Raw genomic sequence first — 54,639 nt, forward strand, 5'->3', positions numbered from 1 at the left:
GCATAGTTATATAGAAATCATGAAGGGTGGAGGTACACATAGGTGGGGTTGAACATTGTCAGAACAACAAGCAGGTGTAAAGTCACTCCTTCAGGAGAAGTTCCAGGAAATTAACTCAAGGACAAAATTTCATCTGAGGGTTTCGCACTCCAGATTACTAGGAGATCCACTCAGGGCAGGATTTCATTTAGGGTATATTGCTTTCTCCTTTCCTCAGCTAGTAATCCATTTAAACAATCATAGTAAATTTACTTCTTACTAATATTTCTAGTAATTTTGTATAAACACAGTAAGATATATTAAGCTTAAAGTTTGTTTTTTCCTGGGGACATCTCACTATCTATCCCGGACTACAGTCCTCAGGCCAGGTTAGTCTTTCCTAACCCCAGCAGGGTCCTTTTTCAGTCACTTCTTTTGGGGTAATGACAGAGTTTGTTCCATGACTGTTCTCTTAGCTTATTATACTTCTTGTGGCATTTAACTTGTCCCTTTCCGATGCTAGGATAGCTATCAGCTTGCCCTGGGTCCATCCTTGTCCCTCGCTGAGACCTTCTTTTTGGTGGTATAAGGAAGTAAGGGCAACTATGGCTTAAGTCAGGTAAATATGACAGATGCCCAGGAGTAAATATTATTTCAGAGTCAATTAACTCCCATGTTACAAAAGCATAGCATCAACTTGTCTTCCTGTGTCTATACAAAAAGGACATTGATAGACAAACCATGCAAATGACATAAAGAAAAGAGAAAAGTAATATAGGTACATTAGTGCCTAATGGAATTGGGTGGTGCCTCAGGAGCACCGTTGTGGGAGTAACTCAATAAACCTACGCTACCTGCAGGAGGCAAGGACAAACCAATGTTATCCAACACTGGTGATCAAACTTGGGAAGTGCACAGGAAGTACCCTACCTGTTGTACTACAGTTCTTGCCCTCTTGGTGATGTTTTTTAACATCAATTTTACTAGGTGAGCATGTTATAAATTTATAGCTTGTGTCCAATACTCCATATTTCCCTCTCCACCTGTCAGTGATGACTGTTGGAATTGATACCATTCCCTGAATTCCATAAAATGAACCTCCCATGACAACTATCTCCATATATATTACCTTGCTAGGACGTTCTATGGAATATGAATCTAAGAACTGAATTGCTAAATCAGGGGATGTGTACCTATTCTTAAATTAACCTAATACAAACTGCCCTCTCAAATTATAAGACCAGTTATATTCTCAACACCAGCATGAGGATTCCTGTTTGCTCACAGATACTTGGCATCATTCACTTTTCTAATTTTTATTAGTCTAAATCTGGGATGGGGAATTCCAACCCATGGCAACAAAAGGCATGTGAAGTCATATGGTTTGGCTGTGGGACAGGATGGGACAGAGATATGCTTCTCATAAGCTGTCCATGTCTGCCTTTACTGTAAGGCCTGGGAATAATATTCCAAACATCCAAATGGCCCCTGCAGGAAAGAAGGTCCCCACCACTGAAGTGTTTTATTTTATATTTCAAAGAGTGTTTTTTTTTTCTTTTTGGGTCACACCCAGTGATGCACAGGGGTTACTCCTGGCTCTGCACTCAGGAATTACCCTGGCTGTGCTCAGGAGATCATATGGAATGCTGGGAATCGAACCAGGGTAGGCCGTGCGCAAGGCAAATGCCCTACCTGCTGTGCTATTGCTCCAGCCCCCAAAAGTGGTTTTTTTTCATTTTTCTGATTTGTAGTGCTTGATCAATTCTTATCATTGTTGCCCTTGAATTTTCTTTTATATGTTCTCCTGTCTTAATCAAGGAAACATGGTAAAAAAAAAAAAAGGTGTTGCTTAAATACTTTTGCTTCTAGGCCAGAGTGATATCACAGTGGGTATGGCATTTGCCTTGAACAGTGTTCAATCAGGTACGCTATAGGGTCCTTGGAGCCTGCCAGGAGTGACTCCTGATCACAGACCCAGGAGTGAGCAATGAGCACAGCCGGGCCAAAACAGCAACAAAATATATAAATCTTTATGCTTTAGCTATTGATGCCCCTATCAAATTTTCTATTGGGGTTACTCTTATTATTTCCTATGAGTTCCATTAAGACTTGGATTTCACCGTGCAAGCCCCCAGTTGTCCCCCAGACGCCGGGAGACAAAGCAGATCTGAGCCTCTCTGCCTCTGCCTTTCCGCCGCCCAAGCCAAGCTGGTCTCTTCTCCCTACCCACCCAGGTCAGTTTTCCCGCCGCTTCTCGAACCTGGGACTTGGATTTCACCGTGCAAGCCCCTAGTTGTCCCCCAGACACCGGGAGACAAAGCAGATCTGAGCCTCTCTGTCTCTCCCTTTCCGCTGCCCAAGCCGAGCTGGTCTCTTCTCCCCACCCACCCAGAACCAGCCACCACCATGCTGAGACCACTCTCCACACGCACAAAGGTACTGACAGAGGAACAAAGGCATGCGGGTCCCGGGGCTGAGATCTCCAAGCCTGCTTGGATCAGGGCTGAGCATCCTTCACCCAGATCCTCCATCTCCCAGTAGGCAGGGGTCACACCCACCATCTGACCCCCTGCGCCGTTAATCCCATCAACGGCAAAGACCCAGAGACTATAAAACCCAGCTCCCAGAAGTGGACATCTTATTATCTCATTCTTACTTTGGACAATCTGGCAGGTTACTGAATATTACCTGCCCACACGGCAGAGTCTGGCAAACTCCCCGTGGTGTACCCAATATGCCAAATACCAGTAACAAATGATGGGTCTCATTCTCCTAACCCTGAAGGAGCCTTGAATATGGCACTTTTTAGAATCTCAGGGCTAGGGCGAAGGAGTTACTGGGGCCTGCTCGAGGCAATCGATGAAGAACAGGATGATCGTGATCGTGATCCATTAAGTATCCTAGATACTATTTCCTTACATTTAAGATGATTTCAAATTGGAGGCTGGAGAGATAGTTACAGCCTCTAAGGTGCTTACCTTACACACTGTCTACCTGAGGTCAGTCCCTGGCATTCCATATGGTCCCCGGACCACGGCCAAGTGTTACTCCTGAATGAAGAGCTTGGGGTAATGCCTGAGCATTGTCAGGTGTGGCCCCAAAATCCAAAGTAAATGTATTATTAAAGATGATTTCAAATTGAATTTTATTATTTAAAATCTTTTGCCAATTTAACTCTAATCCTAAAATCCTACAAAATCTCAAACGTTGTTTTTTTGCTGCAGTCACTTCAAATTTGCATTTTATGTTTTTTGAATTAGTCGACTGGGTTGTTCCACACCCTGAGGTATCTGCTATCTTTGTTTTCACTCTTTGGTAGTGCTGCGGATTGAACCCATCCTCAAACACGTGAGGTACGTGTTCTAACCCTGTATCCTCAGCCTCTAGGAATTCAAATCCAATCTTTCCCACGCACAACTTCAAACTTCCAGTGTGGCAAGGGGCTTTCCGGCTTGTTTTTAGCGCCTGTGGACCGACCGGCTGTCTCTGCTTTTACTTCTGCTTTGAGATGCCACGGATGCCTCCCGTGTCTCTCTGCCAGGTCCCCGCCCGCGACGCATTCCCAGCTACCTCAGGCAGGCAGCTGCAGGACCGAAGACTTAAGTCCTAATCATCAACTAGTCGTCAAGTCCTAGCAGCACAAAATACGCCCGAAAGGGTCTTGTCATCGAAGGAACCTGCCTTCAGGAGTGGTTTCTCGGGTGTATTTGGACAAACCCATTTCCTCCCATCCCCACATTTACGGGAGGACAGGATTGAGAAATCCCGAGCGCGCCCTTCGGTTCTCATGCTAAGTAGAGTGACCCCCGGGCCGCTCTAACACAGTGTCTCTGCGCCTGCGCCGGAGAGGCGCGCGCACGCGCACAGTCTCGCTACTCCGGCGTACTTTTTATAGTTCTGCGCATGCGCCCCATTGGCGCGCTCACAGCACTCGAGCCCGGCGCTTTTTTTAGTTCTGCGCATGCGCTCCACTTTCTTTATTTTTTTCCTGCTTTTTGGTGATGCTCAGGGGTTACTCCTGGCTCTGCACTCAAGAACTACTCCTGGTGGTGCTTTTATTTCTGTTTTGAGATGCCATGGATGCCTCCAATGTCTCACTTTTTAGTTCTGCGCATGCGCCCCATTGGCGCGCTCACAGCACTCGAGCCCGAGCCCGGCGCTTTTTTCAGTTCTGCGCATGCGCTCCACCTCCTTTTTTTTTTTTCTGCTTTTTGGTGATGCTCAGGGGTTACTCCTGGCTCTGCACTCAGGAACTACTCCTGGTGGTGCTCAGGGGACCATATGGGATGCCGGAGATCGAGCACAGGTCAGCCGCAGGCTAAGCAAACGGCCTACAACGTGCTCCACGTTCAACACGCCGTCCTCCCCTCCCCATCCTCCTTCCTCTTCCCCCCCCCCCCCCCCCGTCGTCCGAGAGGCGGGACTTCCGGTAGCTTGGCCGGAAGTGGCTGCGGGCGGATCCGCGTCGGCGCAGGTTGGCCGGGTCCAAGGTGTCCGTGCTCGCCTTTGCTCTCGAGGCCAAAGATGCCGGGTCTGGCGGCCGCGAGTCCGGCCCCAACAGGGTCTCAGGAGAAGAAGCCGCTGAAGCCTTGCTGCGCCTGCCCGGAGACCAAGAAGGCGCGCGATGCGTGGTCAGTGCGCCTCGGGGGCGGTCGGCTTCCGGAGTCGCTGCCCTGCGGGGACGCGTGCGGGGCAGCAGGCGGCGGGTCCGGCCGGACTTCCGGCCCCGGGAGGCGGGGGAGAGGCCGGCGCCCGCGCCCACCTTAAGTGCGCGCTGCCCCAGCTGGGACGTACCTGACGCCGCGCGGGGCTCGACCCTGTAGACACGGAGCCTCAGAGCCTGGACGTGGCCGGGGACGCGGCCGGAGATCGCGCCACGTGGAGGGCAGCAGGGCCGGACGTGGCCGGACACAAGCATGCACGCGTACTTCCGGCCAGGCTCTTAGATAACGGGAACGCAGGGCATACGTGGCTTCTGTATTTTTGTGTTTTTGAGCCACACCTGGCAGTTTCTTCCAGTGCTTACTAAACAGTTACCCTGAGCCTCTTTGGAGGTAGATGATTTTTCTTTTTTTTTCCTCCCCCTCCTTCCTGGCCAGAGATTGAAGTCAGGGCTACACGCGTGCCAGGCAGGTGCTCTGCCACCCAGCAACAGCCTCCCTGGCCTAGGTTTGATGTCATCGGACCCCCCGGGTGGTTCCTGTGAAGTGGGGAGGAGAAGGATCTGCTGATCTGATTTCTCCTGCTCTGCCTCTGCCACGCAGGACCCCAGGCTTGCAGGGTTCTTGTCTCGCCTGGCAGAAAGCAGTTTCGGGAGTGGACGTTGGAGGTTTTGAAGGGAAGGAGGGAGAGGAAGTGGGAGAGAGTGAAGCCTAACATGCTCGAGAGAGAGAGCGCTGGGGGGCTTCTCCAAGGCGGAGAGAGGCCCTACACACACCCCACCAGTAGGCATGAAAGTACACAGCTCAAGAGGGGAGATGCCAGCAGCGACACATGTGCTCGGCCAGCACATGTGCTTGGCCACATGGGCTCAGGCAGCATACGTCCCGCTTCCTTTGTTCAAGGTGGCCTTTATAGGGTTATTCCAATCTCTCCCCACGGGGGCTTCTAGGGTAAAAGTCCCGTTGCTAGGGAGGTTACCAAGGGAGTGGAGTTGGAAGTGGTGATGGTCTTCTTTGAAATTTCTTTCCTGGCTTTTGTTTCTGCAGGATCTCCTGTTGGAGGGGGTTGGTCCAGCCTCCTCGGGGTCTATTACAGTCTGGCACCAGTTCTCCAAGAGGTCAGGGCTATTGCTTCCCAGGAGATTGACTGCCATTGCCTTGGGAAGGGACCTTCCCGATCTGCCTGCCTACGTCAGGCATTCCTCCCCCCCACCCTCCCGCCCGCCTTTTAGGGTCACCCGGCGTTGCACAGACGTTACTCCTGGCTCATGCACTCCTGGAATTACTCCTGGTGCTGCTCAGGGGACCATATGGGATGCTGGGAATGGAACCCAGGCCAGCCACGTGCAAGACAAATGCCCTACCCGCTGTGCTATTGGCTCTAGCACCGCAGGTTGATGGTTTTGCAAGTTAGATGATTCAGTATTCAGATAGTCACCTACAAGAAGTTTTGTCCTCGTTTTATACGGCTTCTGTTGTGGAACAAAATTCTTTAGAGAATTGCTTCTGTGGTAACAGTATTGTATTCCATCTTCCAATAGTTGGCTATGAAAGAGCCTGGGGTCCAGAGTGCGTTTTACAGCTGCAAGCAAATGATTAAATATACTGTCTCCTGCAGGAGGGCTTTGCCAGTGTGACTCCAGGGTTACTTTTAGCATTAATGTTAATGACCATTCACAAGTATTGCCTCTCACAGTGTTTGCAGCATTCAGTACAGCACCAGGGACACACTATCTGGGTAGTCTGTTAAATTTGAAGAGTCATCTCAGCTACTGAATGGTGTAACTGGAACAAGAACTTAGCTGTCTTTTTTTTTTTTTCATCAATTGCTTTAGATATCTACAGTTTCTCTTATAGGTAACTGTAGTCAGGAATCAGGTAGCTGTTTTTGATCCATTCCCCCTAGTCTCCTGCTGTGGCCCCCTAAGAATATCCTGGGGTTGGGAAGAGGAATGTGAGGGGAGGGGAAGAGAAGTGGCTTGAATGCTGGTTTAAAGGTAGTATCCAATCTACATAATTAACTCAGTTACCACCACCACCTGGGCCGCTTATCTTTGGAACATTTTTATGAGTATGGAAATAGAGCACGAGCCAATAAAAGCAGTCACTTGGTGTAAGAACATTTCAATTTTTATTTTATAAAGTAGTTTACAATATTCAAACAACAATCCCACCACCATTACACCTCCCCACCACCATACTTGGCATGTTTCCATCCCAAACCCTAATCCCTGCCCCAAAGCAGAACCGAAATAATATATTCTGTATTGTTTGTTATGAAAAATTTGCTGAGAATACTAGAAAAAAGTATCCTTAGAGGAAAGAGTATGAGGATTGTTGTGTTTCACCCAGGGCCTATTAAGCCTTTCTATGAGAGATCACTAACATGTTAAAGGTTGACCCTTGTGTTTTTTTGATATATATATATATATATATATCCCTTTAAAAAAAAGTATATTTTCTGCTAAGATTGGTTGCCTCCTGTTTTGAACCCTGTCAAATTTGGTGCAGTATTCCTGGAGTATTCCTGTTCTGTTATTAGTCTATGGGTTTGTTTTCGTTGAATATTACCTATTCATTTTCTTTGTTTCTTTATACACTACATATGAGTGAGACCACCCAGGTATTTGTCTTTCTCATTTGATATATTCTGCTTATCATGATTTCTTAGAGTTACATATATGGAGTGATAGCACAGCGGGTAGGGCGTTTGCCTTGCATGCAGCTGATCCGGCTGACTCGGGTTCGATTCCTCTGCCCCCTCAGAGAGTCCGGCAAGCTACCGAGAGTATCTCGCCCGCACAGCAGAGCCTGGCAAGCTCCCCGTGACGTATTCGATATGCCAAACACAGTAACAACAAGTCTCACAATGGAGACATTACTGGGCTAGCTTGAGCAAGTTGATGAACAACAGGACAGTGCTACAGTGTTATTCCTGGAGTGGGCTGGAGTGATAGTACAGCGGGTAGGGCGTTTGCCTTGCACGTGGCCGACTCGGGTTCGATTCCTCTGTCCCTCAGAGAGCCCGGGAAGCTACCGAGAGTATCTTGCCTGCACAGCAGAGCCTGGCAAGCTCCCCGTGGCGTATTCGATATGCCAAAAACAGTAACAAGTCTCACAATGGAGACGTTACTGGTGCCCACACGAGTAAATCAATGAACAATGGGAGGACGGTGCTACAATCCTGGAGTGTGGGTAGAGTATTTGATCCGAAGTATCGCCCGGCTGCATTTGTGGCCTTACGGTCCAGGAATAGATGCACTTGTGGGTGAGGCTCGGCTGGACTGAGTTGTGGAAGATTTTGGCTGCCGGGGCGGGCAGGGGTCGCACCCTCGTCCCATCCCGCCGGTGTGCCAGGAGTGAAACAGCCTTGTGCTGGGTCATCATGTTGCTTCCTTCTGGGAGAGAAGGATGTGTAATCTGGATGATGGTCAATGACGTGATTGTTTGGTGCCAGCCAGCGGTGGGTTCTGGGCGTGACTGCTGAGTCCCTGGAGACGGGGGTGTGGGTAGAGGATCTCCACACCAGGTCCCATGGAGACTAGGAACTTTTATTTTTTTAAATAAAAACTTGAACTCCTGCTACATTTCCTCAAACCCATGTTCTGCCTCATTCTTGTCACTCACGTAATATTTATTTACTGCTAGTGTTCTTAGTGCCTACTTTGTTTAATAACATGGCATTTATTTTTACAGCATCATTGAGAAAGGAGAAGAACACTGTGGACACCTGATCGAGGCCCACAAGGAATGCATGAGAGCCCTGGGATTCAAGATATGAAACGGTGAGTCTGTTACTTTCAGATTTGGGGGAGGAACCAATAGGCAATGGCTTCCAGTATATACTGGAAGATAACATGTTTTACAGATCACTGTCAATATTAAATCTATGAGGTAGGTTATCCCGTTAATCTAACATGGTTAACTGTCACTGAAAAATACTGATTTTAATTATTCCCTAATGTAGGGAGAAAAAGATGCTAATAAATTGAGTTACGCGTTGGATTTGGGAAGGTGAGAACACGAGCTTTAGCAAATAAAACTTGTGAGCACCACAACCAGGCTTATGTGCACCCCCTAAAATCATTGTAGTAGCAACAGCAATGAAGGGAAGCGGGGTGGATGGAGCTAAGAAAATTAAATTAGGGCCAGGGATGTGGCGCAGCAAGCCATGTGCCTGACCCACACACAGGAACCCCAGAGCACCTAGGTATATTCCTCCCCTGAGGCCTGAGCGCGCCTGAGCGTTAAACTCTCCAGCTCAGCCGTATTGCCAGGACATGGCTTTGGAGGCAGTTTCCCCAGACTCCTACTTCCCCTCCCAACACCTGCCCCATGCAGTAAAAAGAAAGCAAATGAAAGGGACTTTCTGCAGCAGAATTAGAAAGAATCATGGAATTGTCCTGTGGGAGGATTAAACTCAATTGTCTGAATTAAAGAAAAATACTCTTTTTTTGTGTGTTTGTTTTTAATGTTGAGGGACTTAAATAGGAAGGAAAAATGTTCTGGAAAAAAAAAACCCATGGGATTGGTACCATTTCTTTTGTACCAAGCTATTTTATTATAAAACTAACGCTTGGAGAGCCAATTTTTATTGACATGCTTGACATTCTGTGGTTTACAATACTATTAATAATGGTTTCTTAGCCAGATTTTTTAAGAAGAAATTTTAATTCAACTTTTAATATTTTTGTTTTGTTTGGGGGCTGCCACAGCTGATGGTGTTCAGGGCTTATTCCTGGCTGTGCACTCAGGGACTCCTATGGGATGCCGGGTTGCTGGGGAATCGAGCACTAGTCAGACAAGTGCAAGGCAAGCACCTTAGCCCTGTACTATCTCTCCAGCTCCTGAGTACCACAAATGTGACAGTCACTTGAAAGCTCTTTTCAGAGTGATTTTGCTCATTTCCTCACTTCGTTCAGTTCTCTGTTTAAAAAGTTTCCTTAGGGAAACATTCCAACACTACATGCAAATAGCATCCCTTCCCTATCACCTAGCAATGTCTAATGGAATGTTTTAGTATCTGTGATAATAAGAATATCCTGTACCTTCACTCCAGTATTATAGCCACCTACTGTACTATCTCTCAGGCCCCTTTTGGTTTAAGTTTAATTGCTAGTGGTTGCTAAATACCATCAACTATGCCTGATGTATTTATCATCTGCATTGCTGTACTCCACTTAGAATGTGATTTTCAGAGAGGAACTTCGTGTTTCTCTCCTTGTCATATGCCCAGAACTTCCACCTGACACATAAAAGAATCAGTAATTTAGTGAATGAATGCAGAAGAAACTACGCTCTCTAATGGTATAAAAGGACTCCAGCTCCATCTGGGTTAGGTCAGAACCAGAACATTCCTCTAGGCAAACTTCCTTTGTTCTCACCTCCGCTTTTTAGTTGGGGGTGTAGGGTGTCCTAACTGGTGCTCTGGGGGCTTGGGAAGTGGGGGTGATTCTTAGCTAACCCAGTGGGTGCTTTAGTGTTAGGGTCCTGTGGTTCTGGGTTCCATTTGGTGCCAGGAATCTTTAAGGTGTGTTTCTTAGTTCTTGTACTATCCAGCCCCACTTTTTTACTTATTAGTGCAAAGCCATTGTTTTACCAATATAATAGTGATACAGACTGACTTCTTTCTAGTTTATCTGTTTTCCTGGCTCTTTGGAATTTCACAAATGCTGTTTTTCTCATTGAGCTGTAAAAAGAAAAAAGGGAGGGTGGTAAAAAACTTGTTTTGGACTGATGAGTCTCCGTGTAGTATAGTGGAAGCTGTCTAGGCTGAAACCCTTCAGCTTAGTTTTAGCGTTCCTGAGAGCTAGCTTATCATGTTCATCGTAGCTACATTCAGTGTTGGTGGAGGACTTAATCCACTCTAGAGTTTTACTTTTTTCTAAAAGAGAACAATGATGTTTTGGGATTGCTTCTATTATAGGCACACTGATAATATGGTAATATTACTACAGCTACTCTGTATACACACATAAGATAGTACAGCCGAGATAGTACAGCAGGTAAGGTATAGGTGATGCCTTGCACACGGCCAGTCCAGGTTCGATCCTTGATATCCCTTATGGTCCCCAAGCCCACCAAGAGTAATTCCTGAGTGCAGAGCCACAAGTTATCTCTGAGCATCGCTGGGTGTGCCCCAACAAAAAGACTTCGTCTTTTAAAAAGCCCAGGGTGCGTCATTCTGCAAGATAAATTTAGGGAGGGGCTATGTTCTTGAAAAGTATGCCTACTGATTATTTCTAAAGACAGCGTCTCAGTCGTTGTAGTTGTAGTTTCTATGTACAAAATTATAGAAATCTCTTCCAAATCACATGTATAAAGCTGGTGTTTAGGAGTGAGCCTATGTTGAGAAGTGTGGATTTTTTAGGAGCAATAAAATTTATCTTTGATTTCCTATGGGCCTCAGAGTTGGCATAGTTGTACGGAGCATATTCTCATAGGACTAGACAATACCAGAGTTACATTGGGCCAGAGTAAGTAATTCCTGCTTCCTGCTTGACCACTTCATTTGTGTTTTTGAAAAAATGTGGAGAAGATGCCAAAGCTTTAGACTTAGAAATCCTGATACTTAACTGATTGCATTACCTTGGGTTGTTCCTTAACTTTCTGAACTTTCTCCTCATCTATAACGAGATAATGGCACTTGCCTTTCAAACAACTTCCAAGGGTTGGGGATATTAAGTGACTTCTGTATGAATAGATTTTGTAAATTGCAAAATAGAAAGCAGAACAGAATACCTGTATCTTGGGCGTAGTGGATCGCAGATGTGCATGTGCAGTGTGTTGATGATATGACTCGATTATGTGCTTTTGAATCCTACTTACAAGAATAGCCTGATCTTTAGAGTACCTTTCTCAGAATTGAAACCGTAATGTTTTAGTTTTCAGGATAATACTTTGGTAAGAGGAACAAGAGTTTGATCCCCCATTGGCTTCCCCTTTGTCATGCAGAAATGCAGGAATAATAAGTTAGTTAAAAGACTTCAAGTGAAAAGTGGCTCAGTGGTAGAAATAAAATCAATATATCAGACTGGAGAGATCGTACAGGGAATGGTCAGGCTCCTGCTTTCCTTCCATGCAGCTGAACCAGGTTCTTACTGTCACTACTTATGGTTACATGAAAGCAGACAAGGAGTGATCCCTGAAAAGAGCCTCTTCCCCCCAGCAAAATAAGAGAAACTAGGTCTTTTCCATTTTCCATTTCTTCGGCACTTTACACATCACTCTCTTCACGTAGTAAGATTTTATGTTGCCAACGTAGTCGTTTTTAGAATTGCTTGTAGTTTTGTTTTTTTTTTTTTTTTAATTTGCCCTACACTCAACAATGCTTGGGGTCTACTCCTGGCTCTACACTCAAGAATTACCCCAGGCACCACATTTTGGACCACATGGATGCCTGGGATATAACTCTAAGCCAAGTGCAAGGCAAGCTCCCTACCCATTGTACTATCTCTCTGGCCCCAAGGCTTGCTTGTATGTAGTCTTGATTGCTGCTTTTAAGGTAGGGGTGCGTACCCAGCAGAACTCAGGGCCGCTCCCAGTGTGGTGCTTAGGTGCTCTGTGATGCTGGGATTGAACCCAGGGTTCCCACATGTAAAGCATGTACCTGCAGCCTTGAACCTTCTTGCTATCCCTGTGGCTACTTCTAGTACTGAAAATCTGAGGACCCTGCTTAGAAATACAAAGAAAGGACAACCGGTATCTTTTGGACTTGAGGAGTCAGAAGAAAACTGATGGACCCAGTCTGGAGACTAAAATGATTGAAAAAAGTGCCAGCGCTGAGCACTGGCTATTACTGGTATTATGCTTTACTGAATTTAATGTTAAGATATGCTCATTTTAGACACGTAGTATAAGTGACTATTGATGAAATACAGTTCCAAGAAAAAGAAACAAGGTCATTCTGCTGTTCAAACTTTTGAATAGTAATGCCAAGATGAGTACCATAGAGAGGAATCAGGAGTCTTTCCGCAGGAGGCTCCTGTATGCTGTGGACCTGAGAGGTGCTACAGCTGTTCTTCTGAAATGTTGAGTGGCTTTGTGTTGGTTTATCTTGCTTTGCTGCTGTTTTCTTTTGGGGGGATGTGGGGCCCACACCCTGTGTGCCTAAGGCTCTGCTGAGGGGTTGCTCTTGGTGGGACTCAGACCATATGGGGTGCCAGGGATTGAACTTGGGCAGGTTGTATCAAGGCAAGTGCCTTAACCCCTTTCTCTCTCCCCGTCCCCACTGCCATGGCACAGAGTGCGGTGACTGAGTGAAACATATCTCGTTTAGCATTGTTTATTTCAGGATAGGAACACGGAGAGGAGGGGGTGAGGATTATCCTGAGAGAAGCCTGATACTGACTTACTTGACCTACAGCCCACTTGCCACCTTTTCTTTTCCTTTTCGGTGTTTGGGCCCCACTTGGTGGTGCTCGGGATTGAGCAGCACCGGGTCAGCTGCAGGCGAGACAAGCTCCTTACCCCCATACTCTCCCTCCGCTTCCCCACCCCCCTACTCCCCCTTTCTTGGTTAAGTCATTTGAGATCTCATGTTATGTGAAACATATTTCAATCACGGTCACGGTCCTCCTGTTGCTCATCAATTTGCTTGAGCGGGCCCAGTAACATCTCCATCGTGAGACTTGTTGTTACTGTGTTTGACTTCTTGTTACTGTGTTTGGCATATCGAATACGCCACAGGGAGCTTGCCAGGCTCTGCCGTGTGGGCGAGATACTCTCGGTAGCTTGCCGGACTCTCCGAGAGGGGTGGAGGAATCGAACCTGGCTCGACCGGGCTGGCTGCGCGCAAGGCAAACGCCCTACCGCTGTGCTGTCGCTCCAGCCCGTGAAACATTTAGTAATATTAAATACATTAGCATGTATTTCCCACAATGAAAAATATACTGCAGCTATATTATATATATACTTTATATATCAAGTCTCACGATGGAGATGTTACTGGGCCCACTTGAGCAAATCGATGAACAACGGGAGGACCATGACCGTGACTTTATATATAATATAAATATATACTTTAGCATTGAGTACAACAATCTAAAATAGGGTCCATATTTAAAAATGTTTAGTTATTATTATAATGCTATATACAAAGCAAGGCAAGTTCTCTACCTGCTGTACTATCTCTAGCCCCCACTTGCTACTTTTCATTTTTCTTAATGGATTTCAAAAGTTACCTTTACTGTGCCCTTGGCATTAAATAAGTAACTCCACAGGAAGTGCCAATTTTGAATTAGCCAGGATTAAAAGTCTCTTCACTAGTGAAATTTTTACTAGAATATCTAGTGAAAATAAACCATCTTAACTTTGGGTGAAGGGATGCTTTAGTTTGGGGTGGGGGTGTTTGCATTTATATAATTAGTAGCTTGTCTTTAGGAAAAGTAGACTTGAAAATTTTATCTTCTATTTCATGAGTAACAATTTTTTTTGTTTTTTTAAGAATATTTGTGACAGTTTGTTAAGAGTACTTAGCTTGATTGAAGCATTTATTTCTAGTGGTCTTAATCCTGTAACTTCATAAGTCTGGCATAATCTTTTTGAAGTCTGAGTTCCTAAACTAAATCTCTTTTTGTAGGTGGTCTGCTCTGAATGAATGATTCCTGAAGAAAGAAGATTGAATAATTTGGGGAGTTCTTTGATGCACTTTAACATATGGAAAAAAATGTATTTATAATTTATTAAAAAAAAAAGGAGGGAAATATCCCTGGTCAAAAAATGTTCATGTGTGTTTCCTTTTGTGTTGTTAGTGTCCTCACATAACATTTACTTTTTTAAAAGGGTATAGTTTAACAAATCGTATTTTCTTACATTCTTGTACCTTTCTGCGGTCTATGGATGTTTTTCATAAGCCAAAGCAGAAAATTAATTTCACCCAGTGAAATTTGGTACATGGAAGAAAATAACCCTTTACCAATTAAGAATAAGTATAGTTGCCTTCGTGCCTCATTCGGGGGGTTGGTTTCTGTTTGTGGGCCACATCTGTGTGTTTCAGCTCTTCTGAGCCCTGAGCTTTGGGCAGGGGTGGAGGTTGCTCTGGGTGGCTCAGGGGAGCGTACAGTGCCAGAGATCTGGGCTGGGCCCCCTGCACGCAGCACTTGTCCTCAGCGGGTTGACCTATGTCTCCAGGACTGTTTAATTTTTAACTTTCTTATAGGCAAGAACCAGCCAAGCCTTGGGTCTTAGTATTTTAAATCATTAGTATCATTCCTTTTTAATTTTGTCCTTTTTAATTTTGTCTTTTGAAAATAGTTTCTTTAGATTTTGGACTGCTTTGGGGAACCTTGCCTTCGAGGACTTCACCTGTTTGGCATAATTCATCTACATTTGTCTGCTACATTTTGGATTTGAGTAGGATCATAATTTCAGTGCCGTGGAGCCAATATCTCAAAAGTCCATTCTTCCTTAGTGCTTACTGTTAGGCACATTGTGTGCATAATCACCATAATTCACTAACTTTTGGGGGGGGGGTGTTGGCAAGGGAATCTGAGGGGGTGGACTATATCTGGCTTATTGTGACTGCGGAGGAGCTGTCCCTGGAGTTGCGTGGGGGTCTTGAGTTCTGGTAGGAACCTAACCTGTTTGGCCACATGCAAGGAAAGATCAGCTGTCACACCCAACAGCTGTCCTCCCGTTGTTCATCGATTTGCTCGAGCGGGCCCAGTAACGTCTCCATTGTGAGACTTCTTGTTACTGTGTTTGGCATCTTGAATACTCTCGGTAGCTTGCCAGGCTCTCCGAGAGGGGCGGAAAAATCGAACCCGGCTCAGCCGGGCTGGCTGCGCGCAAGGCAAACACCCTACCGCTGTGTTATCACTCAACAGCATAACCCTTAAACTACTTCTACTCTTTCTCCTTACTGGTTTTTTTTTTTTTTTTGGTGGCTGGGGGTGGTGGGGCGGAGGGTGTGGTGTAAGGGGGCACAAAACTGTTGGAACTCAGGGGCTGCTCCATGCTCTGTGCTTTGGGGTCTTTCTTGGCAGTGCTGTGATGATCTTACAGTGCCAGGTATGAAACCCAAGCTCATGGCATGTTGAATTTACTTTCCAGCCGCTCCCAATACTTAATTCATAAGTACATTTGTGCTCTAATTAGAACATCCGTCTTCACTTTGCCTTGAAAGTTGATGAAAAGAGGAACAGTCCTTGGGCAAGACCTACCCCAGGATATTTACACATCTCCCAGTTGTGATGTGAGGCTAATGGTACAGCAGTCTCCACTGCACATGTAAATACAGTACTCAGGTTAAAGAAATTGCCCTGGTTAATGAGGACCTAAGACTGGGGTCTTGATCGTTAGGGTTCAAGTTCTGTATTCTTTGCTGTACCAAGGTACCTAAATAAATATTCATAGCAGCACTTTTCTTACGATTCAGAGTGAAGAAGTCCAGTTTGTTCGCAGAAATGCCCTGGGTTGAGTATTCATGTGAGTAATAGGCATACATCCTGTCCTCAGCAAGTTGGCTCAGTTTTTATTGAAGTTACCCTACACCAATTATGTGTTGGGAAGAAATGAACCCTGTTCGAAGCTTAGAGTCTAGAGTGTATACGTATGTAATGTGCATATGAAGTTGAATTCTCTTGTAATACATATTCTACAATTCTTTTCTAAAAAGCATGCATGACTTCCCAGTGTTCTGTTAGTCTGAAAAATCTGCTAGATAGGGGCCAGACTGATACAAAGCAGGGTGCTTGCCTTGCCCACAGCGTCCTGGTTTAATCCCCAGCATCCCGTGTGGTTCCCTGATCCCTCCCAGGATGATTCCTGAGTGCAGAGCGAAGCTTAAGCCTTAAGCACTGCCTCCTCGCCTCCACAGAATCTTCTAGATGGTAGATCAACACTGTAACAGACATGGTGTTTTTGACAGGCAAAGGTAAAGGTAAAGGCCCTCCCGTTGATCGTCGATTTGCTCGAGCGGGCCCAGTAACGTCTCCATTGGAGACTTTGTTGTTACTGTGTCTGGCATATCGAATACTCTCGGTAGCTTGCCGGGCTCTCCGAGAGGGGCGGAGGAATCGAACTCGGGTCGGCCATGTTGGCTGCTTGTAAGGCGAACGCCCTACCGCTGTGCTATCGCTCCAGCCCTTTTGACAGGCAAGTAACAAAAAACTCTCAAGGAACACCTACATAACTCAACGTTGAAACTTAGGCTCTCAGTATCATAGGCTCAGTGGTGCCAACCAGGACTCAGGCTTTTCATCTCAGAGCTCTTGTCTACAACCAGTGAAGTCAGTCTTGTGTTTGTTTTTGTTCAACTGAAGAGAAAAAGGCATGATTTTTTTGCTTAAGCCAAATTAGATTGTGTATTTATAAACCAATACCCGTTGTTGAGTCTCTTATGTTGATTGGCTTACACAGGATCCTCCTACCCGACCTAATTCAGGATCAAATTAAGTTGTTTCAGAGAGGAATGGGTGAGTAGTTGACCAAATTCCCACCCAGACATCTTGTTCAATTAATGGAGTCATTCTGAATGGTTGAGTGGAGTCTAGAAGATCAATTCCCTCATATTTGAGTCAAAATTTTGAGAAAATTCTTGGTAGAACATAACTTGATTGATGTTTAGTGTTTATTGAATTAAACAATCTTCAGGTGTTTATAGATAGAAAGGGTCCTTGAAGAACAGCCCTTAGAATTGAATCTGGATATAGTCAACTGCAATTCCCAGAAAAACCAGCTACAGAGGTTGGCTCACCCTGGAGCCTGAGGGTTGAAGGTTCCCTCAGGGAAGTTTGGATTACGACTCAGTAACCCTCTGGAGAACTGGGAGGATTGTTGTGCTCTTTATTTTCATTCTCAGATATAATATCTCAGAGCTGTGTCCCTTCAGGCATCACATTGTCGCCCAACTCTTCAGCTGAGATGAAAGTGGTTGGCTCTATTGTTTCTGACAGTCAACTTTGCCCTGGAAGTTCTCCCCGACCCCGCCCTCACAACTCATTGGCCACATGTCCACCCTTGGCCTGGTCACCAGAGAGGGCAGTGAATTTGTTTCTCCTAGGCTTCTTTCAGGTTCTAACAACTGGGAGAGAAACCTACCTACCTTCACAAATCACCCAGCAAAATAGAAGATCCAACAAGTAGGAGAAAAGCTACCGTGTGTCTGCCAAAGATCAACTTGGCAGTATGTGTCCAAACTAAAGCCCTGCCTCTGTGGTATTTCAGTGTCTGTTTAGGAAATCATTAATCTCAAGACCAGTGTTTCTCTAACTCTAGGAGGTAAATTAGCATTATTTTTCTAATTTACAGACCAATATTTGGAAAAATTTAAAAAAAAGTTTTATAGTCTATAGAGCCAGAAAGTTAGTTAAGTAGAAAGATAAGAACTTGCTTTACCTGTTACAGACCCAGGTTCAATCCCCAGCACTCCATACAGTCCCCTGAGCCCAGAGTAAGTCCTGAGCACAGCAGGGTTTGGCCCCAAAACCAAAATTGAAAGTCTCTACAAGCCCAAAGTTTTGTAGCTCCCCTTTATAAGCTATTCCTGGTTACTAGAACGTACTAGTACAAGTAGTACAAATACATAGTAATGCAGTTTTGTTTTACTTCTGGACTTTGCTTCATTTTTTGTTCTCACTTCCAAGAATGCCTTCCCCTCGCTACGAATCGCCTACACATCAAGCCACCTCAAATGTCACTTTCCTGGTGGTGTTTTTCCTGAATACCTTGTACTCCACCTCTCTCAGGACTTGTTTTGGGACACAGTATTCTCTTATTCCTGGATTGCATTATCTCTGAGGGTGCTCACTGAGAAGTTTCTTGAGAGTCTTGCCCATCTTTCCGTTGCATCTTCCTAGTGCACGTGTCTTGTCTTTACCCTCAATACTTACTGAATTGAATCAAGTGAACAAATGATGTGACTTCAGTATCTCTCCTTTCACACCTCCCAGATAATTTCTACAGTGCTTCTGCCTGCAAGTTTGTGTATTTCCTTACACAAACTTGCAACTTGATGTACCCATTTCTCTTTTCTGTATTTAAAACCAAGATACAACCAACAGGTTGGATGGATAGTATGTGGGGTAAGGTGCTTGCCTTGCATTCAGCCAACCCTGTTCTGTCCCCAGCACCTAATGGTCCACCAAGCACGACTAAGAATGACTGAAGCACGGAGCAGTGAGTGTCCACCAAGAACTGTTAGTTGTGACCCAGAGACTAACCCCCACCACCCAAAGCAAACTGGAAGCCCCCCCACCTCAGCACTTAAGGCACAGTTTTCAGTTGTATTCCCATTCCAGATCCTGTCCTGCGGTCTCATGTGGGGCTTGTGACGCCACTCGGTATCCGTGAATCCATCAAGCAATAGATGAGCCTGGACCTATACAGAATCCCCCTGCAGTGCCTCACAGCTGGACACCACCGTGACCTGGACTTGAGTCTTAATTTATGGAATAGCTCTGTGACCTGTGCAAGAACCTTAACTTACTCTGTGAGCCTGTTTCTTTCCCTAAAAAAGAATTATGTATTGACACATAAAACTGCTTTCCTGAAGTTTCACAGTACTATAATGGTAAATTTTTAAAAAATGTTAAAATGTTATTATGGGATGGCACGAGGAAACCATAGCAGCTTGATGATGTTAGCGTCCTGTCCTCAGAGGAACATAGGATCCACAAAGAGCAGTGGACACAGGAGTCAGCGGGCTGCTGTCTCTTTAAAGGGCCAGTTAGTTCAGCAGGCTTTGAAACTCTATCTCTGGCAAAGCCTTGGTTGCTTCTGTACTTCTGATTTCCTTCTCGCTGGCAGGAACATCCCATCTGGCAGCTAAGGGGATGCATGACTCAGGTGGAGGGAGGTGCAGCTGCTGTGTGGGGAGGTGGGGGGTGGGGAGACAGGTGACATCAAAGCCACATATGGAAATCCCCAAACTCTACTGCTCGGGCACCAAGTGTCCAGATCATTGAAGGGTGGGGTGCTTTCCCTTCCAGGCCCTCTCTAGCTCTGACCCACTGGAATTCCTCTCTTTAGGAGGGAGTGAGATTTATTCATCATCAGCGTTTTCACTGCTAATAAAACAAATTGGCTTTCTCCACTTGCCAGGTGTTTTTATAAGTCTGCCTCCACCTCTGCTGTCTTACCACTAGAGATCCTCACCTCACTCTCCCTACTTAGTAAATTCGACCCGTACATCTCAAGTCAAATATTCCTTCTTACATCCTCACTCCCCAAGGCCACCCTTCCTTCTAGGCTGCTGCCTTCCCATAAATGTCAGTCACTGCCACTCATACACTATTGCCACTGTTTCCTTGAAGTATATTTCCTTTGATAGAGAAAAGTCTTGGGAATCCTGTAGCTGCTTAGACATAGGTGCTCAGTACATATTTGTTGAGGCTCTGGTTTCAATGCCCACAAAGAAATAGGGAGAAAAAAGAAAGAAAAAGACAAAAGAAAACCTTTGAAATTTTTCTACTCCTTAGGATATTTGACAGGGCTGGAGCGATAGCACAGCGGGTAGGGCGTTTGCCTTGCACGCAGTCAACATGGTCGACCCGAGTTCAAACCCCAGTTCAATTCCTCCGCCCCTCTCGGAGAGCCTGGCAAGCTACCGAGACTATCTTGCCCGCACAGCAAAGCCTGGCAAGCTACCCGTGATGTATTCGATATGCCAAACACAGTAACAAGTCTCACAATGTTATTGGGCCCGCTCGAGCAAATCGATGAACAATGGGAGGACAGTGACAGTGACAGGATATTTGACACTTTCTAATTTCTCATTCATTTTAGTTAGGTTGTTCGCAACTTAATAAAAGTTCTTACCACATACATTGAGTATGTAAGTAGTTCTGAAGGTTGCTGTTTCCTTTCCTTCAAGTTCTCACTCCCTTATTGCAGGGGCAGAGAAAGAATGGCAGCAAGAGCTAACCCGAAGCTAGAGAAAGAGGCACTGGGATGCCGAAGGGACATTTCTCAGTTTTCTGTCTGCACATGCTGATGTTTTTCCTTAGTGATTCAGGATCATCCTGAAGTTCCATGGACCCCTGTATCTGAAGTCATGGGGGTTGGCAAAGTAGGGGCAGGAGAGTGTGGGGTTGGAATTCATGGGTCTAGGCCTGTATTCCCATTCACTGTTCCACTTACTAGTTAAGAGACTGGTAAGTCAGATGGTCTTGAGTTCAAATGTGGGGGGAGCTTACTATCTCTCTGGGTAACTTACTTTCCGATCTAGAAGGATAAAACACACACACACACACACACACACACACATATATACACACACACATATACATATATATAAACAGATGTTTAACAGGTGGCAGTTTTTGATTGGCAAATATTGGGGTGCGTAATGATCCGAACAAAGTATTGCCGTTGTGTAAACTACTTTTGGATTCAGTATGTTAATGGGACCATTAGCTTGGAATTTTCAAAGTTGCTTTGCTTAATGGGTACCAAATAAATGCGTCGTGACATTTGTAGCATGACTTAAGAAAGGTCTTCGGAGGCGGGGGTTTCCAGTTCTCACTATTAGGATTTTTTTTTTCTGATAATAGTCCCATACTTTCCTACTTTGAGGTGTCTTCTTTCCTCAGGAGAACCCCAGGCCCTTTCCACAGGGCACTCCAGACAGTTCTGTGATCAGTTCTGTGCGTGCTTTTCCTTCAGCTCCCGCTCCCCTTCCCTCCACCCCTGCTCTTGCCCGAGTCTTTTCTTGCCCTCCAGGGAGCTGTGTTAAGTGCGCTGCCAGCTTGCCTGTGTGCCTGGTCTGTTTTTCCTCACTGCCAGTACCTCTTGGATTCCAATTCCAAACATGGTATCCATCTGGGGTCACCCTTTCTTCCGGTGCCAAGGGAGGCGCATTCCAAATGGAACACAAGTGTGCCTGGCGGCTGGGCTCTCCCCATTCCGTCCGGGACAGCAGGGAGCAGGATGTGGCCGACTTAGCCCTCAAGGGTGCAAGCGTTCCGGTCTGTCTGCTTCGTTTCTCTTTGGAATCCTGCGAGGTTTCCTGCCAAGAAGCAAAATTGAGAACTGTCAGAAGAAACTGAGAGCTGCGGAGCCTCGCCAGAGCTCTGCGTGGAGGCCCAGGGCTCTGCCCAGCGCCAAGTTGCTCAGTTCTCCATGCAGTGTGCCATGCTCTGCCAGTCTGTCTCCTCGCTCCCGGGAGCGCCCCTCCCAGGGAAGGCAGAGCTGCAGGTGAGAAGCCGGAGGTGAATAGGCGACTCCGTTGGCCGAACTTGCTGTGTGAGAGCAGGATGAGGACCTGACAAGGCTTGGAGATACCCCTCACACACACTCCCCGAAGGATGAGTGACAGCCGTGGCCTCGTGGGCCAGCTCCTCCGGCAGGGGCCCGTGTGCAGTGGCTGGAAGCAGGATGTGGAAGGGGCTGTCTACCACCTGGCCAACTGCATCTTGCTTCTGGGTTTCATGGGGGGCAGCGGGGTGTCTGGCTGCTTCTATGTCTTTGGCTTCCTGGGCACAGGCTACCTGTGCTGTGTCTTGTGGGGCTGGTTAGACGCCTGTGGCCTGGACATCGTCCTCTGGAGCTTCCTGCTGGCCGGGGCCTGCCTGTTCCAACTGGTCTACCTCATCTGTGGCCTGCGCAAGAACAGGCTCTCTGATGAGTTCGATCGCCTCTACAGGACTCTGTACCTGCCCCTGCAGGTGCCCCTGCAGGCCTACAGGGAGATTGTTTACTGCTGCAAGGAGCAGGTCCTGACTCTGGCTGCTGGGCAGACGTATGCCATGGAGGGCGAGACGCCCATTGACCGCCTGTCCCTGCTGCTCTCGGGCCGGTAAGCCATTCTCGTGTGCTGGCCCCACTGCCCCTTTCCATGTAGAGGTTCCCTCCGTGGAGGTCAGGATGCGGCACTGTCAAACCAACCCAAACAGATTTTTCTCAGAATGGGCTGGCTTCCTCTTAGTGTTTTCCAAGGGGAAACTGGATCTCACGAGGCATCTCATTTGTGGGAAGGCTTGTGCGTGCATAGGCTGTGCTGAGGCGTGAGGGGAAGTTGCTTCTTAAAGCCCATGTCTACAAGACCTCCAGCCTTTACCTGGAACCGGGTGTCTGTGCATTTTGGGAAATGGAAGCTTTCCATAAGATTAACTTGTTCTTATAACACCAAGTATATACAGGTAACTGTGCTAAAACAAGTGAGGCCTTCTCGGAACCCCTACTGCCTGCCCGGGCATGAAGGGAATCGCTCCAGTTGTGTTGGATATGTCTTGCACAGGACTCTAGATTTTGAGGGTGTGTCTTGGCAGAACAATTGCCTTATATGTGTGAAGCTCTGGGTTCAATTCCCACCCACCCCCTCAAAATTTTTTTTAAAAATCTATACTACTAAAGTTCTTCTGTAGGTTCCAGGTCAGGCAGGGGATATTCCTCTCTATTCCATTCCTAGCTATGCTTTGGGATTCTGACCAATTCAAAGACAAGGCCTGTCCCTTCTGTCCATCATGCCCATGCATGTGAGTGTTGGCTATGGAAGAACAGAACAAAACCCTCTGGGGTCTGTGCTGCCTGATTGGAAGCAACAGTGGAGCCTTGGAGATGTTGCTATGGCAGGACTCATATCTGGGGCTGAGCATCAAAGAGGCAAAATGGCCAGCTATTTTTTTTAAATTTTTATTAGTGAAACACCATGAGGTACAGTTGTAGACTTACAAATTTTTGTGCTTGGATTTCAATTATACAATGATCAAGTACCCATCCCTCCACCAGTGCCCATTTTCCACCACCACGGATCCCAGTATCCCTCCCACCCCCCTCCATCCCCCCTGTCCCACCCTGGCCAGATATTGTTGGCCTGACTCTGGAAAGCAAGCTTTCCAAATGTTTTGCCTCAGCCTTCTCCCTGGCTTTTTTGCCACCAAGAGAATGCAGCAGACATAAATAAAATAGTAATCCAAAGGCTCTGAGTTCAATAGAATAAAAATTAAGAAGAAAGTTGATCAGATAGACAACCACACATTATGGGAGAGAAGAGTTTGGTAATGAAGATGATGTTACTACAATTAATATAATATATATGTGACTGCTGTTATGTATAACAGCAGTAATAATACCCATCCAAGTTTTCACGTATTCAAAGTCTTATGTATATATAATTTAATTCTTGAATTCAGAAATCTGGGTTGAATGAGTTATGAGGTTTTAATTCACTTAGCACTTAGGAGTGGATTAAAGGGTAAATGTAGTTGTTTGTAAATAACTACATTCTGACTGTGGCCAAAATGTTTGCCAACAATAGTTCCATGTTTAAAGAAAGCAGGACCTGGGGTGTGCCTTATGACATAAAGCACATGTATTGTATGTTCAAGGCCCTGGATTTCATTCCCAGTCCCCCATGGTCCCTGATCCCTTACTCCACTCCAAACATCAGTGAGAGTAGTCCTGTTGGTTCCCAAGCATCACGAGGATAACAACCAACAAAACAATCATTTTAAAGAGTAGAAAACTTGCATCTTCATAGGGTTCATGGTGTTCTTTTGTCCTGGCTATTCCTCAGTTTTAGAGTGGAGCGTTGAGACTGGAACAGAAATACCCACCTCACTTGAATGAAACTTGCTATTGCTAGATGGCCCAAGTATTTTCACCAAGTATTTCACCAAGTGCTTAGTGTGAACAAGTGTAAGATGTCACTTCCCTGTGAGGGGAGAGGGAAGCTTGCCCCCTTGAGTGACATTTTTTAATATATTTAGCATCAAAAACTTGAATCAGAAATAACACCATTTTGATTTTTTCTTTTCAAGGTATAAAGTTAAGAGTTGTATTTGGCTACCTTTCAATGTTACCTTGTCTTAATGATTGCTAAATTTGGGGCCAAGAAGCCTCTAATCTATGACCAGACTCTAGTTCTCACAAAAGAATCATTGTGCTGTTGACCAAACACTTGAAAGCCAGGGCCAGGAAGTAGGTTCCTGGGCCCTCAAAGGGGGACTCTTATTGCCGTCACCTTTGGTGTCATTTTTGTTTTATTTTAACAAAGAGAGTTAAGACTCAGGTACAGCAGCTTCCTTAAAGTCTGTACCTTAGAAAGCAGTGCTTATCGTTGAGGATTTTCTCTTGAACATGAAATCAAAGCACGAGCTTCCAGTAGCACAGCGTCACGAGCAGGCAACTGTCTAAGACCATTTCTGCAGGGAGAGAGAGACTTCAAAGGTGACGGACACAGATACCCATGTCAGTGACTGCCAGAGCTGCACAGGCACACGAGCCATTCCTCCATTTGTTTTGTTTTGTTTTGTTTTGGGGGCCACACTTGGTTAGGCTCAGCACTTGCTCCTGACTGCTCAGGAAGTGCTCCGAGGACCATAGGTGGTGCCGGGAATCAAACACTGGTCATGTGTGTGCAAGGCAAGCGCCTTACCATATCTCTCTGGCCCTCTTTTCATTTAAAAATGTTCTCTGATGGCCTCCTGGCCAGACCTGATTCCTTACCTGATAAAATGATGGTAAGAACAGATGTTTGCTTTTCCTTTTGTCATTCTTTCCTTTCTTTTCTCAAGAAGCTCTTCGTTGAGAAGTTGGTTTTCATTTATGTTGATGTAAGTTAACTTTATCTCCCTTCTTCATTCCATATTTATTTATTCATTTACTTTTGTTTCTTGGACCACACCTGGTAGTGCTCCAGGATTACTCCTGGTTCTGTGCTCTGAGATCGCTTTTAGCAGGGCTTGGGGTACCATATGGGGTTCCGGGGATCAAACCCAGGTCAGGTACCATGTAAGACAAATTGCTGTGCTATTGCCCTGGCTTCATCCTTCAATATTTCTCAAGTGTTTTAGGATTCAGGTATTCAGTGATAAAATCTGAAAAATACTATCTGAGTTCATGTAGCTTACACAAGTTAGGGGCTAGAGAGATGGTACAGTAGCTAGGTGTTCCTCCTGCTCACAGCTGACCTGGGTTCAATCTCCAGCACCATTTAGGGTTCCCAGGCACTGCCAGGAATGAACCTTGAGCAAACAGCCAGAAAGAAGCTGGGTGTGTCCACAAATCAAAACACATTCATTAATTACTATTTGATGTATTAATGAATAAAGGGCATGATATTACTAGGAAGAAATTCAAAGTGCAAAGAGAGATTGTAATCAGCAACATAAGATTTATGTGGTCAGATAATACTTTCGAGAAGAGGGACTATGTAAGGTGATTCCTGAAGAGAAAATTGGGACTGGAAAGAGTCCAGCTAGGTGTGAAGATCATGATGTCAGAGATCATGACCCCTTGTTTCCTCTTGTCTCCTTTCATTCCTTGGAGGAACTCTGCCAAGTTATCTCAATATTACCTGAGCTCATAGAAACAGCTGTTTCTGCCATCAGAGACTGTGCCACATCCTTGACTTGGTTCTAATATATATATATATCCAGGATATAATTTATTATTTTATAAGCTATGGTCATTTTATTTATATATATTTTCCATTGAATCTCCATGAGATACACAGTTAGATGGTTATTCACGAATGGGTTTCAGCCAATGTCCCAACACCTGTCCTTTACCAGTGTACAATTCCCACTACCATTATTCCCAGTTTCCCCCCACCCACCTAACTCTGTGGCAGATGTTTTACTTCTGTCTTATTTATGTATTTTATGATTTATTATTTTATTATTATAACTGATTACAATAGTGTCAATGATTATGATATTCTTGTACAAAGTTACTGCATCTCTCCACCACCAAAGTATCCAATACTTTACTTAGAGTCCAGAACTTTACTCCATGTTCCCTGCTGCTTGATAATCTGAGTTTTTGTCTTTCAAAAACAAGGGTTTGCCACTGTTTGATGTGTCTCTTTCCTTCTTTTGTCTCTCCATATACCACCAATGTGTGAGATCATCTGTCGATTGTCCTTCTCCCTCTGACATTTTTGTTTTGTTTTTCTGGCAGCATCTGGTGGTGCTCAGGGCCTCCTCCTGACTCTGCACTCAGGGATCACTTCTGGCAAAGCTCAGGGGACCATGTGGGTGCCAGGGATCGAAACCAGGTTTGCCACAGTCAAGGCAATCACGCTGTACACTCCCTCTGACCCTTCCTGACTTAGACTGCTTAACATTGTACCCTCTCGGATACTTTTTTTAATAGGCACTGTAGCACTGTCCTCCCGTTGTTCATCGATTTGCTAGAGCGGACCCATAACATCTCCATTGTAAGACTTGTTGTTACTGTGTTTGGCATATCGAATATGTCATGGGTAGCTTGCCAGGCTTGGCCGTGTGGGTGAGATACTCTCGGTAGCTGGCCGGGCTTTCCGAAAGGGTTGGAAGAATCAAACTCAGGTGAGACAGGTCGGCCGCATGCAAGGCAAATGCCCTACCCGCTGTGCTATCACTCAAGCCCATTTATTTATTTATTTATTTATTTATTTATTTATCTATCTATCTATTTTTATTAGTGAAACACCATGAGGTACAGTTGTAGACTTACAATTTTTTGTGCTTGGGTTTCAGTTATACAATGATTGAGCACCCATCCCTCCACCAGTGCCCATTCTCTACCTCCAATGCTCCCAGTATCCCTCGCACCCTCCCCATCTCCCCCATCCCACTGCACCCCTGTGGCGGGGCATTCCCTTTTGTTTTCTCTCTCCTTTGGGTGCTGTGGTTTGCAAAAGAGGCATTGAGTGGCAATCATGTTTGGTCTATAGTCTACTTTCAGCATGCACCTCTCATCCTGGGAGGATCCTCCCAAAACCCTTTCTTTGGTGCTCCCTTCTCTATCTGAGCTGCCTTTTCCCCTAGTATGTGTGGCTGGCCTCCAAGCCATGGAGTGAACCTCCTGGTACTTATCTTGGCTATTCTTGGGTGTTAATCTCCCAATTTATTACTTTATATTCCCCAGATGAATGCAATCTTTCCATGTCTGTCCCTCTATTTCTGACTCATTTCACTTAGCATGATACTTTCCATGAAATACCACTTGTATGTAAATTTCATGACTTCATCTTTTCTAATAGCTGCATAATATTCCATTGTGTAGATGTACCAGTTTCTGTAACCAGTCATCTGTTGTAGGGTATTCGTTTTTTTTTTTCCAGATTTTGGCTATTGTGAATAGTGCAGCAATGAACATACAAGTGCAGATGTCATTTCGACTGTACTTTTTTGCCTCTCCGGTATATATTCCCAGGAGTGATATTGCTGGGTGAAATGGGAGCTCAATTTCTATTTTTTTGAGAATCACCTATAGTGTTTTCCAAAAGAGCTGAACCAGTCAGCATTCCCACCAGCAATGAAGGAGCGTCCCTTTCTCGCCACATCCATGCCAACACTGATTACTTTTGTTCTCTTGGATGTGGGTCAGTCTCTGTGGTGTAAGATGATATCTCATTGTTGTTTTGATCTGCATCTCCCTGATGATTAGTGATGTAGAGCATTTTCTCATGTGCCTTTTAACCATTCAGATTTCGTCACCCCATTTTTTGATGGGGTTAGATGTTTTCTTCTTGTAGAGTTCAACCAGTGCTTTGTATATCCTTGATATCAACCCTTTATCAGATGGATCATGATCACGATCACGACCATCCTGTTATTTGTCGATTGCCTTGAGCAGGCCCCAGTAGCGTCTCCTTCGTCCTAGCTCTGAGATTTTTAAAAAAGTGCAATATTCAAGGCTCTTTCAGAGTTAGGAGAATGAGACCCATCATTGTTACTGGTATTTGGCATATTGGGTACGCCACGGGGAGTTTGCCAGACTCTGCCATGTGGGCAGGTTATATTCGGTAGCCTGCCAGTTTGTCCAAAATAGGAATGAGATATTAAGATATTAAGATGGTTCCGGGAGCTGGGTTTTATAGTCTCTGAGTCTTGGCCGTTGATCGGATTACACGGTGCCAGGGGGCCAGTTGGTGGGTGTGACCCCTGCCTACTGGAATTTGGAGGATCTAGGTGGAGGATGCGCAGCCCCGATCTGAGTAGGCTTGGAGATCTCAGATGGCTATTGGGTAAATATCCTTTCCCATTCTGTAGATTGTCTTTGTATTCTGGTTATTGTATCTTTTGAGGTGCAGAAGCTTCTTAATTTAAGATAGTCCCATTTGTTTATCTCTGTTTCCACTTGGTTGGTCAATGGAGTGTCATCTTTGAAGATACCACTAGCCTCAATATCGTGGAGGGTTTTGCCGACCTTGTCTTCAATGTACCTTATGGATTTGGCCTGATGTTGAGATCTTTAATTAATTTTGATCTGACTTTTGTGCATGGTGTTAGGTTGAGGTCTAAGCCCATTTTCTTGCATGCGGTTGTCAAGTTATGCTGGCACCATTTGTTGAAGAGGCTTTCCTTGTTCCACTTCACATTTCTTGCTCCTTTATCAAAGATTAGATGTTCATACATTTGGTGTTGTGTGTACGGATATTCTACCCTATTGGTCTGCGGCCAATATTCCATTGGTCTGCGGCCCTGCCTTTGTTCCAGTACCATGCTGTTTTAATTATTACCACTTTGTAGTAGAGTTTGAGGTTGGGGAGGGTAATGCCTCCCCATGTCTTTTTCCCAAGAATTGCTTTAGCTATTTGTGGACGTTTGTTGTTCCATATGAATTTCAGGAGTGCTTGATCTATTTCTTTGAAGAATTTCATTGGTATCCTTATAGGGATTGCATTGAATCTGTATAATGCTTTCGGGAGTATTGCCATTTTGATGATGTTGATTCTTCCTATCCATGAGCAGGGGATATGTTTCCATTTCCTCGTGTCCTCTTTTATTTCATGGAGTAGCGTTTTGTAGTTTTCATTGTAGAGGTCCTATACCTCTTTAGTTCGGCTGATTTTGAGGTATTTGATTTTCTGGGGCACAATTGTGAAAGGGATTATTTTTTTCATGTCACTTTCCTCTCTCTCATTTTTTGTGTATGGAAGGCCATAGATTCTTGAGCGTTGATTTTATAGCCTGCGATTTTACTGTACAAGTCTATTGTTTCTAGGAGTTTCTTGGTAGAGGATTTAGGATTCTCGAGATATAGTATCATATCATCTGCGAATTATAAGAGCTTGATTTCTTTCTTTTCTATCTGGATGCCTTTAATGTCTTTTTCTTGCCTAATCGCTATTGCAAGTACTTCCAGTGCTATGTTAAACAGAAGTGGTGATAGTGGGCATCCTTGTCTTGTCCCTGGTCTTAGAGGAAAGTCCCTTAGTTTTTTCCCATTGAGGAAAATGCTTGCCGTGGGTTTGTTGTAGATGGCTTTGACTATCTTGAGGAAACTTCCTTCAAAACCCATTTTTCATAAACGGGAGCTGTATCTTGATGAAAGCTTTCTCTGCATCTATTGATATGATCATATGATTTTTATCTTTACTTTTGTTGATATGATGGATTATGCTCATTGATTACTGAATGTTAAAACTTCCTTGCATCCCCATATGAATTCCACTTGTTCGTGGTGTATGATCTTTTTGATGAGTTGTTGGATTCTATTTGCTAATATTTTGTTGAGAATCTTTGCATCTGTGTTCATCAGGGATATTGGCCTATAATTTTCTTTGTTGGTGGTGACTTTGTTTGCATTTGGTATTAGGGAGATATGTGCCTCATAGAAGCTGTTAGGGAGAGTTCCTGTTTTTTCAATTTCCTGGAAAAGCTTGAGAGAAATGGCAAAAGGTCTTCTTTAAATGTTTGGAAGAATTTCCTAGTAAACCCGTCTGGGCCTGGGCTTTTGTTTTTGGGAAGACTTTTGATTACCGCTTCAATTTTCTTTATATGAATGGGTCTATTCAGGTATCCCAAGTCTTCTCTGTTCAACCTTGGGAAATTGTAGGAGTCTAGGAATTTATCCATTTCTTCTATGTTCTCTTGTTTCGTGGCATACAGACTCTCAAAGTAGTCTCTGATGATCTTTTGAATTTCATTGGTTTCTGTTGTGATGTCCCCTTTTTCATTTCTGATTCAGTTTATTAGGGTTCTCTCTTTGTGAGTCTTGCTAGTAGTTTATCAATCTTATTTATTTTCTCAAAGAACCAGCTCTTGGTTTCTTTGACCTTTCGGATTGTTTTTGGAGTTTCATGTCATTAATTTCTGCTCTAAATTTTATTATTTCTTTCCTTCGGCCGGGCTTGGGTTCCTTTTGTTGGTCTTTTTCTAAGATCTTGAACTGTGTGATTAGGTTATCTATGTAGGCCTTTCTTCTTTCCTTGGGAATGCTTGCAACGCTATAAATTTTTGTCTTAGCACGGCTTTAGCTGTGTCCCATAAGTTCTGGTAGCTCGTGTTTTCATTCTAATTTGTTTCCAGGTATCTTTTGATTTCGTCTTTGACTTTCTTCCTGACCCACTCATTGTTCAACATTGAGTTGTTTAATTTCCAGGTGTTTGATTTGTTTCTCCATGTCTTTGTGTGATTTGCTTCTATCTTGAGCGCATAGTGGTCTGAAAAGATTGTTGATACTACTTCTAGCTTTCTGATTCTATTGAGGTATGTTTTGTGGTCTAGCACGTGGTCTATTTTGGAAAATGTTTCGTGTGCACTGGAGGAGAATGTGTATTCTTTCTTTTGAGGGTGTAAATCCATGTATAGGTCTATTAGCCCTCTCTCTTCTATTTCTTCCTTCGAAGCCAATGTTTCTTTGTTGAGTTTTGTTCTTGTTGATCTATCCAGGGGTGATAAGATGATGTTGAAGTCTCCAACTACTATTGTGTTGCTAGCAATGTTTTCCTTAAAATCTGTTAGCAGTTGTTTTAAGTATTTAGCTATTCCCTCATTAGGTGCGTATACATTTAAGAGTGTGATTTCTTCCTCTTGTACATATCCCTTGATAAATAGAAAATGGCCTTCACTGTCCCTTCTAATCATTTTCAACCTGAAATTTATGTTGTTGGATACTAGTATGGCCACCTCAGCTTTTTTGAAGGAGCTGTTTGCTTGCAGAATTATTTTCCATACTTTAACTTTGAATCTGTGTTTGCTCTGATTGTTCAGATGAGTTTCTTGTAGACAGCAGAATGTTGGTTTCAGTTTCTGGATCCCTTTTGCCACTCTGTGTCTCTTGATTGGTGCATTTAGACAATTGACATTGAGAGAGATTATTGTCATGGGGTTTTGTGCCATCTTTCTGTAGGGGTTGGTTGTGTTTATATCTGTTTTCCTTCTTATCTTACAGGAGCCCCTTTAATCCTTCTTTTAGATTTGGTTTTGAGTCTGTGAAGTTCCTGAGCTGTTGTTTATCTACAAAATGGTGTATCCTTCCATCGAGTTTGAGTGAGAGTTTAGGTGGATAAAGTATTCTTGGTGAGGCATTCAGTTCATTGAGTTTTTCACTATATCCCACCATTGTCTTTGGGCTTGGAGGGTTTCCTCTGATAGGTCTGCTGTAAATCTAAGGGGTGCTCCATTGTATGTGATTTCCTTCTTTGACCTTGCTGCTTGCGGTATTGTGTCTCTGTCCACAGAATCCATCATTCTGACTATGATATGCCTTGGAGTGTTTTTATTCGGGTCTCTTTTAGCTGGCACCCTTCTGGATCCTTGGATCTGGATGTCTGCATTCTTTAACTCTGGGAACTTTTTAGCAATGATTTCTTTGACTGTGGCTTTTTCATTGGAGTTGCCTCCCTGTCCTTCTGGTACTCCAGTGATTCTAATGTTGTTCCTCTTGACGTCATCATCTAGATCTCTGATTCTCCTTTGAGCTATTTTGAGGTCTTTTCCCATTGTTTGTTGTTCCCTCTGCAATTTCTATTGCTCATCTTCAAGCTCACTGATCCTGTCTTCAGCGGTATTCATCCTACTGCTGAGGGCACCTACTGAGTTTTTAATTTTGTCTTTCTAATCCTTTATTTGTGACACTTCTTTTTGTAGTGGTTTTATTTCTGATCTCATTTATTCCTGTATTTTCTCTACTATCTGTTCTACTGTTTCTTTCATTTCTTCCTTTAGTTTTCTGGACATCTCCTCCATTGATTCTTTGAGTAATTCCTTGACCATCCTCTGCATTTCATCTCAGAATTCTTTATTGGAGAGAGCATATTTGTGGATGACCTCAGTTGAGGATTCGGGACTCTTTTCTTCACCTTCTCCTTGTAGTGGAGACTATTTCTTCATGTTGTTTTGGTTGTCTAGTGGTAAAACCCTGGAATTCACTAACACTGTTTCCTCTTATCGTGGGAAAGGATTCTGGATAAGGTTGGTCGATAGTGGTCACCTTTCTCCCTTTCTAGAGTCTGACCTTCCTCTCAGGCATTATTCTTTGGCTTATGAGGGACATCTAGTGAAGCTTTGGAGGAGGTGCTGTTTAATATTGGGCTTGTACAGCTTCTTGTGTATACTGGTCTTTTGTTAGAATTGGAGTAGGCCAGATTAGGTGATAGAGGCTGGGATGAAAGTCAAGAGTGCAGGGAGTGGGAAATGTAACCGTGGCCACGTGAATGTCCGCCTACCTCAGAGAAGGCCATTCCCACTTTTGAGGAGGCCAGGCCCACTTTTGAGGAGGCCACGTCCACTTTTAGGAGGCCACGCCCCCAGCCAGTGCAGATGCTATTCCACAGACCTATTGGGGTAGCGACTAGTTGGGCTGGAGCTCACTGCGGAAGTAGAGGCAGGTGCCCCAGGCGGGGGTCCCCACGGCGGCAGCTAGCTTTCAGGGTCCCGAGTTTGGGTGGTGAGGGGGTGCCAAGCAGGTACAGACTGCTTGGGCAGGGGCGGCAACTAGTTGAGACACTCCAGCCCTTTTAATAGGCATTGACATACTGTTTGGTGATGACTTTTGATCATTTTTATGTACTCAAACCATATATTCATATATTCATTAGAAGCAAGACTTGGCATCTAAATATCCTGTAGGTTATAACTTTACCACATAATGTACTAGATGCAGGGACAGTGGGCAACCATGGGCCCAGCTTAGCCTCTAGAGCTATGGTGGAAAGGGAAAGACAGATAATGATAATTAGACAGCCATGTTAAATTTCCCAGTTCTCCAACAATCCCCATCCCTGTCTCCTCCACATCATATTCATAGTTCAAAACTCCACTCAAATATCATCTTGGAAAAGTCTTCCATACAAAAGGAACACATCTCTCTCCTCTCCTTTCTTCTGTTCCACAATAGCACACACTGAGGTAGGTGGCGTGAGTGGGGGGTGGCAGGAGGATACGTTGGAGGGGGGACATTGGTGGTGGGAAATGTGCACTGGTGGAGGGATGGATGTTGGAACACTGTATGACAAAAACATGATCATGAAAGCTTTGTAACTGTATCTCACCGTGATTCAATTAAAAAAAAAGTTTGAAAATCCACAAAAGCACACACGAGCTTGTAGCCAGTGATAATCGAGCCTGTGACTTCCACACGATTGTGCAAATTTTAAGGGGAGGGGAGTGTCATCTCCTAGCCATCTCTGTATGTCTGGACCTCCAGGGACACAGAAGATGCTCCATGCATATTTATGAAGCCCCGAGAAAGACCAAGAGTTAGTACAGGGGAAAGGCACCTGCTTTGCATGCAGCTGACACTCGTTCAGTCCCAGCATCACATGGTTAACCAGCACTGCCAGGAGTGATCCCTGAGCACCAAGCCTGAAGTAGCCCCTGAGCTCCAGTGGTGTTATACAAAAATCAAAACCAAAAGATGCCCTGGGACAATGGTGGGGAATGTGGACACTTTGGTGGAGGGTGTGGTGCTGGAATGATTCATGCAAGAAACCCTACTGTCAACAGAATTGTACCTCATGGTGCCGAAAATAACATTTACAATATAGCCAAATAAATAAAGTAAAGCCCCAGAGGGGAAATGAGACAATAGCCTTTGATCAAGTAGACAGAGTGTACCTTCAGGCCTTTTGATCAAGCCTCTTTGTCTGACAGACACTTTCCTGACTGAACTCATTAAGAAAGAGACTAGAGATGAAACTTTGAGTTTATAGGTCCTAATTACTTTCTGTGTTATAAGGCAGAATTTAGATTTGGAAGAGAGTTTGGGGCACCATTACCCTTCTCTCATGCCTTCTCTTTTCTCCCTTTGCCAGGGTCCGTGTGAGCCAGGACGGGCAGTTTCTGCATTACATCTTTCCTTACCAGTTCATGGACTCTCCCGAGTGGGAATCACTGCAGCCCTCTGAGGAGGGGATGTTCCAGGTAATGGGTGCCCTGTAGCAGCACCCTCGCATCCCATGTCCCAGGTCCTCCAGCTTCCCCCCTCACATCTATCCTTGAACCACTACTGATAACAGCGCTAGGGCCCAGAGCAGCTTGCTTCTGTGGAAGGGTGGCTGGGCTCCCAACAGGTTTGAGATGGGCTGGATAGGGCGCTGGCACGTCCTGAGAGGAAGGACGTGCTTACGACCGCTCCCATGCTTACAACTCTTCCAGAAACCCCTAGTGACCACAAAATAAAACCCTCCCACACTCCTCAGAAAATGACTTGGGAGGGCCTTTTGTGATGTTCAGACTCCTCATAAGCTCTTCCGCCCTCTACCAGCTTGGTTTCATGGCCCCTTGACCCTTGTACCCAAAGCCCATTTCCCGAATCAGACCAAGGCCCTGACATCTCACTTCCTCTGACACTTGCCAGTATGGCCTCAGCAGCATCAAACCCACTTCCCACTGCTTCTGCTGGTGTGCCTTCTTTTTTCCCTCTTCTTTTTCTGTTTTTTGGGCCACACCCAGGAATACTCTAGTTTTACTCTGGGTCCACGTTCAAGGATAACTCCTAGCAGGGCTTAAGGGACCATAGGGAGTATCAGGTACTCAGGTTGGCTGCATGCAAGGCAAGCTCCTCACCCCTGGACTGTCTCTCCAGCCCCAACACTTTATTCTTTTTATTTTGTTCTGTTTGGGGACCACACCTGTCTTTGTGTTTGGGGGACCAGGTAGTGCCAGAGATTGGCCCAGGCTCTACGCTTGCCAGGCAGGTGTTCTACCTGCTCCAGGCCTGTTCTCTGTGCTAAAGATCTGGTCTCCTTTCTGTCTTGAACACAGTGAAATCTGAGCTGTAAATCTTGGCTTCTCTTTTTTTCTATCACCAAGAGCCAAAGGACAGTGCGTGAACACTGTATTTAGTCTAAGTTGTCCAAGCTTGTTGTCCTGGGAGGTCTCTCTGGGGAAGTCACACACACACACACTCCCTAGTGGGGCCTCGCAGCTCTTCATCAATAAGACTTTGGTTATCTTCTCTATGGTTCTCAGTGAATAACTAGCACATTTATATCATATTACCTAATCAATTTTCACAACACACTCTCGTTAGGTATTTACCCTATTTAACAGACAGGCAAACTGAGGATTGGGTCTGAAACAAGAGTACAGTGGATCAGGTGCTTGTGTTGCGTGCAGCTGACCCAGGTTTGATCCCTAGCACCACACATAGTCCCCTGAGCCCTACCAGTTGTGATCCCCGAACACCGAGCGAGGATTAAGCCTTAAGAGCCACTTGGTATGTCCCCAAATCCCCCAAAAAATTAGTGAAAGAAAAGGAAAACTAAGGATCAAAAACATAAAGTCATTTGCCCGCTATCTTTATCTACAACTGGCAGAGCACAGTTGCCTGACTCTGTTACCATTCCTGCTCTCTTTAAATACTAGTGGAGTTAAAACAGAAACCAATGGAGTCCCAGGAGTATGGAGGTGACATGCACACATACACACACACACATTAGAAAGACTGCCCTGGCCAGACAGTTTCCCATGGCTGGGCCCTGTGTTCTTTCATCCCTTCTCTCAGGGAGACCCTTGGCTTGCCTCTTTGTAGAACCCAGAATAGATGCCCAGCCGCAAGCCACCTGGCCAGGCCTGCTTCCGCATACCGGTGAACTCAGGACAGAGCCTGGTTTCGCTGTCAAGGGCAACCACAGGCCCCCTCTCAGGATGTTTCTCCCAGACACCACCACACACACACACACACACACACACACACACACACACACACACGTCTCCTTCTTTGAGAATGCCCAGGGCATGAGCCTGCTCGAAGGCTGAGTCAGGCGGGGTCAGCCAGGCTAGGCTGTTTGGGACAGCGGAGCAGGTGGTGGGTAAGCCTGTGTCCTCCCCTGAGTTACGCCCCACAGGCAGTGCTGTAACCCCAGATGGCCTCGAGTTTGCAGTGTGGGCCCCACTTATATTTTTAGTGCGTACCTCCTCAGGAGCAATGACATCCGCATGCGGCCATTGGCTTGTAAATTCCTATTTCCTCTTTGCAAAGGTCAAGTGTTTTCCTGAGTTACAGTTCATCCTGTCCTTGCCTTTCGCAATTGCATAGACTTTGCTAACTGCCAGCTTCATAGTTCTTGTTGTGTTTAATAAAGTGAATCAAGATTCCATCACTCTTCTCAACAGTTTCATGAAATAAGAATTTATCCACTGCTTAGCACTGTGGCCCTGTCATTAGTCTCCAAGAACATAGCACACAAAAGCCATCATTATATTTCTCTAATTCACATTGTGTTTTACTGGATTCAGGCCTCATATGTCATATAATTTAATCCATTTAACCAAAGAGAATTAGAATAAAGCTTGTCAAACTTTATTATTGACAGGTGCATAAATATGTGAGAACCAGACAATTGACAAATGTCTTGAATGTATTTGGGGAAGGATTATATATAGGATATAAGAAAGAGATATTATCTGACAATATTGTTTGAAAAATAGATTTATTCACATTAGTCATATTTATTGGGCATGTCTTCTGTACCAGACACTTTTATTTATTTATTTTATTTTTGGGTCACACCTGGTGATGCTCAGGGGTTACTCCTGGCTCTGCACTTAAGAATTACTCCTGGTGGTTCTCGGGGGACCTTATGGGGTGCTGGGAATTGAACCTGGGTCGGCTGCGTGCAAGGCAAACGCCCTACCTGCTGTACTATTGCTCCAGCCCCTATACTGATGCTTTGAAAGGTGCTTGGATCATATCATTCCTATCTCCATGCAATTCATGTTTCAATAGGGGACATGCTAAAAATATGCCACGGAGCAAGTATATTACGTAATATATTAAAAGAAATAAACTACTAATTAAGAAAGGTAGTGTGAGGGAATTAAAATTTATTTAATTTGGGGAACCTCATAAGCGTTGCTTGGGGAACTGGAGGCCCCCCTGGGTGAACTGGGCTGATGGAGTAATGTTTGCATCGGTCCTTGAATTAGGATACTGCTTGGGCTCGGTGATGTTGGCTTCCAAAGCTGTACTGAGAAATACATAAGGACTATAAGGGGCAGGGATTCAAACCTGGGTCAGAGGCTAGCAAGGCCTGCCTCTAAGTGCTGCAGCCCTACCTCCTGGCCCTGGAGTTGTGATTTTAAACAGTGTGGTCATAAAGTCTTTGCTGAATAGGTGATCTCTGAGAAAAAAAAAAAACTTGAGGGTGCTGGGACCCAGTGAGTGTGGGTAGCTAGCATGTTTGAGGTACAGAAAGGAGACAAGGGCAGGTCCAGCAGAGCAAGGCGGAGAATAGCTGAAGTGGCAGAGATGACCAGGAGACACATTATGTAGGCCAGAGCACCTTGACTCTCTAGATAGAGCAAGAAGGATTTCTGAATGGGAATTGAACCTGGATCGGCTGTGTTTTTCTGAATTTCTGAATTAGGAGGTGGTACATGAAAGAACGAGGAACAAAGGCAATTCCAAGGCTGTTGACCTGAGCAGAGATCTACCAGGCATTTCCCCTGGGAAGGGCTGAGCTACTACTGAATGTTATTAGAAGGTTGCAGACAGTACAGATGCAGGCAAGGAGAAGAAGTACAGTTTGGAATATATGAAATTTGCATCATCTTTGGACATTTAAATGGAGATGCCACACAGGCAGCTGGACACTTGACTCTGGAATGAAGGAATGAGGTCTGTGCTTGAGATCAGCATGGGAGTTGGCGCTTCAGTGATATTTAAAGCTTTTGGGTTGCACAAGATCAGAGTGAGTTTACACACAGAAAGGAGTTAAAAACCAAGCCTCTAGTACACTCTGGTTTTTAGAAGACAAAGATACAAAGGAAGCCTGAAAGTGGCTATTAGGAGATCAAGTCAGAGTGAGTGCAGAATTCTGGGAACGAAGAAAAGAAAATATGTCCAAGTACAGGGTGAAATCCATAGGCTTGAACCTTGTCAAAGCTGACTGACAGCCATGGCAGCTCTGCCGTCATTGGCAAGCAAAATGGGTTGTGTCTACTGTTGGGAACACATTGGTTTAAGGGGAAGATGAAAATTTGGAGATAGTAACATTTTGTTTTATTTTTTAATTTAATTTTTTATAAAGTTGTTCACAATATTTGATTACATTTAATGTTCAAACACAAATCCCACCACCATTCCACCTTTCCACCACCATATTTCGGATGTTTCCATCCCGAGTCCCAAACCCTGCCCCCAAAGCAGAACAGAAATAATTTATTTTGTATTGCTTGTTTATGAATAGTATGCTAAAAATGATCCGAAAAAAGGTTTCTTAGAGGAAAGTGTGTGAAGGGTGTTGAATTTCACCCAGAGGCCATTAATTTCTTCTATAAGAGATTAGTAACATGTTGTTAAAGGTTGAGCCTTGTGTGCTTATATCTATATCTGTATAAATATATTCCCCCCTAAGATCGGTTGCCTTTCTAATCGAATGTGGTGTGCTACTCTTGGTATCTTGGTGGTGTCAAGTATGAGAGGTCCAGGAATAGAGTGACTCATTGGCAAGGCACATCCGAGCATGTGGATAGTAGCTGTGAGCTTGGCAGCAGTTGAGTTCTGGAGGGTTTTGGCAGATGGGGCTGACTCCAGTGGGGTGGGGTGGGGCCTCACCTGTCCCCCTCTGGGTTGCCCCGAGTAAGACCCTGCCTGGTGCAGGGTCTGGAAGCATGGCTATGGCAAATTGCTTTGTGTTCTCTTTTGAAAGATTTATTGTTGAGTCTCTGGATCATAGCAATTGATGAGATTATATGGAGCCAGAGGCAGCTTATGAGGGTGACTGCCAAGCTGCCAGAAATAGGGGGGCTTGGGGGAGATAGTATCATTTTAAAGTGTGTGTGTTGGGCGAGAGAGGGAGCACAGACATTTACCTTGCACACGGCCGACCTGGGTTCAATACCCAGCACCCATACAGTCTCCTGAGCACCACCAGGAGTAATTCTTGAGTGCAGAGCCATGAGTAACCCCTGAGCATTGCTGGGTATGATCCACTCCCAAAATAAGTATGTGTGTGTTGGAGGGGGGCATATGGATATATTTTTTTGTGGAGTTGTGAAAAAGGAGAGTGAATAGAAGAAGTAGCTAGTCAAAGAAATGAGATGAAAAAAATTCCTTCCTTTTCTTCTTTCTTCTTTTCCTTGCTTCTCCTTTCTTCCTTCCTCCCTCCCTCTCACCCTCCTTCCCTCTCTCTTTCTCTCTTCCTTCCTTCCTTCCTTCCTTCCTTCCTTCCATCCTTCCTTCCTTCCATCTTTCCTTCCATCCTTCCTACCTTCCTTTTCTTTCCTTTCTTCGTTTCCTTTGGACCACATTCAGTGGTGCTCAGGGACTATTCCTGGCCCTGTGCTCAAGAAGGGTGATCCTTAATGATGCTCAGGGGAGTGTGTGGGGTGCTGGGAATTTGAACCAAGTTAAGCCACGTATGACTGCCTAAATGACCTTAACGTTTGCACTGTGTATCCAGCCCAGCTCTTTTTCTTTAATATTACAAGCAGTTTCTACTTTAGCCCTAGTTTTTCCACTCCTCATTGTTCTAACAAGAAGTTATCTGGCACCTTCTGCGTGCTGTCCTGTCCTGTCCTCCCGTTGTTCATCGATTTGCTCGAGCAGGCCCAGTAACACCTCCATTGTGAGACTTCTTGTTACTGTGTTTGGCACATTGAATACTCTCAGTAGCTTGCCAGACTCTCTGAGAGGGGCGGAGGAATCGAACCTGGCTCGGCCAGGCTGGCTGCGCTCAAGGCAAATGCCCTACCACTGTGCTATCGCTCCAGCCCTCTGCATGCTGAGTACAGGTCATTTACCATGCAGGGAGATTCACTGCTGCAGCATGACGCGTGGTGTGTGCTTGAAACTTCCTCGATGACTGGCTAAATGACAGTAGGCTGCTTTCAGTTTAGCACTAGGAGCTGGGAGAAGAGATGTGCTCTCAGGGGTCCTCTTTCTCAGTGCACTTTCTCTGAGGTTAGTTATCGGATCTGTTTGGTTACTTTGTGGTGGCCAAGTCAAGAGCAAGCCCAAATCTTAGGCCAGTGTACTGTGTGCTTGATATGATGTGGCACACACCATCGAAAGGTCCTGTCTTGGGGCTGGAGACATAGTCCACCAGGCAAGGCTCTTGCTTTGCACGCCACAGATCCCTGGTGTGCATATGACCCCCTGAGCACTGCCAGGAGTGACCACTGTGCTCAGAGCTGGGAACAGCCCCTGAGCAGCTTCAGGTATAGCTAAAAAATAAAAACCAAAAAACAAAAAGAAAAACAAGCTCTTAACTCTTTTGTGTTTAGAGCAGTCAAAGCTATCAGTGGCCCAGGAGTTTGGAACTCCAATGAGCTTACCAGAGTTCACAGTAGCAGTCATTCACTGGGCTTCCTCCAGAGGAGGTTTAAAAGGTCCCCCAGGTCTCAGTCAGCAGAAGTGCAACTCTGGCCAGGCTCCATGCCAAGCATGGACAGATAACTTTATGGGATTTTATTTTTTAATTTTTACTAGTGAAACACCATGAGGTACAGTTGTAGACTTACAAATTTTTGTGCTTGGGTTTCAGTCATACAATGATCTAGTACCCATCCCTCCGCCAGTGCCCATTATTCACCACCAATGATCCCAGTATCCCACCCCCTCCCATCCCACCCTGTCTCTGTGGCAGGGCATTCCCTTTTGTTCTCTCTCTCCCTTTGGGTGCTGTGGTTTGCAAAAGAGGCACGCTATGGGATTTTTGTTGTTGTTGCTAATTTTGGAAGGCCACATCCGACAGTGTTCAGGAATGACTCCTGGCCTTGCTCAGCCAACCATACACAGTGTCGGTGGTGGACCAGATGGGCGCGTGCGGGCAAGCGCTTTAACTCCTCTCCTTTGTCTCCGTCCCAGGTTTGGTAGCTTAATTCTGCACTTTCTCCTGACCCCTCAGGTCACCCTGACTGCTGAGACCGAGTGTAGCTACATCTCCTGGCCCCGAAAAAGCCTCTATGTTCTCCTGAGGAAAGATCGGTATATCTCCCGCCTCTTTGCGGCCCTGCTGGGCTATGACATCTCGGAGAAGCTCTACGCCGTCAACCACAAGGTCTTTGCTAAATTTGCGATGCACTTTGACATTCGGCTGCCCAGTCTCTACCGCGTCCTGGGCCCCGCAGCCCCAGACACAGGGCCGGAGCCCGAGCCCGAGAAGGAAAACGAAGGACCCCAGGAGCCCGACAGGGTCCCTTCTCCAGCTGTGCTCACCTCTGCCCAGGAAAACACCCCCAGAGTGCCCCCTCCCGCCGCCACTGTCTCCCCAACACCTCGTTCCCCAGTGTGGGTCCCCAGGCCCAGGAGTGGCATTCTGAGCGATGACTCTACCAGCCTGGTGCTGGAGGATTTTGCAGAGGTGTCCGAGTCGGAGTCGTTCATGGACTACCGCAGCGATGGGGAGTACATGAGGTGAAGGGAGCCGACCTGGGGCCCAGGTAAGTGCTGCTCAGAAGCCCACGTCCTGCCACCAGCGCTCTGGGGACTGGGAAGGGCAAAACTCCACTTCAAGGAGCATCCCTCTCAAGGCTGTCAAGAAAGTGATGTCACCCTTCTCTTGCAGAGAGCTGGTCACTCTGAGTGCCTGCAAGGCATGAGGGCACTCGCTCACCTCTCCGTGGGCATTGCCTTTGCAAAGCAGACCGCTGGGCGTTTTGAGCGAGCAAGTGGCTTGCCAAATTTGGGGCAAGGTTATACCGACAGCAAAGGTCACAACTAGGGGTCAAAGGGGATTGTATTTGTGGCCTGCATTTTTTTTAGTATTGTTTTTTGTTTTAGGGCCAGATCCAACTGCACTCAGTGTTTACCCTGGCTCTGTGCGCTGGAATCACTCCCAGGGGTGCTCAGGGAACCATATGTGGTGTCAGGTGTCAAACCAGAGTCTCCAGCGTACAGAGCTAGCTCCTTAACCCCTTGCTATCTCTTCAGCCAGCCAGTCAGGTATTCTGGAGAAGAAATGAATCTTTTCTTCTCAGTTCATTTAGGTTCTCTGCGTTTTTCTCCCTTTTATTATACACATATGTCTCTCTTACCTTCTCTTTGTTCCCCCCCCCCTCCATGTTTTGGATTACAGCCCATGGTGTTCAGAGCTTCTTTGGGGGGACCAAAACAGGTGATTTAGCCCATTGACAATCTCTCCAGTCCAAATTCCATGTGATTTTAAATTTGGTTTAGGATAATGGATAATTTTTTTTTTGTCTTGGTGCCACTTGTGACTGTGCCCAAGGCTCACTCCTGACTCCCAGCTCAGGGATCATTCCTGGCAATGCTTTGGCTGCGGATGGAACTGGTGTTGGTCTTATGCAAGACAAGAGCTCGAAATCCTGTACTATTTCTATGACTCCAGTAATGGGATAATGTATGCCTAAAATCCTTTTCTAGAATTATATTTCTATTTGTTTTTTACTTGAGGGCTTTCCCGGAGCGCTCTGGTGCTGCTGCTGGCTCTGTTCTCAAGGGGCACCTGCAGCTGTGGAGCCAGCGATCAAACCCTTAGATCATTTCTCTGACTCTGGAGTTGTGAGGCTGTTCACCATGCCATTACACTCTGACTGTGGTTATCCAATGTCCTGAATAAGCACAGCCCTTTTTGGCGGGTAGCAATTTACTGTTCGGTTCCTGTGTAGAGCAGGATCCCATTTACCATCTTTCCCCTGCTCTTTCAGTTACCAAGACTCTAAGTCCATTACTATTCATTCCAGTACACTTCTGCCTCTGAGAGAATAATACAACCTCATCAGGCTGACGCCAGCTCTTGTCCTGACCAATTCAACTTCAGCATAAGGCCCGCAGAACCTGGAGTTTCCACTGGACCACATTTTTGAATGGGGCGTGGATTTTACAATTCAGCTAGCACTGAGTAGACGCAAGTGAATGCTGCCTCTTTCACCAAGCCCCAGGCTGGACACATTCATGGCAGTATCTTCCAGCTGGATTCCGTCAGTCTGCCCACACTAAACTGCTCACGTGTGTAGGATAACACTGTCTTGTCCTTCCTGCATAGCTTCAGGTAGTTTAGGTATATTGGGTTGCTCCTACCACGGTGCCCCCATTCCTCTGTGTCTATTCGTAACTTCTTTCTTTGTGCTCTGTTGACTTGTAAATATTTTTCTCTTCTCTCTAAGTCCTTTGCATAGTTTATTCAGAGCAATGTCATGCTGTATGGACACAAGAAGACATGCTTTTGTAATGTGACTATCAGTGATATTTTCCTCCTGGGCATCTGTTCTCTCACCTAAGCCTCAGCTGCCTTTACTTCCTAGTGCCCCCAAAAGCAGGGTCCCGACAAGGGACTGGATGGAACCAGGGCAAATTGTAAGCTATGTGCTACCCTGGCATCGAGATGGGCCTGGCCAAAGCGCCATGATGTTTAACTATAAGTTAAGAGCTTGGGCATGGACAAATGCTGTCATAATCCAAAAAGTAACAAACAGATTTGGACCCTGCTAGGGTTAGGAAAGATTAATCTGGCCTCAGTGCTGTAGTCTGAGTCTGTGGCATGATGTTCCCAGGAGAGCTGCCCTGGGAAGTCTCAATGTTATCTCTTACAAAAATAACTAGTATTAAGATGTTGATAGATAGGTAAAGGTAAAAGGTAAAGGCCCTCTCATTGATCGTCGATTTGCTCGAGCGGGCCCAGTCTCCATTGGAGACTTTGTTGTTACTGTGTCTGGCATATCCAATACTCTCGGTAGCTTGCCGGGCTCTCCAAGAGGGGCGGAGGAATCGAACTCGGGTCGGCCATGTTGGCTGCGTGTGTAAGGCAAACGCCCTACCCGCTGTGCTATCACTCCAGCCCGCTCGATAGAGTTCTTAGACTAAAGAAAAGAGAGAAACACCTTAAGGGGTATTTTGCCCTTGGGCAGTCAGGAATCACAATCACAAATCACAGATCATCCTGTTATTCCTCGATTGCCTTGAGCAGGCCCCAGTAACGTCTCCTTCATCCTAGCCCTGAGATTATATTCAAGGCTCTTTAGGAGAATGAGACCCATCATTGTTACTGGTATTTGGCATATTGGGTATGCCACGGGGAGTTTGCCAGACTCTGCCGTGTGGGCAGGCTATATTCGGTAGCCTGCCAGTTCGTCCAAAGTAGGGCAGTCAGGAAGGGCTTTGGAATACCTCTTAAGTGGTGTTCCCTTTGAGCCTGGTGGGCCCTCAGGAAGGGCTTTCTTATATTGATTTTACTACCTAACTACCCAGCTCAGAGTGCTGGGGAGTTAGAGAGAAGAGAGCAGGAGAGGAGAGAGCTCGGAGGCAAGATGGACTGCCGAGAGGCTAGCAAGGGGGACAGAGAGAGAAGAATGTAGAAGAATACAGGAACCGGCGCGTGGAGAGAGAGAGCGCAGGCTACGAGATGGAGTGGAGAGATGAGCGGGAGAGACAGAAGGAGACTGGAATGAGGGTCAGTGTGAGACTAGAATGGGAGGCTCAGAGAGACTGAGGCAAGCACGTGGAGAGAATGGAATAAACAACATCTGATCGATCAACTGGATTGGCCCTCGTTTCGTCCACCCTCTGCCCCACCGCCCCATGGCCTGGGCCGCCCCGACTGGGTGAGCCGTTTGGGCCCACCCCGAACACGGGCGGTGAGGGGGAGAGCCATTGGGGCCCCCCTGCTGCGCCTAAAAGAGTTTATACACACGTGTAATTACGTGGGCCCTCTCTGCCATGTTCCATTTGGTCCTTAACTTAGAGGAGAGGCTCAGTGAATGAGAGTCTAAAGTAGGCCAATTGGTGAGAAAAGAAGTGCCTGATAACAAAGCATTTGAAAGTGGTAGGAAATATGGCCTTTTTTTTGGTTTGTTTTCAAGTTCTGTGAACTGTGGTTTAGAAGAAAAAACCTGTATATTGTTTCCTTTCTCTCTCTCATTTAAATTAAGAAATGAAAAACAGATGATAAGATACAGATTAATGGATCAGGGCATCGTATCTGGCACTATGCAGATTAATAGGATCATGTGTAATCATGCGTAACAGCTGAGAGAACTGAAGATCATTAGCTGCATTAGACAGACCAAAAATGCCTTCACATTTGCCTTAGTTTGGTATTGGACTTGAAGACAGGCAGGAATTCAAGGCTGCAAATTATCAGAAGGATTTCAGCTCTGCACTGGCAACGGATTGCCTCACACAGTAGAGAGTTAGAAGTGATTAGAACAGGGAGCAAAAGAAAAGTCATTATGAATGATTAAACAGGGAGCAAAAGAAATATAACAGACGGTGTTGGGTTGATTCAGGCTTTGAGAGCAAGGCAACAGAGGCTGTTTCTCTTAAAGTGCCTTATAACTGTGGTGCCAGATCCTTTGAGTCTAACACCTGCTCTATTCCTGTCACTTTAACAGTCAAGAGCATGTCATCAGCTGCACATGTGTATGTGTGTCATGTTTCCAAGTGTGTGTGCACATGTGGGTGACAGTCTAATCCTAGCCCTGCACAGCAGCCCAGGCCTGACACCCTGCCTTCCTCCCCGGGGGCCCAGGCCTCAGGGCTGTGTGAGGCGCCTGTGTCCCTCCTCTGAGCACCAAGACGCAGCTTGTCATTCCGGGCTGTGCCTCATGCAGAGATGGTCAGGTTTTTCCCATTGCCAGCTGCGGCCCCCAGGCAAGAAAGCGGATGCATTCTTCTTTTTTCTCTCTTGTTGCTTTTGGGACAGAGCAGCAGTGCTGAGGGGACCCTGCGGTGTTAGGCCTGGGACCTCTGCCCCTAAGACAGACCTATGTGGTGGCAGCGGTGATTGGACAAGGGTCAGCCACGCGCAAGGCAAGCACTCTGCCTGCTGTACCATCTCTCAGGCCCTGGAGATTTTTTTTTGGATCTTTTAAAATATATTTAAATATACTTTTATTTAATCTTTTAATTTTTAAAAATATTACTCCTGGGGCTGGAGTGATAGTACAGTGGGTAGGGCGTTTGCCTTGCACTTGGTCAACCCAGGTTCGATCTCCAACTTCCCATATAATCCCCCAAGCACCGCCAGGAGTAATTCCTGAGTGCAGAGCCAGGAGTGACCCCTGAGCATTCTGGGTGTGACCCAAAAAGCATTTAAAATATATATATATATGTATATATATATATATACATATATATTTATTACTCCTGACAGAAACCTGGACACTACAGAGAGGAGCCCTGTCTCCCATTAGTCGGTATTTGTTATTCCTGTTGCGCAGCTGAGGAACTGCTCTTGGTTTTGGTAGCCACGCCAGATGGTGGCAAGGTTTACTCCTGATTCTGTGCTCAGGGATCACTCTTGGCAGTGCTCTAGAAGACCATATTTGGTGCCTGGAGTTGAATAAGGGTCAACTGCATGTAAGTCAAGGGCCTTAACCACTGTACTATCTCTCTGGTCCTCTATATAGATTTTTTTTTTTTTGCTTTTTGGGTGACACCCAGTGATGCTCAGGGGTTACTCCTGGCTCATGAACTCAGGAATTACTCTTGGCGGTGCTCAGAACTGAACCCGGGTCGGCTGCGTGCAAGACAAACACCCTACTCACTGTGCTATCGCCCCTCTATATAGGTTTTTAAGAATAACTCTCAGTGTTAGGTAGGAAATAGAGATTTTTGTTTTTGTTTTTACAGGAAGCAACACACTTTGAATTCTGGATCTTTTTGTGTATAAAAGAAGAGAGTTGGGCTAGTCCTGACTAGTATTAATTCTAGAATGAAGTGGCTCAAAATTCACCTGAAACCATTGATTCATAACCCATGAAAAGAACCCTTGAAGTGTGGCAAATGCTCTGTAACTGTGGTGCTGAAATTCTTTCTTTTTTTTCTTTCCACAGCTTCTAGAATTCCTCTCCAGAACTCCTTTCAAGTTATGACAAGTCCCCGTGGCTCCAGCCCACACTCATGGACTCTGGGGCTCAATGCTTTGTCTTTTCTCTGGTCACATTAATATTCAAAGAAATGTCATGGTCTGCACAACCGGCTTCTCCACAGAAAGGCTCCCAGTTCAGGAGCATACATAGAACGTTCCAGAACTGCAGCTATTCCTTGGATGCCAGGTGGCTTTTAGAAAGTCTCCTCACCAACCTCCCTTCCAGCAGAAGGCCTCCAAAAGTACAAAAACACAGATTCTGTCTTCTATAAATTGCAGAATCTTGGGCAAGTTACATAGCCTCTCTGAGTCTCAACTGTAAAGTGGGGATTAAGGGGAAAAAATCCCCCTCACAGGGCACTTGGGAGGATTAAATGAGCTGCTGTAGGTAAAGCACCTGGGACATGGCATGGCACTGAGTTAATGCTCAGTAAACCATCTGGGTCTTCCACCTATCTCGTTTCTTTGAACTGTCTGAAAGGATCCATGAAGTCAGCAATACAAGATATTTTCACTGTGTTTCCTTAAATAATTATGATTAAGATTCAATCAATGGCTGTAGAAATGGGAAAAATAGAGCTTTCCCCAAAGTTACTAAGTTCACCTTATAAATCTCTTGTTCTACTTATAACTCTAGTTGTGAAAAATAGTTTTTAGAGGGATCTTCACAAACTAATTACATGTTGTTGAGTATTGTCAGGAGGTATAGAAAGCACACACTCTGTTTTCCTTCCTCCCTAAATACAGCAAGACTTATTCCAGCTGTCTATTGCTGTGTAACATTTATCCTGATGAATAGCTACAAAAACTAATTTTGCTCAGGAGAAGAAGCCTGGAGTGACCCAGCGAGGTTGTTTTCACTCAAGGTTTCTTTTGCTTTTGCCCTTCAGTTAGTGGCTACGACCAGTGTAATGCCAAAGGGTTTCCAGGTCTGGTCTGGTAAGATTCCAAGTGTCTGGGAACTGGCCAAGCTGGGGAGCTGTGGGCAGCTCTTTTTCTCTTTCAGAATTTTGTCCATTTTCCATTGCTGTACAATACTGTACTATTATATTACAGGTAATCCATTCTACTATTGATGGTTATATGGGTAGTATCTAGCTTGGGGCAATTAGGAATTTTACTCTGAGGAGCATTCTTGAACCTATCTTTTGGTACACATATGTATATATTTCTTGAGTATGTATCTGGACTGAAATTGCACGGGCATTGGGTCTGTTTATATTTTACCAAAGCAAATTTAGTCAAACAATTTTGCAAAGTTATTTTGACAATAGAGATTCCTTTTGGCAGTGCTATGTTACTTCTCGTCTTCCCCGTTGTTAACATTGTCATTTTTTCCTTTCTTTTTCATTTTACTACATCATTTTGGTTTTAATTTCCATTTCCCTGATGAATAATAAGGTTGAGTACCTTTTCATGTCTGTATTAGCCGTTGATTTCCCATATTATGAAGATCCTGTTCTAGTCCTTGTCTGTTGTTCTCTTCATTTTGTGCATGTTGACTTAAAGGATTCAAGTTTAAAGTCCTGGGCTGGAGAGGCAGAATTCAACTGGCTGAGTGCGACCTGTGCATGCAGGAGACTTCGTGTTTGTTTCCCAACACTGCATGGTTCCCCACTTCTGGGAGTGACCCCTAAGCGCAGAGTTAGGAGTAGCACCCAAGCACTGTCAGTGTGACCCCCCCATACCAGATAAAATAAAGTCTTTTGTTGTTTATTATAGTCAATCATATTTTCCTGTGGCTCTTTATTTTTTCTAAATGGTATTTTTCAACAACATAATTTTTTGAAAAAAAAATTTATTTCTAATAAACACCACAACTTACAAATAACACAAACTCTTAATTTCAATTTTGTGATTTATCAGTCTCTTCCTTTATTATTAGTGCCAGAGAGTATCTCGCCCACACGGCAATGCCTGGCAAGCTCCCCATGATGTATTTGATATGCCAAAAACAGTAACAACAAGTCTCACAATTTGTTGTGAGATGTTACTGGTGCCTGCTCAAGCAAATCGATGACTAACAGGAGGACAGTGCAGTGCTACAGTGTGTCATATTTAAGAAATTTGGGTGAATAGATGCAGCATCTCTCTGTCATCCCGTTGACCATCAGGATTAATCTGGTTGATCTAGCTGGCTAGACTGATGACTCCTCCCTCCCTTCCTCACTCTTTCTGTGCATGCTTTTTGACTAGGATGTGCACTGGGGAAGAGAACTGCCTTCCCAATAGATGTGGGCCATTCTTGAGTTGAGGGTATATGAGTAGCTATGCTCCCCTGTTAGAAACTTGAAATAAGTTCTCTAGAAATCTTTCTTTTCTGAAGATGTGCCTCCATGTTTCCTAATAGACATTTTGCTATTGTTGATTTTCTCTGGTTTGCTAGTTATTTACGATTAATCTGGATTTGATTTTGCATATAGAATGAAGTAAGGGTAAAGTTTGTTGCTTTCCAGTGGAATTCCAATAGTTTAACCACTGCTGACTGAAGTGATGATAGTATCCACACTGATATTCAGTGTTGCCTTGGTCATAAATCAAACACCCACATCTGTTTTTGGATCTTCTGCTCTGTCCCACTGATCTCTTTTGCATTGTTTGCAGACAGTATCACCTGGTTGTAATTATTGTAGCTGGATATGTTTGATATCTGGTGGTCTTTAAACTTCATTCTTCTTCAAGCCTTGGTTTTCCTTAGGCCTTCACTTTATATTTTAGGGTAAATATTAGAATAAGCTTGTTAAGTCCATAAAAATTCAATTTGCTGGACTTACATTAGAACTATATTTACGCTGTAGATCATGTTGATAAATAATTAATATATTGAGTGGGAGAGACAGACAGGAGGTGAGGCCTTGCCTGTGGCTATGGTAGCTGCAGTCCTGGTTCAAATCCCTGGCACCACGTCTGGTCCCTGGAGCATCACAAGGAGTCACTCTTGGGCACAGAGGTAGGAATAGCTTTTGAGCACCACCATTCATGGCCCCCAAATCCTAATACCCCCCACAAATAGAAATAATTTATATTTTATATTACCTTATATCATGAGTTTTCAATCCACAAACTCAGCATGGTACTTTAAATTTTTAATAATTTTAATTTTTTTATTTTGGGGGCTTTTGGGGGTCATACCCGAGAGTGAGCTGTGAGCTCACCCCTTCCCGTCCTTTGGGTGTGTTGTCACAGTGAATACATACAGTTGCTTCTGGGGCTCATGAAGTGGCACATCAGCCCCTGCTCAGGGCTTACTCCTGACTCTGCACTCAATAATCACTCCTGATAGTGCTCAGGGGACCATATGGAATACCAGGGATGGAACCTGGGTCTGCCACATTGCAAGGCAAACACCCTACCCACTGTACTATCACTCCAGCCAAGCATGGTACTTTATTAAAACTTTTACAAGTATTTCAGGAAAAAAAATGTATTGAAGTAATATTAACCTTACAGGCTGTTGTTTTGGGGGTACAATTTTAGGGGGATTTTGGTCATACCTGGCAATGCTAATGACTCACTCCTGGCTCTGTGCTCTGAGATCGCTCATGGTGGGGCGCAGGTGTTGGGAATCAGGTGTTGGAATCAGGTGTTGATCAGAGCTCTGTGCGCTGAGATCGCTCATGGTGGGGCTCAGGTGTTGGGAATCAAATCCTCTTTTAGCACCCCTTACCTGGTGTCCAGTCACTTCAGCCCCAGTGGTGAAAGGTTGTTCTTCTTCAAAATATGTATTGCCATACCACATCCACGACCAAAGTGCTAATCATATCCTTCCACCACAGACCACTGGACCCTACGTCCCTCACCTGCCCTGGGAACCTCAGTTCTCTGATTACAGTCCCAGGCTTTACTTAGCTTAGATTTGTCCTTCCCTTGCTTGCGTCTCTATATTCCACATACAGGTGAGCTCCTCTGCTGTCTCGCTTTCTCCTTCTGACCTTTTTATTTAGCACAATTCCCCTCCAGTTTCAGCATTTGGTTTTTTTATTCTTCCTAAGCACCGTTTTGTAGTTTTCCATGGGGATGTTCTTGCACAACTTTAGTAAGCTTATTTCTGGGTAGATGATAAAGTGGATGCTATTGTAAATGCTGTTTAATATTTTTTTACTTTCTATTTTTTATTCCTCATACATAGAAATAAGATTGATTTTTGTATTTTCAACTTCCACCCAGTAGTCCTGTAAATGCAGATATACATTCTTATTGGTAATCCAGAATCTTTAGTATTTTTCATAAGTTTGATTATGTTATCTGTAAATCATGAAAGTTTTATTTTTTCCGTTCTACTGATACCTTTTTTTCCTTCTTCTGATGTCTTGTTGCACTGAGCAGACCCACCAATATAGGATAAATAGAAGGGATGATGAAGATATCTTTCTTGTGTACTTCAAGAAAAAATGTTCAGTATTTTACTATTAAATATGATATGTGCTACTAGATTTTTATAACACTCCCATCATTAAAGAATATTTATGCTTAATTTACTAGTTTTTAAAAAATCATAAATATATCACTTCATCAAATTATTTGTCTCCATTTACTAAGATTATTTTTTGCCTTTATTCTGTTAATGAACTACACTAATAGATATGTGAATGTTAAAATAAATTGCACTCTTGGAATAAATACAATTTTATGATGTTATCTTTTTCTCTTTATGGATTTCTGAACTTACTTGGTGGACCTTTTGTTTAGGATGCAATAAACATTTTTATTACACATCTCCTAAGAGCATTGTGAAGTTTTGGTATCAAATTTACGCTGATTTTGTAAAAAGACTTGAGAAGTATTTCTCTCCTTTCTCCTTTCCTCTTCCTTCGGTCTTCGAAAGAGCTGTGAGCTCACCCCTTCCCGTCCTTTGGGTGTGTTGTCACAGTGAATACACACAGTTGCTTCTGGGGCTCATGAAGTGGCACATCAGTCCCTGCTCACATCCTCAGTTCGAGGGCTCCCCGGGGGCTGCTGCTTCAGCTGCTGTGCCCAGGCACATTCTGTGTCCAGTGCTTCCTGCTGAATTCACACCCGGGTTCTCCTGGGGATGGACTCCTGGACATAGTTCTCACACATTTCCAGTTGTGATGCACACACACACACACACACACACACACACACACACACACACCAGGTTGTGCTTTAACCCATAATTGCTTGTCACATCAAGGACCCCAACGAGAGCAGAGTTGCTGGGTGGCATCAGAAATGGACTCACAGCCTCGTGCTTCAGCCGCTGCACCATCCCCCAGCCCTTGGAGGAGATCCTAAAACTCAGAAGACTTCTGTAACTCTTCGTTTCTAGTGGTGAACCTTGCCTTCTGCTCTCTCTGTCTTCTTTCTATATTCAGCTACCCAGTGTCAAAATCATGGAGTCTTTTTTCTGGAAGGGGCGGGGGAAGGTTTGGGCCACATCATCCTGTGCTCAAGGCTCACTCCTGGTTCTGGACTTATAGATTACTCCTGGCAGTGCTGGGGGTTCACATGCCAGGCAAATGCCTTAGCGCCTGTGTTACCTTTATCCACCCAGCCCCCGTTGACTTTACTTTCCGCTTCTGCGTCTTGAATTTGTTCTTTTCTCCTACTAACATGCCTGATGTCATTTGATTGCTTGATCAGTTCAGAAAAAAAAAAATTCAGGCGCTGGAGCGATAGCACAGCAGGTAGGGAGTTTTCCTTGCACGCAGCCCACCCGGGTTCGATTCCCAGCATCCCATAGGGGCCCCCAAGCACCACCAGGAGTAATTCCTGAGTGGAGAGCCAGAAGGAACCCCTGTGCATCGCTGGGTGTGACTCCTCCCCCCTCCACAAAAAAAAAAATTTGGAAAAAAATTCAGAAGGGTAAGGGAAGAGTTTCTCTGGGCTTCTGCTGAGGTGCACTTGGACACTCAGTGACCCCTTGTAGACAGGTGATTGCAAGGAAAAGGCAGCGCTGGGGAGGCGGTGGGGTGCCCACTCTGGAGGCTGGAGGAGTGCAGCTGCCCGGTAAATTATTCATGCCAGGGGATTTGATAGGAGGAACAAAGGCAGGAGAGCTGTGGAGGCTATCGCCTGGTCTGTGGATTGGGAGATGGCCAAGAGCTGGGAGGCCTGATGGTGAAGGGGCAGAGAGGCGGGCGCACAAGGCACCCTCCTGCGCGGGAATGGCCAGCAGGGAGACCGAGTCCACCTTCTTGGAGGCCTGTGCGTTGCCCTGTGTGTGCCTCACCCCCTGCTCTGCCGTCCCCTCCCAGACAAGCCTCCGGGACTGAAGAAGTGTGAGCAGTGTTCCCAGCAGTTTCATGTTTAATGGCCAGTGAATTCACACTCAGAAGCAAGGCAGATTTCGCACTCAGAAATTTCCCTAGAGATCACGGGGCTTTCTTTCCCATTTCGTTCACTCTGCTGGTGGCTCCTCCCCCAGCGCGCTTTTCTGCACAGCGTGTGACTGCCAAGTGTCCACCGCAGAGGGGTGGATGCTCAGTGGCCTGGAATTGCCCCCCAGCACTCAGCCTTCAGCTCTACATCCTCACCTCTCCGGCCTTACAAGCATGCGCTCTCTCTCCCCCATGGCCCTCCCTCAGTCCTCCTGGCCACTAGTGACAGCACCCTCCTGTCCTCCTTCTGGATTTCCCAGTGCTCTGGGACCGCTCTCAGCTCTCAGCTCCCCCAATGGAGGCTTCCCTTAAGGCCTGAGTTCTGGGTCTGGGACCTCCCAGGGAGCCACCTGCCTGGCTGGTATTTAGGGGCCAAAGATTCTATCTTAGTGAAATTCAGCTGCTGTCATTTCTCTCTGGGCCCATTAACACCTGGGATTTTAGAGTGTTTCAGTTCTACTTTCTAGCATTCTCTTGCCTCTCTGACTTTGTCAAGCCAGAACACTTTCTATTTGACTCTTGGGTAAAGGAGGGAGAAGTTTTTTCTGTTTGCCTTTCTCACATTTGGTTTGGGGGTGGGGACTGATCTCCCCCTTCTCCTGCCTCCCCGCATGCCAGTCCAGCTTCTCACCTGCTGGAGTCGAGAGGAAACACCAGCTACTCCTATTCGTTTCTTCTTTTCTGAAATTTTGCTTCTTGTAAACCGCTTCATTATTCACTATTTTCCTTCTATTTCTCCTCCCCTAGTTAATTGCTCTGAAACTATGTTTAGAATCTGTGCTTT

General features: G+C 45.2%; 2 protein-coding genes across 2 annotated transcripts; both read left to right on the top strand.

Annotated features, from left to right (window-relative positions):
• The first annotated feature begins 4,423 nt into the window (after nucleotides 1-4,423).
• On the top strand, nucleotides 4,424-14,361 carry LOC130018418 (cytochrome c oxidase copper chaperone). Its single transcript, XM_056109124.1, has 3 exons — nucleotides 4,424-4,610; nucleotides 8,337-8,425; nucleotides 14,221-14,361. The coding sequence occupies exons 1-2, from the start codon at nucleotides 4,504-4,506 to the stop codon at nucleotides 8,419-8,421; spliced, it is 192 nt and encodes a 63-aa protein (XP_055965099.1). The 5' UTR covers nucleotides 4,424-4,503; the 3' UTR covers nucleotides 8,422-8,425; nucleotides 14,221-14,361.
• Nucleotides 14,362-21,824: 7,463 nt separating this feature from the next.
• Nucleotides 21,825-52,231, top strand: POPDC2 (popeye domain containing 2). Its single transcript, XM_056109118.1, has 4 exons — nucleotides 21,825-22,377; nucleotides 34,552-34,660; nucleotides 41,593-42,127; nucleotides 47,480-52,231. Exons 1-3 carry the CDS (start codon nucleotides 21,887-21,889, stop codon nucleotides 42,103-42,105), a joined length of 1,113 nt encoding a protein of 370 aa, XP_055965093.1. The 5' UTR covers nucleotides 21,825-21,886; the 3' UTR covers nucleotides 42,106-42,127; nucleotides 47,480-52,231.
• Nucleotides 52,232-54,639: the final 2,408 nt, after the last annotated feature.

This window comes from Sorex fumeus, unplaced genomic scaffold (assembly GCF_029834395.1).
Source record: "Sorex fumeus unplaced genomic scaffold, SorFum_2.1 ptg000265l, whole genome shotgun sequence".
In the NCBI taxonomy this organism is placed as follows: Eukaryota; Metazoa; Chordata; class Mammalia; order Eulipotyphla; family Soricidae; genus Sorex; species Sorex fumeus.

Bases quoted from the DNA above. Each gene is read 5' to 3' on its own strand.
- POPDC2 (XM_056109118.1), top strand. From the start codon at position 21,887: ATGAGTGACAGCCGTGGCCTCGTGGGCCAGCTCCTCCGGCAGGGGCCC. The intron at 22,378-34,551 runs GTAAGCCATTCT...TCCCTTTGCCAG, and splicing joins TCCCTGCTGCTCTCGGGCCG to GGTCCGTGTGAGCCAGGACG. The intron at 34,661-41,592 runs GTAATGGGTGCC...CTGACCCCTCAG, and splicing joins CTGAGGAGGGGATGTTCCAG to GTCACCCTGACTGCTGAGAC.
- LOC130018418 (XM_056109124.1), top strand. From the start codon at position 4,504: ATGCCGGGTCTGGCGGCCGCGAGTCCGGCCCCAACAGGGTCTCAGGAG. The intron at 4,611-8,336 runs GTCAGTGCGCCT...TTATTTTTACAG, and splicing joins AAGAAGGCGCGCGATGCGTG to CATCATTGAGAAAGGAGAAG.